Below are 63,695 nucleotides of genomic sequence, written 5' to 3' on the forward strand. Positions count from 1 at the left end.
TCACTGGTACCAGAACCACCTGGAACCACCTGGAGAGGTTCTGTTGGTCGTCTTTCCACCCGACTTCAGCTGCGTTCACACAGCAGGTCAATGTGACCAAGTTTGACTTTTTTTTACTGCAATCTGAACAAAAAAGAATCAGATTTCTGCCAGTTCCTGGCAGGAGTTGAATCAGATGAATATCCGATAGTTTCCAAAGCATCTGCAGTCGGACGCTCATGTCAGTGTTGTGGTCAAGACCACCTAACCCGAGACCGAGGCAAGACCAAGACTTTTAGGGTCCGAGACCAAGTCAAGACCAAGACCAGCACCCCATGATACGATAAAATGTAAAATATGATCAAAATTACTTCTCAAATTGATCTGAAAGATCCGTATTCCCATAAAACACCTAGATATTAAATACTTAATAAATTTAACCAATATTAAAAGCAGAATCCATCTCTGTGCTACGATCCGCGGTGGTCTCGTGCCATCCCTGAAAACATAACGCCCTGGGCGTTTGGCCATATTGCTCATGTTAGAAACCACCACTGTCTGCACCATTAAACATAGCAATTGAGGTAGATGTACCTGACGCTCAACTATGAACGCTGACCAAGGAGCAACAAGTAAGAAGTAACCAAGCACAAGGTGCTCACCGTGACTGTTCTCACCCTCTCTTCTGCTACATGAAGCCAGGCAGTCTGCCACCATGGCAGACATTACAGCTGCCACTTTGAACGAAAACAATCAAAGAGCAATGTGCATGCTCTGTGTGCTCTTTCGTTCTCGAGTTTTATTTATTTGTTAATTAAAAAATATCAATGTACATAATAAAATAATGATAGCTACTGCAGAGTACGCAGAGCATTACAAGAACAAAGAACGTGTGTTCTGTCAGGTCAGATCGTCATACGCTTAGCACAAACTCACAGCTATATCTGTCAGACACGTAATTACCATATCATTTTATTCAATTAGCAACATAGAATCATGACGTAGATCATCATACACTTTATTAACAGTTGTATGGCATCCTGACTTAGCGGTTAAGTGGGTTATTGAGTTTTACACGGGTGTGTGTTGCAGTTGACTGCAGCTGCAGCCAGACCCTGCTTTAAATACACTTTGAAACCACGACAATGCATGTATATCTATATAGTTATCTTGGAAAACAATTTAATGACTTATTTTCGTCATAACTTGTTGCATATGGTGAACTGACAACTCCTCTGACTGTCGGACTTCTTAATGCACATGTGCAGGCATGATACTCACTGCATGTTTGCTTGCTGTCATAGTCCGACTCTCAGGACTCCGGTCCTATCTAATAAGTAAAGAGACGAGCATATGAATCGTACAGTTCCTGAATGTTGCATCAATATATTGCAGACTTTTGGACACAGCGTTGTCCCATATATGCGACAAGTCAGTCAACATCTCCGCACAATAATTCAGTGCAGTGAGTGACTTTTTTTCATCACAATGCTATGTGTCTCTATACAGCTAGCTTTGCTAACATCATGTCAACGGACCTTACCCTCTTTGAGCTTCTTTTCTAAGTGACGAAAAAAGTTAGACGTTGTCCCCACCGTCTGTGAAAGCGAAGTGCTGCTGAGTTAGCTGTGGCCATGGATTTCTGATGATTTATGCAGCTTTATTCTATTACTGATGATTAGACAGACATTTTCTGCCGCTCAGTGAAAACCACTGCGGCGCGTGCGAGTGAAAGGTGGGAAGAGAGAGGGGGAGAAACAGAAACACGTAATTTCAAGTCACGTTATTGGTTGGATTTTAATCGGTGCGTTTTGCATCCACTGAAAACAAAGATGTTATCAAATAAACTGGACAGTATGCTGTACGTTTAGTGATATTTCACAGTTGCGGTCTCGACTGGTCTTGAAATAAAATGCCGAGTCCTCAGCGCCGAGACAAGACCGAGACCAAATGCGGTCGAGTCCGAGACGAGACTGAGACCATCAATAAATGGTCTCGAGACCAAGACCGATCTCGAGTACTACAACACTGGTTCATGTTGCATTTTATCCCACTTTTCTGTGTTGATGTGAGAAATCTGGACATAAACTACGGCTCAAAATGAAGATTATAAAATGGTGAAAGACGTCAGTAGAGCATTTCCTTTAACCATAAAATTTCACAAATTAGAACTACAGAAATAAATTAGCTCAATGGAAACAGGCCGATTTCTGAAACACATTTTTTTTTAATCAAATATCTTGGCACCAGCATATTATTTTGAAAAACACGTTTTTCATGTCATGTGAGTCACATGATGAACAGCTGGATGTTTCTACTGGTGGAAACGACGAAGAAGACGACAGGAAGTGGTAGGAGGTTTTTACTGTCTCACCATGTCAACAAACTTATTCATGTTTGATTTTCTTATTAAATTGTTTCTTATTTAATGGAAACAGAGAAACTGACATCTGAGTTTATCAGAATTTCATTAAAGTTTTGCTCAGATTTGTAGAGGAAACGCAGAAAAGAAGAAAAAGATGACAACCCAAACCTCAACAGCTAAAATACGACAGATTATGAATTATTCATGTAAGTGTTGTTCAGATTTGCTCTTTATGTTGAGACATAATTAAACCATGGAATGAGCTTTTGGAGCAGGGCAGCAGGTTTTATCTGTTTGTCCCTCCAGCTTCGTGTTTCTGCTCTTTGATCTCTTTTGAATTTGGGGTGAAAAATCCTAACGGCTCCTTCACTTCGTCACCATCAGCCCAAACAAACAAACAGCCGCGGAAAACAAGTTTCCTTTGTTAATTGGAGATGCTGGAGTTTCTGCTGCTTCATAAACAGTTTTATTTCCTCAAACTTCAGCAAATTCTCTGTTTATTTAGGGACAAGCTGCATGAGAAGCTGTGAAGGAAAACCTGCGCTGACATCCTGTTTTATCAGGTTAGAAGGATTTGCTCATTCACAGAAAATGTAAAGTATTTTTCCTCCTCATGACTCCAGTTATCATGACGGAGGAAATGAGTCGCAGACAAAAAAATATGCAGCGAAGCGCGACTGGAATCTGGCAAAGTCATGAATGAAAGATGGAGACAATGAAACAAAGGGAAGGATTTGAATGAGAGACGAACAGAACCGTTTGTGCCAGACGGAGAAACGAAGACGACGCTGAAGGATGAGGAAGAATGAGTGAAGGAAGCAGCGACACAAAGATGGAGAAGCACAATGTGGAGAGAGATCTTATGAAAGGAATCAGGCTGAAAGACACGACTGGGAGGAAATCACAAAAGAAACCAGTAAACCGATGGAGGGAAAACCGACGGAGTGAAGAGGAGACGGATCTGATTGTTGGTTTGTGAAAGAAAACAGATTAAATCTGAACGACACAAACGCCAACATCTGTGTGGAGAAAATGAATTATTAGAAAATGATCAAAACTGTTTCTGAGGATCTGCAGTTGAAATGATTCCTGTTGAACATGGAGGTCAGGAGGGCAGGAAGCTGATTGGACCGTAAAGATTTGACCTGTTATTTTCCACCCTAAATATGTTAATGAGGTTTATGAGCATGGAAATGAATCATGTTTTATTATTATCCACAGTGAGCCACAGGGGGAACGGGATGTTTGAGTGAAACGCTTTAAAACCAGAAATTATAAAGGTTTTCATGAGGAGATTCATGATTATCTCCTTCTGTAGAGACGTTTATGAACAAATTAAATATCTACATTATAATGTTTTTAACTTTACATTCACCCTCCAGTGACTCCAGCATCCCTGACTGGGCAAACAGTGTTTGTGTTTGGTAAAAATAATCAATCAATCAATGATGGCTGACCAGAAAAAGGCTCTGCTGTCTTTGCTAGAGGGATCATCTCCACCAGCAGGTGTCAGTTTTAGTTTGTTTGTGGTGATTAAATCATTTCTGTGTTTCTGTGAATCGTCTCTTTCCTGGTCGTCTTCTTCCTCAGACTCTGCAGGACGTCCTCCATGTTTGGCGCTCCAGCTGAACTCAGCACCATGCTGCCGCCGCCACCTCCCACGGCGACTCCTGGTCGTCTGTGACTCACCGTATCGACGCGGCAGCAGCTCTAAAAACCAATGATTCAGTGTATCTGGATTTGACCTTTGCTCTCTCCTCGTCCTCCACAGCTTCACTTCTCTCTTCTTTACTTTCCATCCTCATCTTCTCGTCCTCCGTCTCTTTGGTCCTCTCTCTCCTCCCACTCGTTCGTTCTGTCGCTTCGTCTCGCCCCCTTCGCTCTTTCTCACTCCTCCTCATCTCCATCTCACCCGGCATGGAGCTCCACCACTCTTTGACTTCACACTTTTTGTTTTCCACAAAGCAGAACTTTGCCAGAGAAACGAAGCATAAAAACACAAAGTTATCTTCTCATTTTGAGCAGCAGCAGGTGTTGCGGTTTTCCTCCGGCCGTCGGTTCTGGTCTGAAGAGGCTTCATGTTTCAGAGCATGAAGAACAGATCAAACATCAAAACGTCGCTCAAAGCAACACGCTGACATTTACTGTCTTTGTTCTGTTCAGGATGTTAAGATGTTGTGATCATTTTATTTACTGAGAAGTTCAGGAACAGTTTCCTTATCGCAGAAATTTAAATTTTAGACGTTTAAAATGTTGTTACCAGCAGATCCACGTTAATAATCTCGTTTTTGATTCATGATTCTCTGAAAGCCTCTGATGACAATCAGACCAAACTTTTCTGTGCTCTGAGTTTCTCTGCGTTTTGATTAGAGATGATTCTTCTAACATCCATCCATTTTCTTTCACCCTTGTCCCTCAGTGGGGTCGGGAGGGTTGCTGGTGCCCATCTCCAGCTAACGTTCCGGGCGAGAGGCGGGGTCACCCTGGACAGGTCGCCAGTCTGTCGCAGGGCAACACAGAGACACACAGGACACACAACCATGCACACACACACTCACACCTAGGGGCAATTTGGAAAGGCCAATTAACCTGACAGTCATGTTTTTGGACTGTGGGAGGAAACCGGAGTACCTGGAGAAAACCCACCATGCACAGGGAGAACATGGAGACTCCATGCAGAAAGACCGGGGCCGGGAATCGAACCCAGAACCTTCGTGCTGCAAGGCAACAGCTCTACCAACTGCGCCACTGTGCAGCCTTTCTTCTAACATATGAGACATTTTTTTACTTCATTCTTCTCATGATGTCGTCCATCATGCTGGATAATTTACAGATCTTCACCAAACTGTTGCTGATCATTTTTAACCTCTGTTAACGGCAGCAGATCCAGGAGGAAGCGGATCCCGTCGGGATCCTTCCTCCTCACACATCCACGCGTTTTCTTCAGTTTCTCTCCTGCAGAGGAAATAACTCGGCTGTCCATCCTGGTTCCTCCTGCGGTGTGACCACAGACAGAAATGTGTTTTCTGCTGTAAAGCTAAAGGTTTCTGTTCACCTCACTCTGTGCAGCAACCCACCAGCTCAGAGGGAGACAGACTGTCTGCAATCAACTAAATGATCTAAACAACAAAACTTCTCTGTAAATGAATCAGTTTGGATTCATTTATTATGCTGCAAAGTACCTTAAAAAAGTGGACATAGTTTGAGATTACATGAACTATGACCTCAGTGTCACGACTGGACCCTGAAGGCCTGCAGCAGGTCAGCCGGTGACCAACCTCAGCGTTTTTCTCTGAGGGGTTTTTGAGTCAAACCTCTCAGGATGCAGAGAGTCGCTGTTTGAAACGTTTTCCACAACAACCGAGCCTCATCAGTCACAAAGTGACGTTTTTACCCGACTTTACTGGGTTTCAGGTCCTGCAGAAAATACTCAGCTAAAGTCCCAACAATAAGGAGGAAACACAAGAATCCAACTTTCAGGAAAACATTGTTAATTAGTCCGATTTAGATTTTATTTTAATTTCATTGTTGCTTCAGTGGGCTGCGCAGTTGGTAGAGCTGTTGCCTTGCAGCAAGAAGGTTCTGGGTTCGATTCCCGGCCTGGGGTCTTTCTGCATGGAGTCTCCATGTTCTCCCTGTGCATGGTGGGTTTTCTCCAGGTTCTCCGGTTTCCTCCCACAGTCCAAAAACATGACTGTCAGGTTAATTGGCCTCTCTAAATTGCCCCTAGGTGTGAGTGTGTGTGTGTGCATGGTTGTGTGTCCTGTGTGTCTCTGTGTTGCCCTGCGACAGACTGGCGACCTGTCCAGGGTGACCCCGCCTCTCGACCGAAACGTTGGCTGGAGAGGCACCAGCACCCCTCCCGACCCCACTGAGGGAAAAAGGGTGCAAGAAAATGGATGGATGGATGTTGCTTCAGTCAACATGGTCTCACTTTGATGTTGCATGATCTGTTAATAGTTTAGTAGTGAACATCTGTCATTATATTTAATGTTAAGGATTATTTATCTAGTTTAAAACACAGCAGAGATGTAGATTTAATAATTAGGAAGTTATGCATCTAGTTATCAATTTGATCTGTTGATACACTAAACTACATTTGAAACTTTTATTCCTCTGAGGTTTTGGAAACGTTCTGCTCTAATAACATGATCCTTCATATGAACATCTGGTTACGAACCAACCATCAGAATCGCTGCTTTCACAGCATCAAGCAGCACAAAACCACAGAATCCTGCAGACCAGCCAGAAAAATAACTGATGGAGTCATTGGTGTTTGTCCTCTGAAGGTTTGGGCTACAACAGTCTAAAACTGGGATCATTAATATATTTTTTATTCAGTATTGATCTGGGTTTTAACTCTCACAGCTCATCAATCATGAATCGACTGCATTTAGAAGGAATTTCCTCCTTTATATTCTAAGGCTGCAGTCAGAGATGTAAATTCTGGGTTTTATACATTAATAATGACTACAGATTGTGGAACATAAGTGCATAAATCTTTATTTATGCGAACCATGACTCATGATTTGGATAGTGTGCCTGTGTGTGACATTTAGTAGCAAAGGGCAGGTATCCTGGCCTGCAGAGGCCCAGCAGAGCCGCCATGCCCCCCACACTGAGGCAGGTTGTTAGTGAAGGCCCACGGCTGAAGAAGCACCGGACACGTGATGCGACTCGCAATGCGACTCGCTGTGTCATCCTGTTAGCTGGAAAAGAAAAAACTTTACAGACCTGAGCAGCACAGAGTCTTATTTTATGGTTAAAATATAAAGTTTGGACTTTTTGCCACAGATTTCGGGTAATAATCTATATTCTACATGACAGATAATCAGTAGAAACATGATGTGGAGTCGGTGTTTGCCGTTAAAGTTTCTGTTTTCCATCCCAGAGGCTGGTCTTCAGCTGACAGGTGGGGCTCATCCTGGACAGATCCTCGTGTTTTCATCATTACATCTGTCACCGTGACAACGGCATTTTCAGAAAAATCATTTCTTTCTCTGCTTGCTGTTCAGTGAACTGTTCATAAAGTCTCTGATTATTCTGCTGCTTTCTAATGTTGTGTATTTGGTTCCTTCGGGTCTCACCTCGTTTCTTCCTTTAAGTCGTGAGTCCATCAGCATTCCCTGCATGCCTTTGTCTCAGACATGATCAGATTTCCATATGAAGTCTGGTTTTATTTATTTTTTTCTTCAATCTAACTTTATATTTACTGCTTTGGAGTTTTTCCCTCACAGGAGCCCGTACTTCGCAGATAAACCTGTTTTCCTCTGAAGCGTCTCGGGCGCCAGGGTCTCCATCATTCAGCCTCGTCTGTGAGTGACAGGAGCAGCAACAGCTTGTGTCAGATTGGACAATAAATCAAATGAGATCAGCTCAGAGTCTGTTTTAAACAACATGATGTTACGACACCACGGGATTTCATTTCAGATCCTCATCAGCCGTAAAACAGAGCAGGAGCTGTGAAAGCAGCTCATGTTTTCTGTGTAAATCTGCTTATAAGTGAAATAAAGTCAGTTTATCACTGAAAAATGTCCATAAAATTCATGAGCACATTTTATAGCAGATATAAAGGTCAGATATAAAAATGTATGAAAGAATGAATAGAAATAAAGATGGAGCAAAAACATCTAAAATCACATTTTTAAATGTTTCAGATCCAAAATATGGATTATATTGATTCCAGGTCATAATCAGCATCAGATTAAATACTTTCATTTCAGTTTCCCTCTTCAAATTTAAACTTTAAATTAAAAAAAAAGTTTTGATTTGCTGTCAATTTGTACTTTTTTTTTTTTGACTAGGACATAAACGCACAATTTTATTTTAAATGTTATTATTTTGTTCAGTCCTATAAACTTTGTCTGTCCTGAGTTGTAACAGAAATAACAGCTTTGTGATATGTCTCACTTAAAGAAGAAATAACTTTGTTTCCGTCCAGTTGGAGCCTGACGGTCACCTGCATGGCTTCATATACGAGTTATAGTTCACTTGTTAAAAAAGCACAATGTGAAATCAAACCAAAAAAGAATAAAGTCTGGACCAAACAAGTGGACAAAACATTTCCTGGTGTGAACATCAGACTGATCCTTCAGAAAAATGATGTTTTAAAAGCCGTAAAGTCACAGATTAGCTGCTGTTAATGTTTGGTGTTTGATGTTCTGGCAAAAATCCAAGGAGTGAAAAGAAAATTAGCAAATCAAACAGATACGGCCGTGTTGTTGTTGTTCGCTGCTTCCCTGGAGATTAATGTTTGAAACGGTGTCATGGTTCCAGGCGACTCACTTTCTCCACATGAAAGCACATTTAGAGCCGTATAATCGGAGCGCAGCGTTCCTGTTACTGGGACGAGGAATCAAAGCACCTGTCTCTGTTTGAACTATTCAATTAATTCTTTCATATATTTGTGATTCAAGGTTTTTAGCCAAGTAGCGACCTTGATCCTCTTCATTCTTGCTAACGATGTGGAGAACACAGGAACCAGAAAGTGACCTGCAGAAAGTCAGCTGTTCACTGCGCTGCTTCACTGAAAGGCTTTTATTTTTGGCACAGCCTGGTTCAGTTCAGGTGAAGGTTGCATCGTTTCTATTTGCAGAGAGCCAAGCAAAGCTTACCTTCATCTCTAAGAAACACATTTAGAAAGTTCATGGCCTGCATGTAGGGAAAGATTTTTATATTAATAACTACCTCTCTGCATAAAGCTGCAGCTCTGATTCACACGGTTTGAGCTGAAAGTGTTTTTCGTGTTTTAAGTGCATCCATTGACGTCTGTGATCATCGTGTCCCATCAGACTGTCTGCGTGGACAGCAGGACGACGCTGCAGCTCAGCTAACAGACGTACATCATCATTTCTATACAAAATAAAACTCTGTAGACATTCTGAAAAACATATTTTATTGTCATGAAATGTTGATACAGATCCAGTCAGACGATTTCCACGACTCATTACGGAGATGAATGTTTTTAATCATGAGACTATTAACGGGTTCTTCCTCCAGGATGGAGCCGTCATGCAGCGTCTGGATCAGTGGAAACCAGCAGCTAAAGATCCTGACTGAGACGGTTCTGACTCCTGCAGCATCACTGAGCTGAGCAAACGGGAAGTTCAGGGAATGTTGGTGCATGTTGGGAATCCTTCAGAACCGTCCACAGATTCCAAGATCACGATTTCAAACTGTTAATATAGGCAGAAGTTTTAAAATGTGGATCCTCTTTAGCAAACTGTTAGGAAAACCCAATATGTTAAATGCTAAAGGAAACCGGTCCAGATGATCAGAACCAATTTGAAACATCAAAAAAGCCAAATCTGTACTGGAAATTATTGGGTGTTCCCATTTAAAGTGGAGACAGTTTTAGGTGTCGACTAACAGAGAAGATCTTGTTCCAATCCAGACATTTTCACACTGGGCTGAACTTAGCAGTTTTATGAACAAGACATAAACACTTTGAGATCATTTTCCATTTTGTATTTTGGACCACAGCACCGAGACGCATGTCAGACAATGAGCAGAATAGTACAGCACAAATGATGAAGGACCGACTCTGAACCCGGTTAGCATCTGAGAAAACCTGCAGTAAGATTATTATAAATCCATGAAAGACAAACTACATCCTGGTAAAGATTCAGTAAAACAATGAAGACGCGTCTGACCCAGATAAACCCAATTAAACTTCCACGTGTTTCATTTTATGGGTCATGGAAGCAGCTGATGACACAGGGGAGGAAACGTGTTCATGTTCGGATCCGTTTCTCTGCAGAGGTGATGACATTTTTCATATAAAACACAAATAGCTTAACAGCATGTAAACGCAGCACAGATACAGATGCAAAGAGCTGCATGGGAACCAAAAGACAAAGAAATATCCACTAAACTGAGCGTGTGAAGGATCTATTGGCACAAACACACATCACACACTAGTCACATCTAGTTAATTAAGGCTGACCTCTGACCTCTGACCTTACCATGTCCTGTTGATTCTCTACAAGCATCACATTTATTACTCTACCTTTGCTGCAGTGCATGTTTTCATTCCTAAATCTACACATTTTAATAAAGTTAATTATCAGCTGACGTCTCGTTTAATTCTTTTTATCGATTCACATTTTTCAGGTGGACATTTGAAACCTTAAAACAAAATAAATCGATCGGTCATCTTAATAACAAAAACCAATCAAAGTTAACACAATATTTAAGCACATGGATAGAAAATAACTGAGAAAAACCTGTTTTCTTTTCTCCGTCCTGTACAAAGTTACACCAGTGAAGTCAGCTTTGAGTTTAAGGCTGAGACGGTTTGGGTCAACGACGGGAACAGAAGAACCAAAGATGAACGACTCAAAGTTTAACTTCACTGTTTCTACTGATTATAGTTGATTTATGACGTCCAGGTTTCCTGATGCGTCTCCACCACATCACAGCACAGAGTGTGTGTTCCTGTGTGTGTCTGCTGGACTCCAGTCTCCATATCTGCTGTGGCAGAACATGGACCTCAGCCACTGTGGCTCTGCGCCCAGAGCGAGGCCAGCTCAGAGGTTCTGATGCATGACTGCACCGGTCCGGGAGCATTTCCTGACCAAAGCCCAGCAGAACCGCTGCAGAGTCTGCAGCTCTGGTTCCTGCTCAACCAAATCGACTCGGACTGAAACGTCTCCAGCTGAACGTCTGAATCAGAGGAAAGTTTCTGCTCCCTCGTCTGATTCTGTCCCACTTACAGATTAAAACCCGGCAGCTTCATGGATTTTGTATATTTTTCATTTCCTGCACAGAGCAGCTTTAATTAATGATTAAAGAACGAGTTAAAGGCGTCAGTAGGAGAGATCCACTTCCTCAGCAGAAAGGTTTTCCCAGCCTGCTTTGCTCCGTCTGCTGCTGCAGAATGAGCCGTAATGAGGAGGAATTTAAGCAGCAGGGGGGAGAATCCAGCCTCTCATTGTTTTACACAAAAGAGCAACTCTATTCTATAAATGAAACATAAATGCAGTTTATGCTGCTCCACTTCAAACACAACCCAGCACAGACCTGAATTAGATTGTCATAAACACACAGCAGCTTCTCTTTCTTCACATCCAATATAGTGGATGCATATTTATTATTAAATTAAAGCACCAGATTCTTGGTTTTTAAACTCAATAGCCCAACCTGATCAACTTACAGGAGAATATTGTTATATCAGGTTTTACATCCTGCTGAATCGAACAAAAACTCCCATTTTTGGGAGGAAAGTTGTCCAACACTCAGGTTAGTGTCCTGATCCACTGAGTTTTTATGGTTCTGATCAGTTACTTTGGTTTTGGTTGGACCTGATTGTTGTTCAGTTTAGATGAAATTAACACATCAGCGATGTTTTGTGTTACATTTTGATAAAACTCATCCCAGTCTTTAAAAGATGAAACATTAGTTCTTTTGACCTCAGCCTGATATGTAAAACATGCAGCGCTTGTTTCATATGCATGTGATTTCATTATGGTTGCATCTTGTTTTTTCCATTTGAGAGCTCTTTGAGTATTTCACAGGTTATGAATCATTGTTCTGGCACTTTTAATTAAAAACACACCCACAAAAGAATCCAGCCACTGTTACAGAAAGAGACAACAATTCTGATGCTGCGGCCCAAACATCAAACATATTTTACCTTTATTCTTTCATGATTATCATCTAGCCTGTGACAGAGAAAGACTCTTATTTTAGCAAGTACAGGAAGTCCAGTTAAGCTCTTCCTGTTTGTCTTTTAGGCTTTTCATCCTGAACTGACTCATTTCAAACTGTGATGTAAAAAGTTCAAACCAGAGCGGGTCAACAGGGCGGCCATTATCAAACCCGCCGAGCAAGAACCAGAACCGGGGACTTCTGTAGCTGGTTGCCATGGCGACACATCACTCTGTTTGTTGCCTGTGTGGAAACTGTTGTGTGTTATCTGAATGATTCTCGAAGCGAAATCTGCTGTTCCAGCCTGTGAACTTCAGAGTCTGTCATGTTTTATGTTGGATATCAGGCAGCTTAACAAATCTCTTCCATCAGAGATCAATAAACTGGAGTTTGGGTCTGGACTCTGTTCTCTGGGCTCGTTAAGGACAGAACTCTGCCAGTCTGATACCAGCAGGAAACACACTGGGTGACCCAAGACAGAAATATCCAACAGTAGATTTGTAAACTGTACATGTGGAGATTAAACTGCGGTCATGAAGGTGAGATACAAAACGATTCTGTTTCATCATCTCTGAACTTTCTGTGGGAAAAACTTAGACTCTGAGTGAAAACAATCAGTTTTTAAGACGGAAACTGATTCAGTTAAAGCTCCGAGTTCAGAGGCTGCATCCTAAACGGTCGACTTTAACCGGTTCTTCATCGGCCAGAAGAGAGCGAGTGTAAAGCTGGATGGTCCAACCTGACCTCTGCGTACGCCTTGTTGCCTAGCAACTAAACACAAGCTGGTAATGATTACTGTTACCCTTTTAATGTATTACACTTATAAATAAATATTTTAGTGAATTTGTACCAACAACTTGCCTACGCAGATGACAGCAACCACTTCAAGCTTCTGATTTTTGTTCTGCAATATTTAGATTTTTAGATTTAAAGCAGTTTTCCTCCCATTTCATCTGCCATTGTTACAAGAACAAAACTCTCTGGCAGCAATGCATCTTGGGACAGGATGGACCATGAAGGACAAACTAAACGCTTCACATCCGGGGACAGAACGAAAAATCCAGACAATCTTCTTGTGAAAGCTGTGAGTTAATCGATCTTTAAATGTGGCATTTGACGGATGCAGCTCATGAATTTGGAGCCCAAATTTCGGCGACCCATTTCCAATCAAACGGTGTTTCTGCTGTAAAGCACAGCTCTGGAGCTACAAGGAGATTTTACACATTTTATTGATGATCATATTTCATAAGTTATTATTTAGTCGTCTCAGTTTTTCTCAGAGTAATTCACCAACAATACCGAGTTGTAATTCCTGACAATCCTTCTATTCTACGTTGAAGGAAACACAGAATAGTAATAAATATGCTTCAGTGCTCAGTGGCCACAACTATAAATAAATGAGTTTAAATCAGTTTCTTCTTCCCTTCCAGTGCAGATCTGAGTAAATGAAGCACAAAGTGCAGGTTTCAACATGAACCAAATCCTGAAGGACAGAGCAGGAAAAGGCACAATCCAACATCTAAACCATCACTTTCCTCTCCTCTACAGGCTGTGCTAACATCCCACAACAAATAAGTTCTGTTCAGAAAAGAGCCGCCTGCCACCAACATCATGGATCAGATACACAGAAGCTTCCTGCTAACTATTCTGGAACAAGCATTAAGCACGGTGACAAAAAGCAGCTAGACTCTCCAGAACGCTAATCTGTAGATTATTTACATTTTTACACATTAGTCGTTGTTTGTGCAGGTGTGTGTGCTGGTGGAGAAGCAACTAGCAGACGGCTGCAGCTCCTGTTTGGTTCTCCGAGGCTCCAACAGAAAATGAAAGGCAGCGAGACGTGAGCCGGTGGATCCATCCATCCAAACAGAGGAGTGTAAACCAGCATGCAGCTCGGTCAGCTACTGTCCGCTAAACCCAGTCCACCGTAGAGCCAGACATCCCTGATCAGCCTGAAGCTTCAGTCCAACACCAGCCTCCCCTCTGGCCTTAACCTTCATACAAAAGGAGGAGATAATCAGTCTGGCAGCAGGGAGGTTAGTCCCGCCCTCTGAATGTTTCACAGCGGCTCTCCTGATTGGCTGCGTTGCCTCTTCAGGCGTCGGTGTCTGGCTTCTCCACCAGCTTCAGAGCCTCGTGCATGCCGGCTGCTGACAGCTTCCGGTTGATGTTCCGGTAGCGGCAGCGCAGCAGGTTGCTGTAGGTGGTCCGCAGGTCGCGGTTGAAGAAGGCGTAGATGAAGGGGTTGATGAGTGAGTTGGCGTAGCCGAGCCACAGCAGCGTCCTCTCCAGCCACAGCGGCACGCAGCTGCACTCCACGCCGCAGACGAAGGGCCGCGCCGTGGACACCAGGAAGAACGGCAGCCAGCAGAAGGTGAAGGCGCCCACCACGATGCCCAGGGTGGCCGCCGCCTTCTGCTCCCGCTTGAAGATGGACTGGTTCTTCCTCTTCCTCCGCTGGTGGTGCTCGCCACTCTTCAGCAGGCGGGACACGCGGCTGCTGCACTCCTCCTCCACCTCCCGCTGCAGCTTCAGCGCCGCCGCCACGCAGTCCAGGCTCTCCTCCTCCGCTTCCTCCTCACATTGCTCCGTCTCCGTTGCCTCAACGCTCCCCGTCTCCCCAGACTCTGACGGCTGCCGGGGCTCGTGCACCCCGCGGCCCCCTCTGTGTGCCGCCCCTGTGCGGTGCTCCCCGTCCCTGGGGAAACCGGTGATTGTGTGCTTGGCGGCGCTGAGCTTGGCTGCTCTGTAGATCCTGTAGTACATGATCAGCATGACCGACATGGGGATGTAGAAGGCCACGGCCGTGGAGTAGACGGTGTAGCCAAAGTCCTGGCTGATGAGGCAGACTCTGCCGTCGTTGACGTTCTGCGCCCAGCCGAAGAGGGGGGGCAGGGTGATGGAGGCAGACAGGAGCCACACTGACAGGATCATCTTGGCCATGCAGCAGCCGTTCTGCCGGACGGGATAGGTCAGAGGTTTGGTGATGCCCAGGTACCTGCAGACGAAACGAACACAAGAGTTTTACAGCTTAGACTTAAAAATGAGCTGATTGGAGAAATGACTTGCCTCTCATGAGCAACGCTCACCCCACCCCCAACAAGGTGCCCTTGAACAAAGAGCTTAACCACAATCTGTGTGAGCCATATGCAGCCACAGATGGGAGCTGTGAGATTTTGTGAATGAAAAGCAGCCGGATGCTGCAGGAAGTCGCTTGACTGAAGGTCCAGGTTACAGCTGGACCTCAGAGAACAGAACAGCCACCATCTGGGGCAAATGTGACTCCTAAAGGCTACAAGAACATGAATCGAAAGGGCTAATGAAAGTCTGTGTTCAGTGATCTAAATGCAGGGTTAGAGCAGAATCTGTCTCAGAGCCCAGAGAGCTGAGATCAAACCTTAAATCCTAAAACTCAGATGGAGATAGATCTGATTTTATCACGGGAAATGAAGGATTAACGGGTAACAAATCATCCGACAGTCTCAGTTTGATGAAGTCTGCAGATCAAAGATGTGAAAGTTTCTCCTGCAACTCTTTGTTTCCTGTGAAAATGAGACTTTATGGTTTGCGGTTTAGTTTCAGAAGTTTTTTTTTTTTTACCTGTCGATGCTGATTACGCACAGAGTCATGATGGACGCGGTGCAGCACATCACATCCATGGCGATGAAAACGTTGCAAAAAAACTGTCCGAATATCCACTGGCCGCCGATGAGGTCCGTGATGCTGACGAACGGCATCACGGCCAGCGCCACGGACAGGTCGGCCAGCGCCAGAGACACGATCAGGTAGTTGGAGGGCTGGCGTAGCTTCTTCACGAAGCACACCGAGATGACCACCAGCAGGTTCCCGCAGATGGTGGACAGGGTGAGCATGGTGAGCACCCCGCCGATCAGAACCTTCTCCACGCGGCCGTAGCTCAGGATCTGCTCCCCGCAGCGCGTCCCGTTCGTCTCCATGACCTGCGGCTGACTGGAGGAGGACGGAGAAGTGGCCGCTGCCGCTGCCGCCGCCGCTGCCGCAGCCTCTGCGGCGTCCTGCGCAATTTTCAGCAGCCGAGGCGCCAGAGCTTCAGAGATCATCATGTTGGTGGAAATCCCGGACTCCCCGCCGCCGACTGTGTCCTCGATCATGAACGCGGACCTCATGTTGTCAGCGGAGAAAGTTCCGTTAGTGGCTCCCACAACAACCATCCTGGTGTCCGGCGGTTGTTTTTATCCATGAACGAACTGGAGAGCCGTCCAGCGGTGACATGGACGCGCACAGCTGTGCCTGCGTTGGTGTGAAGAAAGTGTTGTTTTCTGTCGGAGCACAGCTACGTCTCGGCGAGCTTCGGGGACACCGTGCGCGTTATTACGCATGTGGCGCGTCGTAGGCACATTCCCAAACAGTCCGACCCTTAAATCCCGCTTTGTGTCCCTGACGGTCTGATGTCCAGAAGCTGCAACCGTGCAGAAACCCCGAACCCGCCAAGGGCGCGGATCTCTCGCAAAAGTTGCCACTTGACGTCAAAAGGCAGCTCGGAGAGCGTGAAAGCAGCCGATCATACCTACACACACACACCTACACACACACCTACACACACACACACCTACACACACCTACACACACACACCTACACACACCTACACACAGTGTAATTAGGGTGAAATTCTGCCGGTCATCTGAGCGCTCTGGACTGAATGCGGACCATCTGTGCCAGAATGGCCGTGCGTAATTGCGCAGCAAAGAGGAAATGTTCTGCGGATTGTGTTTGTGAATCCATGTGAATCTGCTGACCGGATGAAGCACAGATGAGCTTTATATAAACATTTATTACATATATTAAAGTTTGTAACAAACACAAAATTTGACTGTAGAGCTGGTTTAATGATCGAGGTGATCATGGATCAGAATGATTTATTTTCCCTCCACTCCTCTCAGTCATCTCATTATTTCCAGTTCAGACTCCAGCATCAGCCCCAGTTCGCCTTCACTTCGGTCACGTTTTGTCGCTTGAGGTGAAATAAAGTCCATCTCCCTCTGGAACATTTCAGACCGGGCCGGTCATCACTGACCGGCCTGGTCAGTGATGACGACCAGGCCGGTCAGACTCATCACTGACCGGCCTGGTTGAAGATTAGAGTCTACCGCCCTCCAGTGGTCACAGCTCAGTACTGCATGCTCAATAAATCCTGAAGAAGATCCACCACTAAGGCATAACATTATGACCAGCATGGTCTCTGCTTGGCATTAGCTACCTTTATTTAGATTTGTTTAAATGTGATGATCCCCTCAGCACAGGAACAACTTGTCAACATATTTTACTTTATGAAGTTATAAAGATGGCAGAGTGCTGCAGGTTAACGCTGAATTAGCTCTGAATGTGTTAAAGTTTCCAACTTTGTCCTCTGATTAAAACATCGTTGAGTCCATGGATGGAGTTTGTTCTTGTTATACCTTAAATAAATAAATACCGTAATATTGTTATGATCCCTGGGGGTTTGAATTGTAAGTTATTTTCTGTGTTGATTTATTTATTATTTGCTGTTTTTATTATTTGTTCTCTCATATCTTGTAATTCAGGCTAGTTTTTCTCATGGTTTGTGTTTTTATTTAGCCTTTCTCTCCTCCTCAGTGGAGCAGAGAATCAGAACTGAGATCAGAACTGAATTTGGTCTTATTCCAAATCTCATTAATTTCATAATTACAGTCAATACGCTGCAGGCCTGCAGTCTGATCTCTTTTCAGAACGATGAAAAGAGAATCACCGCCTGCGATCCATTGAGTTTTATCATGGAACCGTTCTGTGGCCTGGTTCTGTGATTGGCCGCCCTGCTGATCCTACGCAGAAGGAAATGGGTCAAGCAGTGAATGGATGCTGAATGGAGAACATTCATCTCCTCAGTAACTCACCTCCAGGCGGTCCAGCAGCTCATTAGGCTGTGCAGACCCAGGTCATCCTTCGAGGTCTTCTGATGAGAAACAAAGACTGTCTGAACAGTAATTACAATGTTTCGGCTGGTTTTAAAGACTCCATTTGTCTAAAGTTCATTACTTATTCATTAGTGAAGATTGTAAATCATTAGGGTCATTACATGAGCTCCATTTGAGTCACTTATTAGCTGCTAAAGCTAATAATGCAGCCTGGAAAGTCCCTGAGATCTCCAGAGGTCATGACCTTTAGACCTCAGCATGCTTAGCACCTTCAGACTGTGACTGGATTGTAAACTCCAGAGTGAAGGAATCACACTGGACTTTTTCCCATAGATCTTCTATCTTCAGATGCTCATGGTCACACCAAACCAAAGACCAAAGACCTGGAATGATTCATCTGGACCAGGTCAGGATGCAGAACCAGCCCAGTAGATTTCACACTGTTGGAGGGAACCTGAGGATGCAGCAGGAGGACATGCAAACTCTGCATGGGATTAAAACCCACAACCTTCTGGCTGCAGTGGCAACAACAAAATCTGCAAATGAGAAAATGAATTACTATTAAAAAATCAGATACATTTCAACTGGTTGAAAACTCATCACTATGGGCCGTACAATGAACATTCGCTCAATATGTATATTTTAAATATGAATAACAACAAATCTGTATGTGTATCTAATGTGTGAGTAATATTAATGTGGAACATATGAATGTTTCATTTCCACTCTGGCAGTTTTCCGTCGTCCAGGGAGACGTCCAGCCTGAACGAGGGGATTAACACACAGCCGCCCCCTCATTTACATATAAATGAGAAATTTTCATCTGGACTAAGTCAAGTTTTCCTCTAAAGGTAACGGCATTTTGATTTAGAAGCTGAGTTAGAATAGAATAGAATAGAATTATAATTTATTATCCCATAGTGAAGGGGAGAATGCATTGCCACACAAAGGTAAACAAAATAAAATAAAATAATAACTTACAATGTAAGAAAAAAACTAATCCATGTAGTTATTAAAAATCCATATTCTAATAAAACAAAAGCGTAAGTATAGATGTGCACAAAGGCCAGCAGTATATTGTTTACAATGCATCTGCTGTATGTCCATCATTGTGGTTAACGGGGCACCAACAGGCTCCAGCCCAGGGGCCACATCCCTGTAAATCCGGCCATGGGGGGTTTGTTGATGAACTGATCTAATTGTTATTACTTAATAAAACTCAATAAAATCTCAGTCAGACATTCTGCTGCATTTTATAAAAAATCTACAGATCAATTGTAGTGACTGTTTCCTGTGGTGCTTTTATTGTGAAGGCCGAGAGGCTGGTTTCCGCTCTCTGCTTCCTCCACCTGTCCGTGTCCCGGTAAAGCCGCTCCGAGCCGCTCAGCCGCGCTTTGCGTCCGACCCAGGAAAACAAACGGTGCATGTTGGGTTGCCAGGTAGGGCAGGAATCCGCCTTTTGGACTGCGGCTGTGATGCCGCTCCGGTCGGGAGGATTCTGGAACCGGATCTGGTTTCTGATTGGAGCAGAAGGATCAGCTGGACCGGATTCCCAAAACGCAACAGATCGGAGGAATAAACGAGTCACGAACAGCGGAGAGGAGGATTTATTGATCCGGGTTTAACGGAGCAGGAGGCCGATAGCTGCTGATTATTGATTATCAGCCGGAAGGTGATCGGCTCCGATCTGGGATCAGAAACCCGGACGCTTCCTGTTCATTCCCACCTTGACGGGACTGTGGCTGGCCTGACATCATTGGCTGCAGGCTGGGGATGAATCATCATCATCCTCATCATCCTCAGCAGCAGCGGGGGGGCTCCGGGATGCTGTCACTGCCTCCGCTCCCTTAAAAAGCCACGCACCGACCGGCCCAGGCCCGCTCCCCCCCTTCAGCCGCGGCCGCGGATTCAGCATGGAGGAAATCCTGAGGAAGCTGCAGAAAGACGCGTCTGGGCACAAACACAAAGCCGTGCGGGATGCGTGCGTGTGCGCCTGCGGTGAGTGTGCGTGAGGATAATCTGCGTCCCGGTTCACCTGCCGGTGAGGCGGAAACAGGGCGGGAAACAGCGGGGGTCGGCAGCGGGACCCCCGGCGGGAGGAGAGGCCACGATCAGGTCTGGATTCAGTGTTTACACCAGAACTGGAACTGGAACTGGTTCCAGTGTTTGTTCAGCAGATGGTTTCCAAACAGACAGATCCTGATGACCTGCTGACGTGGTCAACTCCTCCACGCGCCGCTCATGCGTGGATGTTTACCTGCAGGAGCAGAGATGACTGATTACTCCAAATTACACACACAGGCCTCTGGGGGGCGCTGTGCAGAATGCTGTTCTGTTCAATACTTTAAAATTCAGTCAAAAGATTAAATCAGTTTTTATACATTTCTTATTTAAATCAATTTCAGATAAAATGTAGCCAAATTTAATTTCTAATGAATTTTCTGCAGATATTTTCTGTTTTAATGAACGTTCCTCCCATTTGTTCAGACATTACCTGGTAATTCTGCAGCTTAAATCTGAAATTCCCACTTGCAGAGTTGGAGGTTTGACACCAACTCTGACCTGAAAGTCCAACATGGCCGCCGTGTAACTACAGTGTGCTGCTAGCTACGGTACCAACCTGTTTATTTACACTTTTTATGAGCTCCATCAGTGAACATGATGCTTTACTGTTTGGATGAACTGGAATCAGAGTTGGTATCTCCCATTGGTTCCATCAAACTCGCAGGATTCTGACCGGAAGCTGCAGTTTTGTGAGTTTTTCTTCTCAGCCGTGTTTCTCTCCTAGATGAAGCTTCTGCTGCTGTTATCTCTGTACTCATAGCAGGTTCTGCTGGTCCTGGATCAGTGCTGCTGTGTTTTGTCTCAAACCCAGTGGGTCACAGCAGACATCCAGTTCTGGTTCTGTTGTTCCTTCCTGTTAAAGTGGAGTTTTTCTCTCCACTGTCGCTACATGCTGGTCCAGGAGAAGTGATGTAAAACTTTTTTAACCAATTAGAAAGTGACTGTGTTATTTAATAGGGTTACAGAGACTGGACCTGCATGATTTGACTGAGTTGATTATTTTTTTGTGGTGAATTAGAGTTAAAAAAAATAAACTGAACTGAACTGAAGTTGAACAGAAGCTGCTACTGCAGAGTTCATAAGTCAGAACTGGGACTGCTGGTGCTGGATGTAATGTTATAAACATTTAATAATGTTTATAACTGAAACTGGTTGCAACAGTGATGATGTTTCTAAACTCTACAACTGGATCATCCCATCGCTGAGGCTTTATTTCCATTTGAAATCAGGTTTTGATCAGCAGCTGAGTCACATGACCAGCAGCAGCTCTGAGCCCAGCAGCCTGACGGCTCGGTTTTATTTTTAGAGCAGAACTTGTGTGTGTGATGCTGAGACACATTTAGAACCAAAACAACTGGTTGAATTATATTATCTATCATCACAGTCATTATATTGTAAGAAATGCTGTGATAAACTGTTAGTCTATGTTGGATTCAGGGCCGATTTCTGGTAGAAACAGCTGGGAAGTCCAAACCCGGTTCTGCAGACCTTGTCATTTCCAATTTAAATAGGAGCAAAGAAAAGCTACAGCTAATCAGTCCTGTTCTGTATGTCAAAGTTTTAAACCAAGCACTAAGTGAAAGTATCAGCAACAGGAGGAAATTCACTGTTTATTACTTAAATTTCATTTTAGCAGAAAATAAGTCCAGATCAGAACTGAATCAAGTCCAAATTCTCATCTCTTGTTGTGTTCTGGTTGATTTTTCCAACTTTGGACCTCCATTTTTTCCCGGAAAACTTGGTCACTAAATGGACTCCATCTGGTTTTCATCCCTTTAAACCAGACATTTGGATTTTACGACACATGGTGCTTCACGCTGCCTGGACGTCCTGGAGGTCAGGACGTCCAGGCAGCGTGAAGCACCATGTGTCGGCGTCAGGAGGTGGAAAACCAACCGGATGTTTCTAAAATCCTCTGACTCACACTGTGTGGATGTAGGAATATTTGGTAAATCAGCTGCAGGGAAAACAAAATGTTCCAGGGAACGTGTGAGGTCAGAACGGTGAGTCGGTTAAAACGTCAAGAAGAAATATTGATGAAAAATACATTTGAGGATAACTAAACATTAAAATTACATCTTCTTTAATTTTATGGCTAGCTTTGTAAAATCATGACTAGAGATTTTTTTTTTCTTATTAAAATACCTGCAATAAATGCTGAACACCTGCTTCATTTAAAAGAGAAAACGGTTCTCAGCTCCGGCAGAAATGAAGCATGAAGGAGCGAAACGTCCGTGATGCTCAGAAACCGTCCAGTTAATCTCTGTGACTCGCTGCGTTACTGGAGGAGAACATGGTTTCCTCTGATGTCATGGAGACGCTGCTAGCGTTAACAGCGGCAGAATGACCTTTCAGGATGAAGGCGGGTGAGGAGTGAAGCTCACAGAGGAACAGTTCAGGTTGTGCTGATGGAGGGAGAATCATGTTCTCTCCTCAGCGCAGTGGAACATCACAGAAACGTAACGGAGCCTGCTGAGCATGTCCAAACTGAACACTGAGGCTAAACATGCAGCAGCAGGTAACAAAATACAAAGTCTTTGGGAGGAACATCTGCAAAATAATAAAACTCCTGCTCTTCATACAGAAGCTTAACTTTGTGCTCAGGAGTGAAAACATCTGGAAAGATGTCAGAGAAGCAGCAGCAACTGAATCCAGGGAGAGTTTAGAAAATCTCTGAAGCATCTAGAAAAGACCAAACACGGTGGGGGAGGGGTGATGGCTTGGGCTTGTTTCCATGCCGACCATGTTTGTTAAAATATTCCAGAGTCAGATGTGAGTCTCTCTGACAGCTGCAGTTCAGCCCAAACTGGGTCATCAGCAGGACGACGATCCCAAACCGACCTGCTGATCTGTGACAGAACGGCTGAAAAGGAAAAACATCAAGATGCTGCAATGGTCTAGTTAAAGTCCAGGCCTTAACCTGATTGAATAAGCTATAAGACACAAAATCAGACTTGTAATTTTATATCCAACTTTTATTTTGTTAAACAGCTCCTAAAGTCTACTATTACTAAAAAATACAACATTTAAAGGGACAGTTCACATGAAAATGAATCTGTTAATGTTGAAGCAAATTAGAAAATGTTTTATTATTTATGTAGGAAAAATTATATAATTATAACAAAGTTAATCAAAATTATTGCATCTTTCCTGATGTAGAGCAAAACAAACAACACTAAATGTTTGATTAATGCTGGATTTTTTTTTACTTTTGTTTGTTTTTCCAGAAACTTTGGAGGCTCAGAAGGGATCATTCAAGATTTCTCCTTCACAGCTTCGGTAAGTTAATTCATTCATTCATTCATTCATTCATTCATTCAGCTCATGTCTCAATTCTTCTGTCTCAGAATAAAGAAAAAGATCTGTCTGTTTAATGACGTTTATTATTAAATTAGATTTAAATATGCTGTCTGAAAGCCTTCATGGTTTATTTCCCCAGTTCTGTAAGAATCTCATTTTTCTGGCTTGTCATCAACCTGAATCTGCTGGGGGAAAGTTTCCCTGACATCTTCTCTGCGTTGCCGCCTGCAGCAGTCTGCGAATCCCACCACTTTAAACTGTCCTGGTCTGATTTGAATGAATGTAAATCATCCTGGAATCCCTCAGCTGATTAGGCAGATATAAAACTGAGCAGTGAAATAAAACGGTTTTCCTAAACTCTTCCTGACATCTGAGGAACTTTTACAAACAGGAGTCACTTCAAATGTCTGTCTGTGATCTGAAAATGAAAACTGAGAAACCAGAAGAGAATTTCAACTAAAACTGGCTTCATACCCGACTCAAGCTGCCTTATAACTGCCGGATATCTGTGTGTCGATATTTGCATTGTCTGGATATTCAAAGACTACTGTCAGTGCAGGAGAACCATCTGGTTACCAGACACATTTTTTAAAAATGTCACCAAAGTGGGCGGAGCCAAGGGACACTGAGGGGCGTGGTCAGTGTGGAGATGAGAGGATGGTGGTAAACGGGGTTTTGGTCTAGATAAGAATGAAAGTTGCCAACTTTTAGCAACTTTTTCAGCCTCTGGTGACATTTTGTAAAAAAAAAAAAAAAAAAGCAGAATAAAGAAAACAGCACCAAATCTCAATTCTGTCTGGGAATGTTTGTGTGGCAGAAGAAGCTGGAGGCTGAAGATCTGTGGTGGCGCCCCCTACAGAAAGTAGATAAAAAGAAGCTGAAGTTCTAATGCTGAATTATTCATTGTTAGCTTCTGTTTTATTAGAGCTGATTAGATTAAACATTGATGATATCCTCAGTAATCTGAGCAGCTCTTTATCTACAGAATGAAAAAACCTTCTGACTTTAATGCGTGAAGCAAAGCGTGACTGAAATGATTGATGTATCTGTGATATTTGCTGTCAGTTCTGGGTTTTATATGAAAATTTCTGCCAGTTTTATCTCTGATTTTGTCTCTTTCTGGGTCGGATGGCCTCATTATTCTCCCCGTGGCTCAGTTTTCTTTCTTCAGGCTCGTAAAGAGACGGCGGGTTGATTTAACTGTCCTGCGCTCTGAGTCTCCCTGCGGCCCGTTTGAAGCCAGAGGATCTGAGCTGGTTCAGCAGCGACTGAAAGCTGCAGATCCATCAGCAGCAGAGATTCAATCAGCCATGAAAAGAGAAGGAGATTCAGTTGGAGCGAATGGAAGAAACACAGCAAGACAAGGAGTCTCTGAAGACGGGAGACAGTTTCTGATCAGACACATTAGTTACATAACGGACCCAGAGCTGACATTTTCAGTTTATCAAAGTCAAGTTTTTTGTGTTGATCACATTAAAACGAGCCTGGTGGAAACCAGCCTCTTGTTCTGTGGTCTGCTTAACATTTGGGTGAGACGTAAGTTATGCGGCAGCTTGATGAAGCTTAGCTGTACATTTATCTTGCTCCAACTTAAATTTCTTAAAATTTGGCACAAACTGATGCTGCTGCTAAGCTACAAGCATCATTTACATCTCCTTATTCTGTTTGCTGATTGGTCCAGTTAAATTTCAACTGGAGAAATGCGACTCAATGGGAGAAATCCCAGATGGAGACCTGAAGGGAGATGAGAATCAAGTGGAATTGGCCTGACTACATTAAATCAGCATCAGAACTTCAGTAGATAATGATGAAAACGATGTGTGCAGTTATTTTTAGAGCCTAATTATGACATTTAAAATCAGTGGAAGATTTTATTTAGAAATAATTAGCGTTTTTTCTGGCTTGATTACAATTATTCGTTTAGGTAATGTTTACTCAAATGCGTGTTTTTTAATTGTGTTTTGTTTGTAGGTTAAATAAATAGTAGAACTGATTTCTATCTTCCATGGTAATTTAAACATGAATCTGATTATTGGAGAATCTGGAGGTTTGTTTTTCTGTGTGAATATGAATTTATGGCTACAGATTTGAGCTTATTGATTTCGTCTCTTACCTCATCCATCCATGACGTTCAGCGTGACTCAGTGAAAATCAAAGGTCAGATAAATAATTTCCTTCTCATCTGATGTTGATCAGAGAGGAAGGAGTTTGAAGGCTGAACCAGAATTTTATCATCCAGGTTGTTTTTACTGTATGACAGATGGAAACAGTTAATTTATTGTATAGGTCTCTTTCCTGATAGATATTTATTTATTGGTGCCTCTGTGTGTTTGTTAATATTCAGCTCAGTAACGTTTCCTGTTGCTCTGAGCAGAGAGCGCTGCCTGCTGCCGCTGCAGATGGCCCTGGAGTCCAAGAACACCAAGCTGGGCCAGACGGCGCTCGCCGGCATGCAGGTACTGAACATGATCATGATCCTCACTAATTAGCCTCTCTGGCGCTGCCCAACCTGTGAACTCTGACCTCGTCTCCATCAGAAGTTCCTGTGTGACGACCGGTTTGTGGGCGGAGTCAGCTCGGAGGTGGAGGCTCTGGAGAAGCAGCTGCTCAGCCAGATGTTGGAGGCCATCAGGGTCACCCCCTCCCTGCATGAGGACCTGCAGGTGGAGGTCATGAAGGTAGCAGGCGGCTCTGCTCTGCTGGCGGTCAGATGAATGACCTCTGACCCCTTTTGTCTCAGCTCCTGTGCAGAACATCAGAAGGATTTCTTTCTGTTTGCAGGTCCTGCTCTGCATCACCTACTCTCCAAACTTTGACATTAATGGAGACTCCATCCTGAGGATCGCTCAGGTAAAACAATCGTTTCAAGATTTGATGCTGTAGATGCAACAGAAACATCATTTAACTCTAAAGATGAGGCAAGTTGTTGCTTTGCTCCAGATCAGGACCAATAGTTATCACACTAATATCTCTGCCAAGTGTTTGGTTCTTCTGCCTGAACTGGACCGATTCAAACTTTATTGGAAAGTATCGTCAGAAACCTTCAGGATCTGTTTCTGTTCATCTCTGAGCTTCATGGTGGAAAACGAGTCTGACGTGTTTCATTCCTCCTCAGTTGGGAAATAAAGTTGATTTCTGTGTTTACAATCTCAGTTGTAATAATAGAAGAATAAATATTTGGGTTTACAGAACCTCTGATTCTTTCCTGGATGGTAAACAAATGAATTCATTCTGTCAGACAATCTGACATTAATGTGTTAACATGTCTGCTGCCTCTGACCTTTGTGTTCATTCTTTCCTGTTGTTAAATTGGATATTACCTCATATCCCAAACTCCAGCTGATGCTGTCGTCCAGGACATTTTACCGCAGAATATCATCTGTGCTGCTTTGATATTAAACTGTTAGCATGTCAGGATAGCCATCACACAGCAGCAGTCTTCAGTCAGAGGCCTCTTCGGATTCGTTGCAGGTCTGACTGCTGTAGGAGTTCCTCCTCACAGAGTCACCGTCCACAACTGGCTCTGTATGATATGAGTTATGACAGCCTTTCATTTCCCTTTGGATAAATAGTTTGTTTGATTTAATTTACTCAGCATCCCACTGATGTTCTCATGCTCCCGTTTTCTGGGGTAAATTAATATATTTTATTTAGTTTCTTGGAGCTGAAACAACAGGGACAGAAAAATGGCTCATAACAAATATGAAAACATTTTTCAGTGTTTTTAACAAAACAAGTTTATGAAAGTAAAAGGAAAAACGAATCCTTACAGATGGGAGACAGTGGTTAAAGAAAACTAGACCATCTGTTTCAACATCCTGACGTTGAGTTCAGCTTGTTTAGTTTTTACCAGCAGGAGCGTTTCCCTGGAAACGGAAAACAGGAGATCAGAGATGAAATCCTTCTGATATCAGATGCAGTATGTGGATGTTTGTCTGTCTGTGTCCTCAGCTGCAACAGACAGAGGAACACTCAAATTAACCTCAGAGGTTTTTCTCCATGTTCGATCAAAAATCACATCAGATGAAACTCAAACAGCACAAATTTCTGACCAGATGATTAAACTGTTCTGCTGTTTGACCTTCACCTCTGTCGTTTTGTTGCTCAGACGCTGCAGAACGCTTCACTTAACGCTAATAAATCAATAAATGTTCCTTTGTGCGAAGGTTTGCAGATTTGGGAGGATTTCTTTGTCATTTTAGTTCAGTCTCAGCAGCTGCGGCTGCAGGACACAGGAGATGTTTGCTGCCATTAGCAGCTCGTAAAACCTGCTGGTGTTGATGTGTTAATGCTTTCAGAGCCACCGGACCTGGCCAGCTGCTGTTGGAGAGGGACAGAGAGTATCTGGTTCTGTTTGCTTGGTCATAACTCAGAGCACCGCTCTGAATGCTGTCAGCAGATCTCCATTAACCGCCACAGGCTAACGGGCTAACTGCTAACGGGCTAACAGGCTAACTGCTAACGGGCTAACTGCTAACGGGCTAACAGGCTAACTGCTAACAGGCTAACAGGTTCAGGCAGAGCTCAGGGATTTATTCAGCACAGACGTTTTTACACCTGCAGTTTATCATTACTAGCATCTGCATTTACTGTGTGAATGTATTTTTTTTAATTTAATGATGTAGAAAGAAAAATCAGTCTTTTGGTCTGTGAATAAAAGTCATTATCATCTGGAGGATTCCTTTTGTAGTCAGAGAAAAGTTTTATTGTTTCCAGATTTATTTCCTGTCCCAGTTCCCTCATTATAAATGTGACTTCCTACCACATCAGTTCCCAAGTTGGTTGTTTAGACAGTGACAGAACTGCATGGGTCTCCTCCAGCTGCCTCCACTGTCCAAAACGTGACTGTGGGTTATTGGTTAATGAAAGGAGCCCACAGGTTGTGTGTGTGGTGGTTGATTATGAGCTAATGATGCTGCATTTGAGCGCCAGCTGCCCTGGCAGCTCCAGACAAAAGATGACTGCCTGCAAAAACACAGACGCTCAAACGCCTCTCTGTTCATGTTGCTCAGCTGATGGAACGGCTCGTCCATGACGACCTTCTGTCCTTGTCCAGTTATAGATTGGAAATATGATAACATGAAGTCCAAACTGTGGAAATTTAGTGTGAAATATTGAGCTGAAACATGTGAACCTGAGAAAATCTGTTCTTGGAGAATCTGAGTCTTAAATCCATGTTGCACCTCAGCAGACTGCAGCATCAGTAGAGCTGTGAGGTCGGATGTTGGAGATGTATTGATTTTTGATTGATTAGGTGTAAAATGACCCAGCAGCTGCAGAGGCTTTAAATCGGAGTCTAATTAGCTGATTTCAGTCTTTGTCCAGCTGACAGACGAGGCTCCAGCTTCCTGATGTCAAACCTGTTCAGAGCAGATCGAAACACTCAGCATTTTATTATGTTAAACACAGAAAATATACATTTAATTAGTTCATTAAAGTCAGTAACTGAACTAAACTGAATTAAAGAGGTGATGAAATGGTGGAACCATGTTCTCATGATGAGCTCAGCACCAATAAGGTGTCTCGTCTCTGTAACCGTGGTGATGGGTTGCTGCTGCCTGGTCAGACAGATGATCCATATCTTTATCAATCGTTTGCAAACATTCGGAGCTGCATGTGGTTCCTCGGCCCCCAGGAGCCTTCAGAGAGGAACAGGAAGGACCTCCAGGCTTCATTCTCATGAACTTTCTAAAAATACTGCAGGTGGAGAAAATTAATGAGGCTGCAAAGGTTTTTGTCGTAGATGCGGATACTGTAACTGGTTCACTGTAGATCTACTGGTTTCTGGATTAGGGCTAAAACCCCAAGGAATGAATCAGTTATTGAAATAATCAACTAATTTAGTAATATATTAATGGTTAACTGGAGCATACAGACTACAGACTTAAAAAGACCAGTTACTGAAAGAATATCACACTCAGGGAGGTAATTAAGCCCAAACTGTACAGAAATATATATTGCATTCATGTTAAAAATGTTTTAACCTATTTTAGGCACATTTTCCCTCCTATTTAACTAATTCAATTATTCATTTTAATGTACTTCTAATATTGCATAAAAAGACAGAATTTGCCAGTTAATCATCAGAATAATTGATTATTAAAGTAATTGTTGGCTGAAGCTGTAATGTGTTTTTAGATTTCATTGCCCAGCAGGTATTTGGTTACAAAGCTGCAGATAGCTTTTCTGTTTGGACTCAGTTTACCTCCAGCTCATTTTTCTGAGCTCTTTGCTCCATCCAGGCTTCTTCCTCTCGCTGTCGTAAAATCTGCTGACGCTGCAGACGTCCGGCAGGACATCTTGTCTCTGTTTGTCTCTGTGCTCAGCATCCCCAGAGTGTGACCTTTAATCTGACCATAAGATGTTCTGCAGACTTACAACACGTCCCAGAGGTTTACGCCACGCCTGGTCACCGTGGCAACCAGTGACGCCATGGAAGCTTCCCATAAATCTCCCCGACGGTTCAACGTGGCTTGGTGGTGCTCTCTGGTGCTCTGCGTCACTGATGTCCTGTGGTGTGTGTGTGTGTGTGTGTGTGTGTGTGTGTGTACAGGTGTGTATTGAGACCTACATGTCCAGCTGTCACCAGCGCAGCATCAACACGGCAGTGAGGGCCACCTTGAGCCAGATACTGGGAGACCTGACGTTGCAGCTGCGCCACAGACAGGAGGTCAGAGAGAACACACACACACACACACACACACACACACACACACACACACACACACACACACACACACACACACACACACACACACACACTCACATGCACACACTCACACACACACACTCACATGCACACACTCACACACATTAGCTTTAAACAGGCCCGTCAGCAACAAAGCGAGCAGCGAGGACCTTCAGGTTTATTTGCTGTTTTGTCTTCAGTAACATTGATTCCTCTTATTGCTCTGAGGTTCTACATGCAGCAGCATAATAAACTGTTTATTGCTCATCTGGTCAGTTATTTATTTATTTAAAACCAAAATGTGAAATCTGTGTGAAAATCAATGTTAATCTTTAATCCAACATCTCTACTCTCAGTAACTGTTGAGTTAAAGACAGCGGTTGTCTCAGTTGTTGGAAGGACGACCTCAGATTTGGTTCATGGTTCACTCAGTGACTATAAGGCTCATCAAGGGAATAATATTTCTGTAGAATAACAGACAGCAGATGGTCTGGAAGTGACTTTATACTGTGACTCTTTCCACATCGATGAGGATCAGTTGACTCATTGTTTGGTCAGAGTTTCTGCTAAATGTCATTTTTAAAGACGCACTGATACGGAAACTCGTTCTGATATTGATATCCCATATTAATAATGCAGTGATGATTAAGAATCAGAAATACTTTATTGATCGCGTGGTCAAAACTCTCCCCTCCTGGAACTTATGACAAGTAGATGGAAATAAACATCGGTTATTAATATCGGTCCATACTGACATCTTATAATTCTGATACATCATTCATCCCTTATTATTTTTATTTATTTTAATTTTAATGAAGCAAAAAATCTCCTGATATGTCAACAAGCTTATTCTGGTTAATAATGACAACACAGACGATGGAGAAACGTGGAGATTAGCAATAAAAAGTACTGCATCATCAGCATAAAGTGGAACTGTTCGCTTCGTTTAAATTGGATTTGCTGCAAGGATTTTGCCAGCAGGTCCAGTAACTGAAAAAGTCCTATCAACAGTTGCTTCTCTGAGATAATGGCTGGTTTCTTTCCTTCCTGGCCTGTTTAACACCCACCTGCGTGCTGAGATGAGAAAACTTTAATCAGCTTTTCTCACTGGTGATGAACGGTTTGTCAGTTTGATCAGAAGCATCTGGTTGATATTTTTCCTCTTGAATCCAGTGTCGTTTTCTGCTTACTGGTTCATTACTGGTTCATGCTTTGTTCATCTTGAATCTTAAACACATGAAATTAGATTTTTTCCCCCTTCCATTTTCTTTTGCTCCTTAAAATCTCCTTATTTCACAAACTCAGTGACCCTCCCTGGTGTTGTGTGTTGCTCTGCAGGGGGCTGAAGGAGACGAGGTGACCGCGCTGCCTCTGCAGAGAAAAGGTCCACATCATCCTACACATCTGCTTAGTGAAGAATGAACAGTGTCTAGTTTCTACATGAACAGTTTGTAATGTCCAGAGTCATTGTTGACCAGCTGTATGGGTCTCTATGAGGGACAAAATGGACGGATGGACTGAGAAAAGCACAGAGCAGCCATCCATCCAGAAAACATGTTTTATTAACATAAACATATGGAAACACCTGTTGGGTAAAATTAATATTTTTTCACTTGAAAATTCAATAAAAATGAGGAACTGGGTGTTTAAGTGCACACGATATCAGTTAAAGCTTAATAATGTGATGTGAATGGATAAATAAGCTGCACAAACTAATTTAGAGATGATTTAAAGCCTCTTTATTAAGCTTCCCTCTGTTTCTGCTCTATCACCTCACTGGTGTTCTTCCTTCTAAGTAGCTTATTGTTAGCTTTAATGTTGACTGCATTGTTTTATCCCCGTCTGTTAGTCTGGATAAAAGCATCTGCCAAATGCATAAACATAAACAATAAATAGTGACACATAAATAACCTGAATGCATGGATGGAGCCGAACTTCCCCCTCAGGAATGTTCATTTCCTGGAGATTAGAGGCAAACGAGGAGGATTAATTAGTTTATCACTTAGTGTAGAAGTTGGATGAATGAACTTTGTGTGTGCGTGTTTGCAGATGTTTCCCCCACCAGCCAGGCTCTGTGTGAGGACGTGGTGATGGTTCTGACCGTGTTCTGTGAGAAACTGGAGTCGGTGGACAGGTAACGCTGCAGGTCTTCTGTCGGTGACATCACTTCCTCTCTGTGACTCATTGACCTTTCCTCATTCTCTCCTCCTTTCAGTGACAATCAGCTGCTGCAGCTGCTCTACCTGGAGTGCATCCTGTCCATGCTCAGCAGCTGTCCTCCCACAATGCACCTGTCCAGAGGTTTCACCGACCTGGTGTGGTACGACTCTCTGTTTCCTCCATTCTTGTTGCAACCAAAGCGAATCCACCACGTAGAAACCTGAAGATACATCATGTTGGAAGTTAAAGAGAGACGAATATCAGGAAAAATGTTTTTATTGACTTATGTCTTGATATTAATTGATGGTATTTGTTCTTGCAGGAAGCAGCTTTGTCCGTCTCTGGTGGCGATTATGGGAAATCCAGTCAATGATAAAACCATCACTTCTCACCACGGCTACACGCTAGAGAGAGACCGGCTTTCAGAGAGACTCGCTCAAGGTAACGCATCCGTCAGTCCGTCTGTCCGTTTATCCTCTTACTCGTCTCTAAATCCCAGATCGTTTCCTCTTCCTCTCCCAGGAATCGGTCAGGAAGTGGACTCTTCCAGTGGAGGCGTGTCGGATCAAGGCCGGGGGTCCGGCTGCTCCTCCAGCGCCCCCGCCAGGATCGCGCCGGTGGTGCGGACGGTGTGCTACATCGCAGCAGAGCTGGTGCGCCTGGTGAGCTGCGTGGAGTCGATGAAGCCGGTGCTGCAGTCGCTGTACCACCGGATCCTGCTCTACCCGCCGCCCCAGCACCGGACCGAGGCCATCCGCATCATGAAGGAGGTGATCCCCATCCGTCCATCCGTCCTCTGCTCACTAAATGAAGGAATGTTAACATCTTCCTGTCCTGGTCAGATTCTTGGCAGCCCGCAGCGGCTCTATGACCTGGCCGGGCCGTGTGTAGCAGAACCTGAAACCAGGAAACGCTCCTTCTCAAAGAGGAAGTCCCACCTGGATCTGCTCAAACTGTCAGTAAATAAACCTGATCCACAGCTTCATTCAGAGAAAACTAGATGAAAGTCAGCAATTTGAGCCTGGACTCAGTTTGGCTGTGATGTTCTGTGTTCAGAGTGATGGACGGGATGACGGAGGCCTGTGTGAAGGGCGGCATCGAGGCGTGCTTCGCCTCCGTTTCCTGCGCCTGCGCTCTTCTGGCTGCGTTGGATGACCTGTCGCAGGGTCGCGGCCTGCAGCCTGAACAGGTCGACTCATGACACCAAGTCAGAACATGAAGAGAAACTCACAACCGCTTTCTGGAAACTATTAGTTTTTTTAGAAAATACTAATAATTGCAATTAATTAACTTTAATTCAATATATTCTAATTACTTGTATGCTGCTTATGAAGGGATGGATGTGTAGTAATAATGAATAAAACTAAAATAAATGGTAAAAACTAAATACAGACTACATTTAAGACCATAGATAACAGTAAACGGAGGTTCTTGAAGTTTCCGCCTTGCAGGAAGAAGGTCCTGGGTTCAAATCCCATCATGGCGACTGTCTGCATCGAGTTTTGACGTTTCTCCCTGTGATGGTTCTGTCTGGATGGATCAACAGCAGTAAGAGTCGCTGTGTTTCCTCCTGCAGGCTCGGTTTCTCCTCAGGCGCCTGGACGACATGAAGGACGGGTCAGAGTCCACCCGGGAGTCCATGGAGATCAACGAGGCCGACTTCAGGTGGCAGAGACACATCCTGTCCTCAGAGCAGCCCCAGTGGGACTCCGCTGCCTCCAACATGGCCACCACCGAGCGCAGCCCGGACATCAGCATCAGCATCACCACGGAAACGGGACAAACCACCCTGGACTTGGAGATGGGGGACTTGGGTCTGGGTCAGGGACACACGCCTGAGGAGTGCGGCGAGGACGCACGCGTCCAGCTGAGCTGTCCCTTCGGAGGCCAGGAGAGAAGCCAGCGGGAGCCGGTAGGAGGCGCGGCTCCGAGAGGAGAGAGGTCGGAGGGAGGAGGAGGCCGCGGCGTGGAGGCCGAGGGTCAGGAGGTCAAGGACAGAGGAGGCGTTCCTCCTGACGTGGTGCAGAGGAGTCACGCTCTCGTCTTCCCTGACATCACCAACTTCCTGTCAGTGGACTCCAGGACGCGGCCGCACCACGGGCCGGGGTCCAGGTACAGCGAGAGCAACTTCAGGTACGACTCCGTCAACTTTAGGGATCATTTCGAGGATTTTTCAAGCTAAGCAGCTCTTTAGCGCCATCTAGTGGCAAAAATGACAGATGTATTTAACGCAAATGTTTTTGTATTCTTGACGAGACAAAACAAATTTTCATCAGCAAAATAAAGGAACTTGTTTTAAGTCAATAATTTCTTCTTACTGATGAAAAAGTGCTTTTCTACTGACAGATTATTACACTTTTGGGAAAAGTGAGTCGTTATAAGTAAAGTAATCTGAACTACTATTGTTAAAACAAGCTCCTATGTCTTGGTGAAAAGTTATGTGTAAGTTAGTTTTGTCTGATTTCAAATGTGTTGAGATATTTGCACTAAAACTAGACAAAAAAACGTAAGATTTTGTGTTTCTGAACAGCTTTGTCGCTGACCAATCAGAACCAAGCTGGCTGGTGATTGGTCTTTATTGCGTCTGTTTTTCTAAGCGTATTAAAATCAAGTTCCTCACCGTTTCATTCACCCTGGTTGTCCTGCAGCATGGAGGAGCAGGACTTGTCTCGGACAGAGTTTGACTCGTGCGATCAGTACTCCATGGCTGCAGAGAAAGACTCGGGACGCTCCGACGTGTCCGACATCGGGTCCGACAACGTGTCTCTGGTGGACGAGGAGCAGCAGACGCCTCGGGACTGCCCGGGCCACCGCTCCCTGCGCACCGCCGCCATGTCCCTCAAACTGCTGCGCAGCCAGGAGGCGGACCAGCAGAGCGCCAGGCTGTTCGTCCAATCGCTGGCGGCGCTGCTGCCCCGCCTCCTGGGGCTGGCCTCCGCCCAGGAGGTGGACCTGTCGCTGCAGAACTTCTCCTCCACGTTTTGCTCCGGGCTGCAGGCTGGTAAGCCGAGGGAAGAGGGACCAGCAGAGACTCAGTGTGATGATGATGTAGCTGTAGAACAGAACAGACTTTGTTTGGGTTGTTCAGTAACAAACAGCTGTTTGCTGACCAGCTGACCGAGCAGCTCTTTGTGTCTCCACTGTTTTATTCAAGCAATCAAATATTTTGGAGGATGAAGTTTAGAGAACACAGATGATAAAACAGCAGAAGTTTTCTGTTAAGTGAATTTTACCATTTCATGTTCGGCCAGAATGTTGTGATGGTCCTGAAGTTCTTCCACTTTTGGATTAAAATTTCTCTCATGTCCAGTTTGTAGATGACAAACTGGACATCTTTGTCCACTTCCCCTCAGTGTGTCTCTGCTGGAGGACTTACAGTTTCTGTTAAATCAGTCCAAGCTGCAGGACAAACTCAGACTAAAATTCACTCCTTTATTATTTGGTCTGAATTTTTCCTACCAAACTGGACCTTAAGGCTCTTTTTTACCTCTTAGTTTTCACATGAAACTCAGTAAATGCATCAAAATAATAGAACATCAGAAGGTTCCCATTCTCAAATGTTTTTTAAACCATTTATTCTGTATTGATAGTTTGGTTTAGATTCCTGTCTGTGTCTCAGCTGATAAAAACGGTGGTGTTGTGATTGCTAGTCAGACTCAGTGAAGTTTAATAATGAATTTTAAAGTTTAAATGTTTGGTTGGGACTCTCTAAAGCTGGTGTTTTTCTTTCCTTCCTCTGTTCAGGAGGGATTCACTCTCCAGGCTTTGAATCAGGCGACCCTCTGAAGTGTCTGATGAACGCAGACGGCCTCTACCTGGTGTCGTACTACGCTCTGCTGCTCAACCTCAAGCTCTGCTGCTGCGACTACTACAGACGGAGAGAGCTTCCGCCCGCCCTCAGTCTGGTGAGCACAGCCACAGCCACAGCTGCTCTCCTGATGAGCGCGCAGCTGATGAGCGTCTCCCTCCGTGTCCTGCAGAAGGAGTTTGTTCGGCTGATCCAGAGCAGCGGAGTCCTGGTGGTTCTGTGCCAGGCCTGGATCGAGGAGCTTCACCACCAGGTGTTGGAGCGCAACCTGCTGGCTGACGCCGGGTACTGGGGCTCACCAGAAGACCGCACGCTGCCGCTCATCACCATGCTGACAGGTCTCTGATGTCCTTCATGCTTCTTAAGACAGAAATCCAACTCACCATGGAAGGAAACCTCATGTTGGAGAATCCAGAGGATCATAAACCCAGTATGCTGTGTAGCTGCATTTTGTTCATCAGTGACAATCTTTGCTATATTTACAGATAATTTTATCCAAAGAAATCATGCATCTGCACATCTTGCTGGTCTACATTATTTGATCCAACTCTGATGGTTTTCCATTTCGCTGTAACTCTGTATTTAATGGGTCGAACGTTAAACTGAAGCGCTGAGAGTTTAGGAGTTAAGGGATGGGAAAAATAAAACATTTATGTAGTGGATTGTTTCCAAAAGACGATTATCTGAATGAATATTTGGTGCCAGTTGTTTTGTATTTTTGTGTTGTCAGACATCGACGGCCTGGGCAGCAGTGCTATTGGAGGTCAGATGATCCAGAGGCCGTCCAGCCAATCAGCACTCAGCTCTGAGAGGGCTGGAGGCGACACAGCGACTGCAGGTCTGTAACTCAACTCACGGCGGACATCTTGGTTACAGTCATGCATTCATCCATTTCACTGTGGGGACTCAGAGGTCCCCCAGGGCTGATCCTCAGATCCCCTGTTGTTGGTTTTGATTTGCTTCTCATAAAGTTTTCTTGTCTTTTGAACAAACAGCAGCAGATTTCCTGCAGGATTTTCTGCTGTGGAGTCAAATTACCTTCAACTAGTAGCTGCAGGTTGAACTGGATGAGAAACAAAACTATAAATAATTAGCTCTGAGATCAATTTCTTTATAAATAAATCTTGTTTAATTCATATGTGTTGATATGTAATAGTGAAGTAATGTCTTAATGTGTCTGGGGTTTATGTCTGTGACTTATCGGCAAAAAACATTCAATAAAATGCATTTTATATTTACTTACTTGAAATTATGTGTCAAAATTTACAATTTGGACACTGAAAATATAAAAACTTCCATAAAATGCCAACAATGCATTTTAAGAATATATTTTTTCTTCTCCTGCAGCAACAAATGATCCTAAACTGAACAATTTGACATGATTAGAAAGCAGAGCTGGTTGTTCCTGTCTGGACAGAGGGAATAAATATCTGGTTTAATGGATACTTTATGAAATTATGAGGAACAGTTTTTAGATATTAGCAACTGTTTTGAAGAGAGGGATGATGGGAAATAAAAATATGAAGACAGATGTGGAAGGAATGACCTCATCTGCAGCCCTTCATCTGAAAAGGTCTGCATAAGACTGACATGATGATGTCATAAACATGACATAACACCTGCACTAAAAGGTGCATTAAAACTGTCAGCTTGGCATTATTCAGCAAATAATGACACTTATAATGATCGAAACTCCTTCAATTAAAGTGTTTCCACAGAAACCTTAACCTCGTTAACCATGAGTCACGCCTCATGACATCATCGTTCTTCAGGACCAGAACCCAGCTTGTGATGCTAGCTGCAGGTTTCTCTCTCTCCTCTCTTTGTAATCAGGTGCCATTTTCTCCCGCTTCATCCTCACCGGCGTGTGGAAGAACCTGATTGATGTGCTGTCCACGCCTCTGACGGGCCGCATGGCGGGCAGCTCCAAGGGCCTGGCCTTCATCCTGGGGGCCGAGGGGGTGAAGGAGCAGAGCCAGAGGGAGAGAGACACCATCTGTCTGAGTCTGGACGGCCTGCGGAAAGCCGCCGCGCTCAGCTGCGCGCTTGGTGGGTGAAACCTTTGACCTGAGTCTGCTCTGTCTGCAGAAACGGGGATAGATTAATAAATCAAGTTTAAGGACAACCAGGGTTTCAGCAGAGTGGTCAGGGCGTTCCTGGACAGCTCTGTCAGGAAAACGTAGCCGGGCTGAGATTTATGTCTGGATATCACAAGGTCACCGAGGAGCACAGCGTTGGTCCTGAAGGCTCTGATGAGTGTGAAGGAGGGCTTGATGTGCTGCTGGGTGTCGGGGCCCGCAGCTGCGTTTCAGACTGTTTGTCTTTATTTGGTTCCTCAAGCTGGACTTTGTTGCTCCAGCGCTGTCAGACACTTCAGAAGGCAGAACGAAGGATTCTTTAAAAGTCGAGCAATGATTTCAGCTGATTTAGAGTCAGAAACAACAGCAGTAATATCTAAACATCAAGTTTTTATACCAGTTTAGCTGTGGAGGATCCCAGGGTCCAGGAGTCGGAGTAAACCCGGAACTGGTTCATCACAAGGAACAGGGGAAGATTATTGTTGTCTGAATATAATTTATTTATTTTTAACAGGAAAATATAAAAAAAAAATTGAGCCTGTCTCAGTTTAATTGCTGTTTTACAACAGCTTCCTGTTCTGCAGAACATTAAAACACAGAAATACCAACAGATACAACTTTGTGGTAATGACACTATGAAGAGGATGGGTCTGAAAACGGAGCCCTGGGGAACACCGTCAGGACTGAGTGAGTTTGTTGTTGCATTAGAAACCTGCTCCGTTCTGCCGGTGGAGGCTGATCTGAACAGGAAGTGATGTCGCTGTTCCTGCAGTTTGGAGAATCATCCTCATCTAAAGTTTAAAGGTTTCACTAAAAGCCCAAAATTATTGTGTTCAGGTTGGAAATAAAATTTATTTTATAAGATTCAGAGAGAGGTTTTGCTGTGGTCATGAAATATCGAAGAGATTTTACTAATTTTTTCTTCATAAATTGTTTTAAAACCTCAAATTATTCAGCAGGAGGTTGGAAACTAAATGATGTTTTCTTTTCCTTCTGAAACCAATTTTCCAACATATTGAATGGATTTATGTTAACAGCAGGGAGAGGCAGCTGTTAAATGGGTTTAATATTCACACAGATTGTTGTTTTCCTTCCCAGGAGAAAACCTCTGAAGTTAGCTTAGTGTTGCTGGACCAGTTAAAATTGTTTCTCAGGTTAATTTTTTTTATATATTTGGTTTCTTCCTGGAATATTTCACATTACATTCACCAAGAATGGTGAGTAATAACCAGAACCTGTCAGTTATCATTGAGGAATCACACATGATGTCAAACGTCAGCCGGGTCTCAGTTTCAGTTCTGATCCCTGGTTCTGCACCTGTGGAACAAATGATTTTAGAAAACAAACTTCCTCTTTTGATCTGACCATGAACTGAAGCTGATCGTGTTTGTTGGCCGTTTTCCTCTTTCAGGCGTTGCTGCCAACTGTGCATCAGCTTTAGCCCAGATGGCTGCAGCCTCCTGTGTGCAGGAGGAGAAGGAGGAGAAGGAGGTGGCAGAGATGGGAGACGCCATCACACAAGGTACCGAGTATGACAGCGCCACCTGGAGGCCAAACGTGCACGGATCGTTTTATTAAAGCAGCTTCGCACAAAAATCCACGGCTTGAAAACAGAAAGAGGAAAATAAAACGCCTTTAATATAAACTCATATTGCATAAATATCAGAGTGAGACGCTGTTCTTAATCTGTGGTAAGAAATGGATCTTTACTGACATCTAGTGGCCAGTTTGGAAAACAGCTGGAAATTTCAGCTGATGATTTGTAAAAATATTCAACATCATTTTCCAACTGACTTGACAAATATTTTAATGAATAAATCATGCAGGGCTGCAGCTCAGTTCTAGTTTTCAGTTTAACTCTCATGTAGAGGGAATCATGTTCATTTAATTAGTTAATTTACTAGAAAATCAGTTAAACATGGCAAAGTGTGGAACATTAATTAGTCCTTTTTATAAAGAATATGATCAGTCTGTGAAGGCCTAAATGGAAAACAGCTGAGTTATGTTTAACCACCAGTTATAGCTGAGATGCTCCCCAACTGGTAGAGAAACATTTTAAATATGCATAAACACTATTATGGGATGTTTCATAAATTTGCAGAAAGAATCACTGATAGATTTTTCCACAGACTAAAATGCAGTTTTGAGGGGAGAAAAGAGAAAAACATGTTTCACAGCAGAAAAATGATTTGATTCAACCTTTTAGCAAATGTTTACAGTTTTTTCACAATCATGAGTTTTAAAAATAAACTTAATGGGTGAGAATTATTTTCCTTCACTTATTCATTTGAAGTTTAGCAGCCATTTGGTCTGTTAGTGTTCATGTTCAGGAATGTGTGACTAAAAATGGCTGCAATCTGCAGTAGATTGAAGTATTTTTCTGTCATTACATTAAAAAACCCCACATAATATAAAAATTTAATTAAATAAAAAGTAACTGTACAGACTTTAACAAGCTTTAAAGGTGGAATGTTTTTGGGGATCTGATTCCTAGAACAGATTCATGTTGAATCCGTTTTAAAACCTTCCTTCCTGCCTGGACGTGAGCTGAGCTCAGCTCTTCTCCTGCATCCCTTTGCTCATCTCTGCCGTCTTGTTGCTGTTGGCAGTGAAGCAGCGCGTCGAGCAGCGGCTGGAGCAGATGGGCCGTCCTCAGGGAGTCCGCCTCCACACGGCTCATGTGCTGTGCATGGACGCCATCCTGAACGTGGGCTTAGAGATGGGCAGCCACAACCACGACTGCTGGCCACACGTCTTCAGGTACCGACACATGAGCCTCACCCTGCTGCAGCCGTAAAGTCATAGAAACTCACTGCGGTCCGGCTCTGTCTCAGGGTGACGGAGTACATCAGCTCTCTGGAGCACAGCCACTTCAGCGACGGCTCCCTGCAGCCGTCCTCCCTGACCACCATCACCCAGCAGAGCCAGCAGGCGGCGGGCGCTGCCGGCGTGGACCTGGGTCTGGAGCTGAGCTGCGAGCCGAGCCCCGAGGCGGCCGAGCTGAGCCTGAGCCAGCCGGTCATCCAGCCGCTGTCCATCCAGGAGCTGCTGAAGGAGAGCAGCAGAGGGGGGCGGGGCCTGGACCTGAGGGGCGGCAGCCTGATGACGGGGACCGGCGCCGCCAAGGCCGTCTGCACGCTGTCCACGCAGGCGGACAGGTGGGACCTCGCTCTGCAGAGGCTGGGATGTTTGAACCATGTGATGCTTTACTGGGTTCAGTTTAAACACATTAGTGTGTTTTATAGGTGCATACATGTATTTATGAGGGTCAAAGTGTCGCATCAGGCGTCCACCAGGAGGTGCTGTGCTGAAATACACCCAGCAGGCGGCAGTAGAGTGAATCCTGCTTGGTTCTGTGTCAAAGTTTTTATGTGTATAAGTTATCATAATGCAGATAAAGTCATAAAATGAGGTCAGTTTGTGTAACAGGGAGTTTTCTGAGAAATGGAGTCAAGATTTCAGCTGACGTCCTCCAGTCACGAGCATGCAACACACACACACACACACACACACACACACACACACACACACACACACACACACACACACACGCACGCAGTGAAGCTGCCTCTGTGAGTGTGTGTTCTGCTCAGACCAAGGATCATCTCTTATGTAAGCACTTATCCGAGCTGCTTTTGCAGGGAATAAAGAATTTTCTCTGATCCTCTGCAGCAGCAGATGGACTGAACACATTTCTGATGTGAAAGTTTCACCAAACAATAGTAAATAGACCAAAAGGCTGGTCTGTTTCTCTGCATCTTCATCTGTGACTCCTCAGTTTAGCAGCTCTTTATGCAGTGGTCACTAATTATCTGGTTATGTTGAATTTGCTCCACTTTCAAACGAAACATTTAAAAATATATTTTATTTGACTAAAAAAGCTGCAGTTCATCAAAGGAAAAATGTGTATTTCTTTGTTTCCAGGTCTAAAGTTCATTGATTCATTTGCTGATTGAAATATTAAAATGTTTAATACAAGTTAGATGTTCATATATAAACATCTTTCTGCCATTAAATAGAAAACAAATGAAGCCATTTTTCATAAATAAGTAATTTATGTTAAAGTTTTCATTTAGTTTCTATAAATGGTTGCTTTAAAGCTCCAACATCAACACAGTTTATTGACTTCAGTTCTAAAATACTTTATTAATCTCAAAATAATAAAATTATTATACAAGTTTTTTCAACTAGTTGTTAGACGCAGAAGGATCTCCTGTAGAGGTCAGTGTGGCAGTGGTTTTTATGCAGCCTCTGACTGAAGCCACTGTCTTGTTGTATGAGAGTCTGATGAAGAGGATGATGAGGGTTATCTAATCATTTTCACACCAAAACCTCCAGAGGTTTCAGGACAGAATCAACTTTTTTTATCTGCTTTTTGAGCCTCTTTGACTTTCATGAGTTTCATTTTAAAGAACTTGATTAGTTCTTCTATGAAGAGCTGTGAGATATCAGCCAGAGTCCTGTGGTAGAGGTGCAGCTGTAGGCATTCAAGTTATGCTTACTGGTGTATGTATATATTTGACCCATTGCACAAAAGAAAAATAACAGTAAACTCAAACCTGCACAAACATTCAACCCTGAGATTAGAAAACATTCAGTGAAGAGAACCTTCAGATCGTCCTATCGTCCTTGTGATGATAATGTGTGTGTGTGTGTGTGTGTGTGTGTGTGTGTGCGTGTGTGTGCGTGTGTGTGTGTGTGTGTGTTTCAGGCTCTTTGAGGAAGCGGCTACGAAGCTGAACCTGGTGGGTCTGGTCGGCTTCCTGCAGCAGCTCAGGAAAGCGTCTCAGTCTCAGCTCTTCAACTCGGCTGCAGAGACCGGAGATTATTCTCTGGTGATGCCGGGTAGGAAACACGATGTTCACACACGTTTCTGTCACTGCAGGGAAAATACTCACAGCCTGAGGAGTCAGCAGGAAAACATGGAGAGTAAACGTATGTGTTGACAGAGAGCCTGGGAAGAAAGTCACCAGCAATGACCTTAGAGACGAAGCTGTTACTGTCAGGGAAGGTCGAAGGTCATTTCAGATTATTTCTAAGAGGAAAATATTACATAAAATAGTCTTAATGTTCCTGCAGATTCAACCAAGTCAGAGAAATGACTTAAACCTCTGAGCCAAATCACAACAATCAGAAAAAAACTGAACAGAAAGTTTGAAAACATGGAAACATGAATTAGGTTTGATGAACGCATGAATTTCCTTTGGACAGATGAAACCAAAGATGAGATTAACTGTCATTTCCAAAAGTAATGTCAATATCCCAGATAATGATCGATGTAAAGAATAAATAATCGTCTTCAAACACAGACTGTCTTGTTGCCGTGGAAACCTTGATGATTTTCTCCGGTTGTGTTCAGGAGTCGCCAAGTCGACGTCGGAGCGCCGCAGCGCTCTGCATCTCTTCCGTCTCGGAGAGGCCATGCTGAGGATCGTCAGGAACAAGAACCGGCCCCTGCTGCACATGATGAGGGCCTGGAGCGTGGTGGCGCCCCACCTGGTGGAGGTGGGGAACTGCAGCAGGGAGGAGGGTCTTCTGAAATGTTTCTGCTCCGATTGTCCAGTTTCTCCTCAATCAGTCGGTTAATTTCACTGCAAAAACTTAAAATCTTACCAAGTATTTTTGGTCAAGATTCTACTGCAAACATCTAAGAACACTTGGAATAAGACAAACTTTTCAGCAAGATATGTGAGCTTGTTTTAGGCCAATACTTCCTTAAGTTTTCTGAAAAACTTATTTCACTTATAACAAGACATTATTTCACATAGGAGTGAAATAAACTGTAAATGAAACTAGAATGTTTTCATCAATATTAAGGAATTGTTGACTTAAAATAATCTCTTATATCTTGTTGAAAAGTTACTTACAAATTAGTTTTGTCTTATTTCAAGTCTACTAAGATATTAGCACTACAGAAATAGTTTCTAAGATTTTGTGTTTCTGTGGTTGATTGGTTCATGATTCATTTCATTCTGGGGGATAAAAAGTGTTTCGTTTCCAGGCTGCTTGTCACAAAGAGCGCCATGTTTCCCAGAAGGCCGTTTCCTTCATCCACGACGTTCTGACCGAGGTTCTGACCTCCTGGGCCGAGCTTCCTCACTTCCACTTCAACGAGGCGCTGTTCAGGCCGTTTGAGCACATCATGCAGCTGGAGCTCTGCGACGAGGACGTCCAGGACCAGGTGAGGTCCGGTCCGGTCCGGTCCGGTCCGGTCCGGTCGGCGGCAGCACAGGGAAGCTTCCAGCCACATGCTCCAACCCGCCTGTCTCCCCCAGGTGGTGACGTCCATCGGGGAGCTGGTGGAGATGTGTTCCCCTCAGATCCTGTCCGGGTGGAGGCCGCTGTTCAGCGCCCTGAGGACCGTCCACAGCAGCAGGGCGGAGACCAAAGACTACCTGCTGGGAGAATACTCCATGGGTAAACTGGCAGACTGGTGACCGACGCTGGTTGTCACGGAGACCTTAACAGTTCAGATTATCTCCTCCTGTTCCCGCCTCTCGCTCCATGCAGGGAAGACCCAGGCTCCCGTGTTCGACGTGTTCGAAGCTTTCATCAACACAGACAACATCCAGGTGTTCGCCAACGCCGCCACAGACTACATCATGTGTCTGCTGAAGTTCGTCAAAGGCCTGGGTGGGTCTGGCTTTTTAATCTGCTCACATTTCCAGACCTGCAGGATTTATTCCTCCTGGAATCAGAATCCGGCGTTTGCCTGTTTCATGTCTTTATTCAGAGCAGCTGGGATTAACATTTCTCAGAACTTTCATTTCATTTTGTCCTTTAGATGTGACTGTTGTATTTGTGCAGCACTTTTTGCTCCTAATTCCAGTTTTCTGTGTTTGTGAGCAGGAGAGGTGGATTATAAGGAGATTGGTGACTCTGTTCATGTGTCTGGGTTGAGCTCCACTGTCCTCTGCGTTCCGGCTCTCGACTACCTGCACAAATGTTCCCAGGTAGGACCTCACCTGTCGCAGCAGCAGCTCGCCTGCTGCAGCAGCTCATCGCCTCTCACCAGGTTCTGTTGGGTTCCAGCTGCTGGCTAAGATCTACAAGATGCCGTCCAAGCCGGTGTTCCTGGGCGCCCGGCTGGCCAACCTGCCCATGCGGTCTCAGGAGCGCTCCGTCAGCAGCGAGGACGGCGTCGACTGCGTCCTGCAAGAGTTCGACGACGACACAGGTGAAGAAGACTTCCTGTTCCTCCCGGTTCGTTTCCTGTTTGGGGTCCAGCTGAGGTTTCCTCTGCGCTGCAGGTCTGATCCAGGTGTGGATCTTACTGCTGGAGCAGCTGACCGCCGCCGTGTCCAACTGCCCCCGGGAGCACCAGCCGCTCACCCTGGAGCTGCTGTTCACGCTGCTCAGAGAGGTCACAGCCGTTCCAGGTGACTCAGGAACACAGCAGCCTGGTCTGCAGGAAACACCTGGAATATTATTAAATATTCATAAGCATGCAGTAAAAACAGGCGTTTGTTGTTTTTTTTCACAAAACCTGGAAATATCAGCTGCTCTGTGCCAACGATGCACAGATTGATGACTCAGATATTGCAGCGTTTGTGTTCAGTAGGAAGCAGATATTAAGGAGAAAGGAATTGTAAATATGAGAAATGGTGCCAGAAGAATCCAGTGAGGTAGCGTTAGCTGACTGAATAAGTAAAAATGAAAATCCATATGTTTTAAATGCTTTACTGTTCAGGGTTTCCCCTTCCTGTGTGAACAAACCACCAGCTGCTCAGGTTCCCTAACTGCTCCACATCACCTGCAGGTCCAGGCTTCGCCATCTTCGCCGTCATCCAGCTGCTGCTTCCTGTCATGTCGCTGTGGCTGCAGCGTAGCCATGGCGACCACTCATACTGGGACGTGGCGGCGTCGAATTTCAAGCACGCCATCGGCCTGTCGTGTGAGCTGGTGGTGGAACACGTCAACAGCTTCATCCACTCAGGTGAGCTGCTGTTGCCTGGTGCCTCGTTCCATCCTGCTGCTCTCCTCCCTGATTGGACCGTTGGGTTTACAGTCCGGCTGGTTGTTTCTCTCTGCAGACATCGGCTACGAGTCTCTGATCAACCTGATGCTGAAGGATCTGTTCAAGCTGCTGGTGGCCTGCGTGTCTGAGCCTGCAGAGACCATCTCCAGAGTTGGCTGCTCCTGCATCAGGTCGGCACTCAGACCATCGATTCCTACTGGCTTCAGGAGTCACAAGAAAATATTTCATTATATGTATACATTTTTCCAGAAATATTAAACTAATTATTTTTTTTATATCTTCAGAGACATGATATGAAGTTGTTTTTATTAATATAATTCAACTTTAAAGAAAAATGTCCTCCAGAACAAAGATGGTTGTATAACATATAAAACCAGTGAGAATCATGGGAACCATGAAGATATGATGTTCTGTCCTGAATCTTAACTGCTTTGATTTGTGCGTGCGTGCGTGCGTGCGTGCGTGTGTGTGTGTGTGTGTGCAGGTACGTGTTGGTGACTGTGGGTCCGGTGTTCACAGAGGAGATGTGGAGGTTGGCCTGCTGCGCTCTGCAGGATGCTTTTTCTGCAACGTTAGAGCCTGTGAAGGTACACACACACACACACACACACACACACGCACACACACACACACACACACACCCCCACACACACACACACACACACACACACACACCATTAGCTGGTACACATGAGAAGGCTGCATGAACTCAGAACTGCATAAGAACAGATTTAAATGACCCAAGATATCAGAAATGATCAAAATGTTTTAGCTGGTAATGCTCACATTAGGCTTTCTAACAGAAGTTTAACTCTCTCTCTCTCTCTCTCTCTCTCTCTCTCTCTCTCTCTCTCTCAGTCTCTCGTCCTGCTGCTTTCTGTGCCGAAACATTGTTTATTTTTTTGTTTCATTTTAAAGGATTAAAGTCAGAACCCAAAACATTCAGCCTTAAGTAAAAATAAAGCTTCGACAGGCTGAACAAAAGACGGAGACTTAATGATTCTTTAAATCATGTTATTGTGAATATGATGGTAATGATGGTACCGTAAGTATCAGTCTATCTGTCCAGAATACAGACAGACTGTCCCGTCCTGCTGCTTTTTGAAAGGTGTTAGAATCCAGAGACGAATCACAGGGAGAACCTGCAGACCCTACAGGCTGCTTACTGCATGCATTACTAAATGTTTTAGGTTTATTTCATGCCTACAACATCAATATTAATGAATTATTTATGTTTCTTTTATTTAATTGACCTCCATGTGTTTCAACCTGGTGTTTTTTCATTTTCTCTCACATCTTACTGCTGCCAGTAAGAATGAAACTTTGTTTTTATCTCAGCTTTGAACCGAACTGAAAGGTGCTTTGATTTCCATTGACCCCAAGCTGGAAAGGCTTCATCTGACCTGAACCAAACATCAGACGGTACCGAGCCTGGTGCCTGTTTCATCTGATTAAACCCAGCAGGCTCGGCTTTATGAGGACTTTGTGTTAATTTGTTGATGACGGCACCTGCTGTGTGCGTCTGGGTTTACTGAGAACATCCTCAGTGAGTCGAACCCCTGCTGCTGATCCACTTCATTCCTGGCTCCGGTTGACACAGAGGGGCCTCCAACGGGAATCTGACTGGAATATTCCTGCCTGACTGCAGCTAAGCAGCTTTACCGATTAAAACTCCAGTGTGTGTGTGTGTGTGTGTGTGTGTGTGTGTGTGTGTGTGTGTGTGTGTGTGTGTGTGTGTGCGCTTCAGAAAGAGAGATGATGGCATCTATTGATCCTGCTGTCACTGACGTTTTTCCTGAGTCTCAACAGATCAAATAATTTTAGATTCACAATAATCAACAGGAAAATGAAAAAGAAGCAAAATGTTATTTTGATTCAAAATTCAAAATTGTTCTCCACTTTGAAAGTCCATCTCATAAAATCCCAACAAAAGTTTGTGACTGTAAAGTGTGTAAGTACAGTAACTGGGTTAGAAGGTTTATTTTAAGTATTTTTCTGGTTAATGTGTCTTTATTTTCCACTCTGCATCGCTGCTGCTCCTTATGTTGACATATTGTCGTGTTTTAGGTCTCAGTGTTTTGTCATGTTATTGTCATTGGCTCTGAAACCAACCCGCTTCAGCATCATTTATTTTTACCGTGTCTTTTTATTAGTGAAAAATTACAAAACAAACACCTGAAGTTAGAAGTTGATCTGTAATGTGTTCATTGGTCTGTTGGTCTGTTACTGACTCGTCCTCTGCTTCACTCGCAGCTTAAATCTGAAACAAGTGGCTCATCCTTCAGACATCTGATCATGTGACCTTTGACAAGCTTTATGGAAAAGCTGCTTTTGTTTGTGGCACATTCAGGTCACGCCTGATCCAGAGTAAACAACATTTATCTACAACCCACAGAGAGTATTACTGGAGCTGCCTGGGTTTGGTGGCTGATCAGGAAAGGATGGAGATATTCTGGACCTCAGGGTTTGTTCTGCTGGAACCGTTAATGATGGACAAACATCCTCCAACCATTTAATTTAGAACATTTTACTTTGTGGTCAGTCATGTTGAAGTAGCTAAAATTAAAGGTGAAGCTCTTAGGTTAATAGTCAGTCTAAGTGTGCATTCACACCAGCCCAGTTTAATCCGGTTTAATCCGACTCCAATGCATTTGTCTGAAGTCTGGTTCATTCTGTGAAGTTTAATCTGACTCTGAATGGACCAGAACAGTGAACTCTGGTCTGAATACAAACAGTTTGGTTCACATGTGAACGCCAAGCAGGAAGCTGACTGCAGCGCAGGGCATTCTGGGTAAATACAACCAAAACAAATGTCTGTATCTAGTGCCAACAGGAAGTTTGGCTTCAGGTCTTTTCAAAAAGAAGAGATAAATCATCCAAGCACTAAAAACTGACGGCACTCTGTTGTGTTTATAATTCTACATTTAAGAAGTTTTACTCTGTCTTGTTCAGGCTGTTTGTGTTTCCTTTCCTCGCTTCCTGTCACACATGGATGGACTCTGGTTTGATGAGAGGAGCTGAAGTTCATCTTGGCAGCAGAACTTATAGAAAACTCAACACAGCAGCAGATTTCTGACAGGGATTGCTGTGTTTGTGTCCTTTGCTGTAGAACCTTCTGGCGTGTTTTCATAGCGGCTCTGACAGTTTCTCTGGAGACGCCTGTGAGGTGAAGGTGGCGGCTCCGTCTCACTCGCCGTCAGCTGAGACCGAGTACTGGAGGATCAAAGCTATGGCTCAGCAGGTCGGTTACAGCTTCTCTTCTAAAACTAAAACAGCTGAAGCATTAACGTTTTACAAGCTGTTCCCGTTAAATGGATTGAATAGATGAGTGTAGCATGTAAGACTGTAGAGCAGAGAATGATCTGAGTCGTGTCCTCTCTGTCCCAGGTCTTCATGTTGGACACTCAGTGCTCCCCGAAGACGCCCAACAACAAGGACGGCTTTGAGCATGCTCAGTCCTGTGTGCTCATCATCGAGCTGCCGGCTGACCAGCAGTCCAACGGGCATGCTCAGAAGAGGTGGACGCCGTCACTCTCACTGATGCATGTTTTCATTCTCTAACCACAAATCAAATCTCTGCTGGTTCTCGCTGACATTCTGTCCAGCTGGCTCCCTGCTTCTGGTTCTCTGTTGTTAAATCCAAATCAGTGTCTCCTCCAGGGTCTGTGTTTCTCTCCATGTCCGTCTCATGAACTCTCTCTTTTCTCTTTCTGCTGCTCTGCTGCAGGAAAATTGGGTAAGGCAGTTTTCTGACATCACTGACTTTGTGTTGGGTTTATTAGACAGATGCTCACATGCAGCAGCGATCATCTGGAGCGTGTTCATAATCACACTGCATCATTCGCCATCAGTGTGCACAACATGCAGGAAATGAACAGATTGTAAGAGATTAAAGGTTCCTGACTGTCACAGAATGACTAAACGAGTCTCTTCTCTGACCTGATGATTGGAATTAATCTACCTTTAACTCTGATCCGGGTTCACACCAGGTTTTAAATCAATCTATAATGTACTGTTTTCAACTAAAACAATTCTCATGCTGTCATCTACTGTTTTTACAACTTATATAAAAAATTACCTGCTGCTTCTCTGAAATCTTCTACATGTTTAATATAATTAGGATAAAGTGTTGTGGATCTCTGTTCATCATTTGTTTCCAAATCTTAATTCATTATGTTTCTAGTAATGAATAACAGAGTGATTCAGTGGGATGTGATTCTCTTTATTTTACATCTAAATCCTGTTTTAGCTGATCAGAAATAGAAATTAAAATTAATATTTCTATTTCTGTAGAAAGTTGAGACAAAGATTTTAGTTTCTTTGTTAGAACCGACTAAACGTGATTTTTCTTTCCGCCCTGCAGGATCCCGTTCCAGACCATCGTGGTGAGCCTGCTGTCCCATCAGGTCCTGCTCCAGAACCTCTACGACATCCTGCTGGAGGAGTTCGTCAAGCAGCCTGACGGCAACGAGAGGGTGACCCCTGTGACCTCTGACCCCAGCAAGCCCACCGCCGGCTTCCTGCGCTACATCTCCATGACAAATTTAGCCATCATCCTGGACCTGCTGCTGGACTCTTACAGGTTGCTGCTGAGTTTGACGTAAACTGGTTGTACTGGTGCAGACCGGTTCTGACCGGTGTCGTCTCTGCAGGACGGCTCGGGACTTTGACACCCGGCCGGGTCTGAAGTACCTGCTGATGAAGGTGTCGGGTGTTTGTGGAGCAGCCAACCTGTACCGTCAGTCGGCGATGAGCTTCAACCTGTACTTCCAGGCGCTGCTGTGCGCCACGCTGAGCCAGGCTGAGAGCATGACGGCCCAGCAGGTGGGAGCCAATCAGCAGAATGACCTCAGAGTCGCAGTAATCCCTGCTGAATGACCACATTTTGAAATTGACAGCAGGTCACATCATATTTTTATTCTGATGTTTAGCAGCAAAACCTGATCTGAGTTTAAATTCAAGATTTAAACCTTTTTGATTCTCCCAGATCAGCTTTGATCCAAAACTGTTTCTGAATGCATCAAAATATGAAACCAAAGTTATGTTCAGCCTGATTCAAGCATCTTTAGATTTGAATTAATGACTAATTACCTTTTCTTTCTATAAAAGACGGTGATGAAATGAACAAGAGTATAATATTCAGTATGTGTTGGAGGAGTTCAGAGAACTGATTCTTCCCAACATAATCAACATAGAGCTATTTATAGATATTAATATGACAGATTTTTGTTCCTGCCTTATTGTCTGGTAATGAAAGACATTCAGATCAGGTCTTTGATATGTTTGGATTATATGAATTGATGTCATTTATTAAGTGTAATAATCTGAATAGTTTAGTGTCTGCAAGTCACACATTGATGACCATCAGTTTCCACCTGAAACATTTACTAATAAGTATTTTGTAATAAGAAAAAACCATAATTTTCTCCTAATGAAACGTTTCTGTTCAGGTGAAGAGGATCCTGTACGAGGAAGAGGAAGGCAGCTCTGACTCCTCCCACCCTGGCTCCGCCTCCTCAGAGGATGAAGATATCTTTGAAGAAACAGCGCAGGTGATCAAAACGGAGTCTGATTGGTGGAGCTGTTTGTGTTTCATTTGATTATGAAGCTTAAAGTGTTGCTGAATTTGTCCATCTCATATTTTATATTCTCAGAAGAAAAATCTTTTCCGAACAAATTAATATAATCCTAACTGACCTAAAACAGAAAGAAAATCATTTTTCTTTGTTCATTCAGTCGTTTAGACCTCAGGTTTCAGTCGCTTGCTGTGAGTCGGGTCACTGACTCGGTTTCCTCCGGCAGGTGAGCCCGCCTCGCGGCCGTGAGAAGCGCCATCAGTGGCAGGCTCCTGCCCCGTCGCTCAGCGTCCAGCCTCTAGGGGGCGCCGACTGGGCCTGGCTGGTCAAGCGTCTCTACAAAGTGTGCATGGATCTGTGCAACAGCTACGTCCAGATGCACCAGGACCAGGAGAGCATGCTGGAGGAGACGCCGCTGCTGAGAGGAGGCGGGGGGTCGGGAGGAGATCACGTTTTCTTCCTGCCTCTCTTCCATTCAGAGACTTTCACTCCGACGTCGGCCGGCGGCTTTTCCGCCAGGGGGACGCCGTCAGAGGATGGAGGCATCAGGGGTCAGGGAGTAGATCTGAGTGCAGCTTCACCTGCAGAAACACCAACACCCAGCCCCAGGTTCAGGTCTGACATCTGTCCTGTTACTGCCTTAATGATGAAGATATTGAAACTTACAGCTGCAGGATGTCACTTATATGAAAAATCTATTTTCTACATTTTTGTTAAAACTGTCACTATGTTGCATTGCATGAGACAAAATCTATAAACATTTCTGCAGAGGAGTTTGACTTTTTTCACAGATTATCTTTCTCATAACAAACTGTCACGACAAAGTGACATTTTTTATAAAATCTACATTCTAACTAAATGTCTTTGATTCATCTTCTCGGTTATTTCTATTTCTTCCAGCTTCGCAGGCAGTCTGCCGCACCACTTCCAGGCCGGAGCAGAAAAGAGAGACTCCGGCATCACAGGGAGCTCGGTAGGAGGAGTTCCCAGCAGCGCCGCGCCCGGACGGAAGAAGGAATGGTGGGAAAGCGCCGGTAACAAACTGTACACCATCGCTACGGACAAAACCATCAACAAGCTGATGATGGAGTACAAACGCAGGAAGCAGCCGGTGCAGCAGCAGCAGCAGCAGCCAGTGCAGCAGAGCCACATCAACCTGTTCATGAAGGAGCAGGGCCGGGCGGCGCCGGGCGGAGCGGTGGGAGGAGACAGGAGGAGCCCCGTGGAGCTGCAGAGGCCCCAGCAGCTGGTGGACCAGCAGGGGCCCCCGCTCAGGCACTCGGTCAGCGCGGGGCCCGAAGTGCTGAGGCAGGAGAAGAGGCCTCGGTCAGGATCCACCATCAGCTCACACAGCATCTCCCTGAGGGACTCCGAGGCCCAGATACAGGTGAGGGAGGAGAGACCGATGTTACAGCTAAGAAACAAACTGATTCACTCTCATTATTTTTCTTTAAAACTGAAACTGAAGGGTTTCTTTCACCTGTCGGATCTCCAACAGAGTTTATGTGTCACTGACGGCTCGTAGTTTTTACCAACAGTGAAATCCTCCAACATCTAAAATCTGACGCCACTCCAATTTTGTTTACAATTTCTGAAGAAGGAAGTTATGCTCGGTGTTGGGTTGTGCTGTGGTGGTGCAGGGGTTCAGCACAACCCATGTATGGAGGCCTTAGTCCTCCATACATGGGAGCAGGTCCGATTCCCGGCCTGGTGACCTTTGCTGCATGTCTTCCCCCTTCTCTCATTACCCACGTTCTTGTCAATTAACTATCAAATAAAGGCCACTAGAGCCAAAAAAAAGTTATTTTCAGTGTCTTTTTAAAAGTTTCCATGTCGTTTCCTTCAGTGGTTCTTGGTGCAGCGCCCCCACAGGCCAGGAGGGGAACAGGTTGGTTTGACTCAGAGCAGAGAGGAAGAGAACCACAGCAGCCGGAGATGAAACGTGTTGCAACAAGTTGATGCCCCAGTTCTGACCTTTGACCCGTCTCTCTCTGCAGGCGTGGACCAACATGGTTCTGACTCTCCTGAACCAGGTGCTCCTCCTGTCGGACTCCAGCTTCCTGGCGCTCCAGCCGGCGCTCTACCCGTGCCTCAGCCAGCTCTCCTGCCACGTCACCGACGCGCGGGTCCGGCAGGCGCTGCGCGAGTGGCTCGGCCGGGTCGGCAGACTGTATGACATCACCATGTGACATCACAGGGGTCGACGGGGTGTGGCTGAGTGAAGGACACACTCAGGGAAAGAAACGACCCTTTCACAGAGAGAAGACTCGGTCAGCTGGACGGAGGAACTGCTGATTAAATGAAGAAAGTTTGTAATTGTTTGTACGATGGAGAGCATTTAAATATAAACGTGCCATTTTTGCTCTGGTTCCTTGTTAAAGTCTGATTTTCTGAATGGCTTTTATTTACTTGATAATATTCAGAGCTCTTCTGTTTCCTGTTTCTAGTCATCTTGATGTTGTGTTGCTGCTCCGCCTCCATATTTATTGTCACTTTGTGATGCTTCCTTGTGCATCGCAGCATTCCTCTGAGACTTTTCCCACCTTTTACTACGTATTTTGTAGATTTCTCAAAGTTTCTGCAGTCAACAGAAATGTGCATTTTGTTGCCCTTGTGCATGTGCATTCATGTTGCTGCTGCTGGAGCAGAGAAAACGGCTTATTTGCTTTAAAACAAAAATTATAAAATAAAAAAAAATCCACAGGGTGCCTTTGGGGGAGGATTTAATAACCTGTTGCTTATCATCATTTCTGTTTTTAGTCGGTTAGCAGGACGTTTGAAGGATCTGTGAGTCCAGCTTCAGTCTCTGGACCACAAACTTTTCATTTCAGAATCAAACAGGCGACTTACTGCGGATTTAATCCGACTGTTTGGTCGTCTCTTTTCTAGCTTCAGCTCTTTGTGTCTGTCTCTGTATCGCTGAATGTCACTCCTGTTAAACTTTTAACACTGAGGTATTTATTTAAACCAAATACAACATGCAGAATATGGATTTATGGCCTCTTCTTTAAATCTGTGATGTTTTTATGCTTCTTCTCTCACTGTGAAGATCATTTAGTTTGAAATTTGACATGTGAGAAACGTGGAGCTGGTTATGGTGTTACTGCTGTCACTGTTTGTTCCTGATCCGTCTGCGGCTGAAACAGAAAGCTGCAGGTTAAAATCTCCTGAAACGTGTTCAACATCTTCTGTTCCTGATTGAATGTCTTCATTTAAAATACAACCAGATTCTGCTGACTCTTGTCTTCTTTATAAAGGAGTAAAATGTGGGGCCAAAGCATGGATGATAACTGAAAATAATGCTCTGTAGCGTGAATCTAAAGTTGAAAGTCTAAATAGTTTGTGTCCAGGATGTGTGGGATCTGCAGAGATATTAAGACGGCTCTATCCCAGTAAAGATCAGACCGTTTTCATCGATAGGAAGGTCTTAGTGTGTTGTCATGGTGACATCTGTTGATGTTGGATCATAAGAGTTAGAAAGTTGTGAACTCAGTGGTTCACACCACATGACAGCAACGGCCTCTGGCTGGCTGGCTGGCAGCTCTCCAGGTCCTGTGATGTTCTTATCATTGGGTCCAACTGATGTTTTATCAAAATGATCACACCAGTAAAGGAGCTCAAACAAACGAGAATCAGTCGACATGCCAATAAATGGTGTGTGAATCTTTAGGTTTGGTAAATTTGCCCTCAACGTCGAGGCGGCCGGTTTGGATCCAGGGTGAGCAGATCTCAGCAGAGCTGTTGTTCCAGAGACGGTTGAGACAATCGGCTCATCCTTTCACCGTCTGCTCTCCACACAACACGCTCTGACCTCCTTTTTTGATTTGGATACAAGTGTTTCTACAAGCCGCACAGAATAGTTTCACTAGATGAGTCTACAGAGAAAACCACTCTAAGCTGGAGCTGCTCTGACCTCCATTAACACCAAAGTCCACTTTAGGATGGATTATGACCGAGGCGTGTGGCACTGATGTGAGCGGCTCTCACTTGGACCATATTGAGGACAGGAAGGCCAGTTGGTTTCTGATTCTCCTAAGGAGATTTACTCACTCATTCATTTCTACTAAGTACTTTCTCATTCTTCATTACTGCTTCATTCACTCCATTCGTTCCAGTTTTCTCTGACTGATGAAACGACTCAAACCCAACCGGTTGGTGTCGAATCAGTTTTTACTGGACAATCCAGAATCGGTCTCTAATTTGAATTCCTTTTATTTCAGAAACTAAAACTGGTTTTGAATGTAGAAAACAACGTGTGGCTGTCTTACAATAATGACATCTCCAGAGGATTTTCATCTTACCCAGTAAAAGTCCAGTTAGCATTTAGACGCCTTGTTGAGTCTGACAGACACCGAGACTCTTTGACTCCTTCTGATGTTTTACAACTAAAATCAAATCAGGTGTTTGGAGAAATAACTGCAGGATGAAGAACATTTCAGACACCTTACAGGTAACATGGTGTCTGGTCATATAAAACCTAATGGTTAGCTGATATTAATAAATTAGAGACTTATAAAAGTTATACTTAAAGTGGAGGAGTTTAAGTATCTGGGGATCTTGTTCACGAATGAGGGAAGAAGGGAGATCGACAGGCGGATTGGGGCAGCGTCTGCCGTGAAGCGGGCGCTGTACCGGTCCGTCGTGGTGAAGAGAGAGCTGAGCCAAAAAGAAGCTCTCGATTTACCGGTCGATCTACGTTCCCACCCTCATCTATGGACATGAGCTTTGGGTCATGACCGAAAGAACGAGATCACGGATATAAGCGGCCGAAATGGGTTTCCTCCTCCGCAGGGTGGCTGGGCTCTCCCTTAGAGAGAGAAGCTCGGTCATCCTGGAGGGACTCAGAGTAGAGCCGCTGCTCCTCCACGTCGAGAGGAGCCAGTTGAGACTCGGGCATCTGGTCAGGATGCCTCCTGGACGCCTCCCTGGTGAGGAGTTCAGGTCCCACCGGGAGGAGGGGAGACCCAGGACACGCTGGAGGGACAATGTCTCTCTATGGCCTGGGAACGCCTTGGGATTCCTGGAGGAACTGGAAGAGGCTGGAGAGGGAAGTCTGGGCCTCCCTTCTGAAGCTGCTGCCCCCGAGACCCGACCCCGGATAAGATGGATGGATGGATGGACTTATAAATGTTTTGTTTTGCATCTGAATGAAAGTGATCACAAAGTGTTTGATTGCATAAAATGTGGAGAGTTGGTGATGCAAAAATAATTTTGTGTCACCAGAAGCTATGAAACCATCTGACTGACCTGTAAGGATGAAAAAGCCACCAGTCTGTCTCTGTGAAGCAGTGATTACAGGCTGAACAATGAGGGTGTTTTTTGTCTCTCCGTCTCATTCTGTCCCCTCCCAGTGACCCTGACCTGTCCTAGTTCCAGCTGTTTCAGGGCCAGCAGCAAGTGGACAGATGTTGTCAGCCATCAGTGTGATCAGCAGTGAACAGAAAGGATTTAGTTGGTGTTAAGTCCATGACTAAAAAAAAGCTGTTGACTAATGTGTCTGTCATGCAAACATTCAACACAAACTGATTTTCCTCCTCCTGCTTCATCCTGATTTTTATTTGTTTGTGCTCTTCCGATATTCCCAGTTTTTGTTCCTTCTGTCTGGATTTCACACATTTAACCCAAAGTTTTGGCTGGAAGTTTCAGACCTTGTGATTAAAGATCTTCTGTCCAAACATCATCTGTCAATTTTATTTGCTAAATTATTAGCATTTTGCTTTTCTATTTTGCTTGAAAACCCTCATCTTAACTCCTCCTGTAATAAACAGAGAAATCATCAATAGTTTGGTGACTTCAGTGACAGATTAGTAGGAAGCTAAAAAAACCTCGTCTGACCTCGTCTGTTGTCACTGAGTGGAGATCAGATGTTAGTGTGTTCAGACTGATTCATGACTGGCTGTGTGGTTGACAGATGACGGTTCTGATTACAGAAGGAAAGCTGTGTGTCTGGTACTCGAGGAGTGGAGCAGTGAAAGCAGCTTTGACGCGGCTGACCTGGTGTTTGACTCGGCCAGAGAAAGTATTTATGTGACCCAGACATGTGGCACAGTTTCTGAAGTGGACGGTTCTGGTACTGAGGGGTCAGAAACATGCTGCACCAACCAAACTGGTATTTTGAGTCTTTCTAATCTGCACCATGTTTGTCATCTTTTAATCTCATCCAATAAAGAAAGAAAGTGAAGGAATAAAGTGTTATGAGGTGCAGAAGGTAGTTAGAGATTTTTTTTGTCTTCTTCTGTATGTTGAAATATAGGAATAATAATTACAATGTGACACCAAATTTTTAATTCCAGTATTTCAACAAGACTCTTTAAACTCCCCTCAGTGTCTTATGTGAATGATGTCCTGAATAACTCTTCAGGAACTCACATCCGTCCCTCCTTTTGGGATCAGCTCACATCATTTCTTCCTCCAGCGACGTCCCATCTCCTCCTGGATGATTCCAAACGCTGCTCCTCAACGGAGTCCTTCTCGGCTCTGGGGTCTCCTTTCCTTTGTATCTGAAGAGACCAGGAGTCTCCAGAAGTCGCTCACCTCATCTCCAACGCAGTCCAACCACCGTTTTAGGGAGGTTCAGCTCTGCTGAAAGGATCTAATTCATGATCACTGGAACTCAGGACAGAGAACATGGATGGAGCTGAAAGCTAAAGATTATCACCATTAACACACAGCATCTCAAGGCACTTTACAGAAAAAAGTTATCAAACAGTCCATCAAGTTCAGTTCATTACTAAAAGTGGTTTAACAAGTTTTCTATGTGAGGCATTGGTCTCAAACCTTTAGACGTCTCTGTGTCATCACACTGGAGTCCAATATTGGCTCATCAGCAGAGCTCTGCAGGACTGACTGCATGCTAGTGAGAGAGTTTTGTGATTTAGGTCAAGTGTGTAGGACAAGAGACACATCTGGCCCTGACCTAAGGAAGCCCAGCAGATTGACTGAGTCAGTGATTTGCAGCATTCACTCCTGGACATAGTGAGAGTAGACTGACCTGCGTTGTGTCCTTGCCTTTGCAGCAGTTCCTCATTTCAAGCATGCATGTAGCGACAGCGGAGAGGAAAGATTCCCCTTTAACAGGAAGAAACCTCCAGCAGAATCAGAACCATCAAGTTTCAGCTCAAGAAATTTGAACAAACTGTTGTTGCTTTTAACAAAGATCCTAAAACATCCAGATTAAAAGGGTTTTGACTCTGATCTGCCTCAGTCTCTCCTGGGAGCTTTTCTTTTACTGGACTGGATTCATTCTGAACTTTCTGCTATTCAAAACATCAGATTTTTGATTAAAGTGGATCATTTGCGTTGATCGATCAGGATGAAACTTATTTTCTGTTTGCAGTGAATTGATTCATGAGTCCAGCTGTGGTGTCGTTCTGATAATCTGCCCATCAGAACCAGTGACGTCTCTGTTCCTCTGCTGGATTCTCTCTCTCTGTCTGCTGCCCTCATTTCTCTCCTCCCACTCGTCACTTTTTATTTCAGCCTGATCACTTCGCCGCTGCTCTCAGTGAATCCCTCACAGCTGTGAGCAGACACCTTCTCCGCTGCGTCTCTTTGCTCCACCTTTACTGTCCGTCTGCTTGCGGCCGCTGTGGCCTCTGGTTTCAGCAGGACTTTGGATCCTCCTCCAGCCCACCATGCGGTCTCTGCTGGAGAGCAGCTGGATGAGGTTTGGACCTGCAGGTCGGGACTCTCTGGACTGGTCCACTGTCCCGTCACCGCTGCCGTCCACCGACAGACAGGCTGCGGTGAGTCCATGCAGTCTGTCGATGCTCTGCTGCTTTACACAGGAAAATCCTAATGAACCACAACTAAGCATGTAGGCTTTTATTTTCAGATGAGCTTTTCAGGTTGAATTAGGAAAGAAAAAATCTCCAGTTTAAATCCAAAGACTGAAACCTTTTACTTTTGCTGCTTTCCTGTAGCAGTTTGTGTTACTTCTTATGGATGTTGCTCATCTGAAGGATCATTTTTTATCTGTTTGGTTCTGGTTTCAGAAAATCGAGGCAGCAGAATGAGCAGACAAATACTTACATTTACACTTAAAACATTTCTTATTTTAAATTGAACAGGCTGGTTATTGGACTACATTACACCGGGACATAAATATCTGTGGTGGCTAAAGTTTATCCTAAACAATATATATTTAAATAAAACTTAAATAAAGTAAATCTCTTTCTTAGTTTCTAAAAATAATTTTATAATTGAAACATTTTTCAAAGCATAATTTAGACAAATATTCATACCATGTTTTACAGTTTTACTCAACATCAAGACAAAGATTTCCGTTTTTTTTTCTCCCAACCAGAACAACCATCAACATTTAAATCAATTAGGAAATGATAAAGAAGAACAGCTGTTCTTCCTGTAATCCTCACAGTTTACATGAGCAGATTAACGTCTTTAAAGAGGACAAAGTAAATCTTTGACTTACAGCGCCCTCTAGTGGCCAGATGTTGTCTCTCTGTTTATCAGACAGATGAATGCATGTATGGATGGACATGTGTGTATCTTTGTGTGTGTATGATGTGATTATTTTCTGGTCCTAACTGTGTCTGGCTCTTAGGGTCAAGGTTCAGGTGAGGCCATCATCAGCACCAGATCCATCACCTACATCGCCATAGGAACGGCTTCCTTCCTCGTCCTTTTCGTGAGCATTCTCGGCTTTCTGATCTGTCGGCGCCGGCGGGGCTTCCACCTGGATGGGAAGCTGGATTTGGCCAACGTGATCGCCCTGGAAGACCTGCAGGACCCGGAGAGGAACTGCGAGCTGCTGTCCTCCCTGCGCCGCAGCAGGGGCCAGTTTCCCAGCAGCAGCTCTGAACAGGACGTGTCAGACGGGGTGTTCCTCATGGTCTACCTGCCCTCACCATACGAGCAGACACTCACCAGGATCGCCAGGGCGGCCAGCACGAGCAGCTCCAAGGACGTGGAGCTGCTGCCATCCAGTCCTGGACCAGAGACAGGAGAGACTGAGAAAGAAGGGATGGGAATGAATGATGAAGAAGTCCTGAAGGGAGAAAAAATGACTGAATAAATGGGAAACAAGAAAGAGGACAATAAAGGACAAAATTCAACAATAAAAGACATTCATTATCCAAATTATTTCTTCTCTCTGCCTCTCGGTGAGCCAGAAAGGTCACATGGTGGAAGAAGAGGATTCAGAACACGCCATCGATCCATTTGCTGTTGAATGGGACGCTGCCATGGTTTCCCTTTAGATGACTATTTAAAATCACACAAACGCAGAACTCTGAACTAGAACTTCCTCCCTGTGAAGCCGCCCTGAACCCAGGAGAAATTTACAGGTTAATTCACTGAAACATCCCTCTTTCAAAAACACCAGCAGAAAAATCCCTGCTTATTTTGCATTAAGGTTTGTAAAAATGTAAATCTGCACAAAAGAGATTCTATTTTTTACGTTTCTTGTATATCTGTTTCATTAGCTGTAGCATGGTTGTGTTTTTACCTTTAAACTTTCCTGCTCTTGCATTTGAACATAACCAGCTGGATTGAATGTTACAGATGAAGGTGATTATTTGTACCCTGTCTTTGAAGACTAATAAAAAAGTAAGCTTAAAGCATGTGGTAGTGTTTCACTTTATTCAGCTTAAGTTTCATGAAATTGAAATGAAACAAGGACACAAAAACAAAAATGACATCTAATGATTAAAATAAGGACGTGCAACTGAAGAGAACAGGAAGTGGATCTGCCTGGAGCAGGAACACTCAGGGCTGAACAAAGGAAAACAAGAAGCTTCAATACTGAGAAAATGTGACATTTGAGTCTTGTTTTGATGATGCGATGATGTAGGCATCATCAAAACATGATGCCTACATCATGTTTTGTAGGCGATGATGTAAAAAAGGTCGACAGCATTAGGCTCAGAAAGGAGAACAGCAGCATTTATGCAGCCAAGAAGAGACAAAGACATGGAGGAGATTTAAATCCCTGACTTTGGGAATTGCTGACCTGGCAGAGCTTTAAAAATCTGCTGTCAGTAGTTTTACTTCCATCAACATTTTTATGCACCTTTTGGAGAAATGCACAGGTAAAAGTTGATGGAGACAGGAACATTTTAACTGATATCTTCAGTTTACATTTCCTTGAGGTGTTTTTTGTTTTTAACAAAAAAGTGTCAATTCGCTAAAGGGGATGGAGATGCAGATAACACCTTTGAACAAACAGGCTTGTTCAGAAACATGCTTTGGAAAGTAGACATAATTTAACAGCCATATTCCTTCACCGATATATTTTATCCTCATTTCATACCGTGCCTCTCGCATAATTTATGAAGGTAATGTGGCTTAATTACTATCAAAGTATTTCTATTTTTTATTTTCTGACACCTTAGAAAATAAAATCCTACCTTTATTATATTGCCTTGTTGGCCTTTGGTTTGCTGTTGTCACGTTTTGTCCTATGAATTTACTTTCATTCTGTATTTTTAAATGTATGATAGTAATAATTCATGTTACCATCAAGACTGAAGCTTTCAAGCTATTTTAAGAGTAAACAAATATTTACACGTCACACGTTTCAATATTAAATAAATAGGTTAATTAATTAAATAAAAAATAATAGATATACAATTGGTGATCATTGACATAACTTTGGATCAATAACAACATTAATCACTTTGCAGGGTGACTAGGTGGTCAGTTCAAATAAACATGGACTGTGTTGGTTTTGGGTAAATTGTACATACATCAGCAACTTTCTCTTTTTCAGGAGATTATTTAATGGTTATTGTGACTTTCAACTGTTTGGTTGGATTAGGCTTAAAATTTGTAAATCCTCCATTTTCTATAATACAGCAGTGTGACCTCTTTCCAGGTTCTTGTAAACTCACATGTAGGATTTCTCTCTTGGAATGTTAAACAGATTTTTGTGCCCTTCTGAGGTCTGTTGTATAATATACAGCATGATATAACTATGAAAAATGCATAAAATAAAATCTGGACCCACAGGTTCTAGTTTGTTTTACATGGAATAACGAGCTTAATGTTTTTCTCTTTTAATTTGTTCTTAAAACATGCATTCAGTTAATCTGCAGCATGAAGAAGTTTAGGTTTAACTTCTGTTATGCACTTCATACTCAGCATGTTTGGATATATATGTGTAAGCTCTTGTGATTGTGTATATTTATTATATATGTACATAAACTTGTTTGTTTAAAGACCTTTTGAGCTGTATAATTTCATAAGTAAAGCAGGAATCATGAAAATGATTAATGTTAAGAATGATATAATTCTTAATATATTATCATAATGTTAAGAATGATAGGAAGGAGAATAAGAATGATTAAATAATTTTTATTCACTCACATTTTCACAAGCTTTTTTTACTGTAATAAATGAACTCATCTTTTAAAAGCAGTTTTATCATTTACTTTCTATTTATGTGTGTTATAAAAAATTTGTTTGATGATTTGGAACATTTAAGTTAGACAAAAAAGCCAGAGAAGAAGCAATCTGTTTTGTATTTCATTTTTATAGCACTGCACATATATTCATGATGCTCTATACATAAGAACAGAAAAAGTGCAAGCATCAGAAGTCAACATCCTACAATAAAACACAAGTGGGAACACAGATAATTTCAACAATACAGGACAAGTGAAGTCAAGATAGGACTGTTGTTTATGTAAAATGTAGTTTACAGATATATAATTCTGATCACTATTACAAAATAAATAACCATATAGTGATAGAGATTTTTTGGTATTATCATTTTGTTGTTACTTTCAGGTTAAAGTGTTCTCTTGTTTAAACTGTATGTGTGAACTGACCTGGAAGTCACAGCTGCCTGTTATCTTCATGTGAAACAGTTTGACCGAGATTTGAACCGGGCTCAGATCAGGGGCCAGATGTTAAATTGGTTTACGACCTTTGCTTTGTTTAGGTAAAATGTTTTACGACCTTTGCTGTTTTTCCTCTGCTGTCTATCTTGCCTATCCTCCCTCTTTGAAGTTTGAGAATAAAAGACAAGCTGTATCCAAAGAGAAGCAGAACGCTCTGTGAACAGCTCTGAGAAGCAGTTGACAGAGTCTTCTCCTTTTGCTTGCAGAAGTTTAGTCATAAATTCATATACGTTGTCTGTGGTTCTTTTATGTAGGTTCTAGGAAAATACCTATCATA

General features: G+C 43.8%; 2 protein-coding genes across 5 annotated transcripts; one reads left to right on the forward strand and one right to left on the reverse strand.

Moving 5' to 3' along the window:
• Nucleotides 1–9,796: 9,796 nt before the first annotated feature.
• On the reverse strand, nt 9,797–17,476 carry LOC103477178 (5-hydroxytryptamine receptor 7). 2 transcript variants are annotated; one of them, XM_008430117.2, is made up of 3 exons: nt 16,601–17,476; nt 15,593–16,564; nt 9,797–14,990 (listed from the first exon to the last, which is right to left on the reverse strand). In XM_008430117.2, exons 2-3 carry the CDS (start codon nt 16,180–16,182, stop codon nt 14,087–14,089), a joined length of 1,494 nt encoding a protein of 497 aa, XP_008428339.1. In that variant the 5' UTR covers nt 16,183–16,564; nt 16,601–17,476; the 3' UTR covers nt 9,797–14,086. The 2 variants fall into 2 exon arrangements, with proteins under 2 accessions (XP_008428339.1, XP_017164642.1); XM_017309153.1 differs by having other exon boundaries at nt 15,593–17,476.
• Nucleotides 17,477–18,947: 1,471 nt separating this feature from the next.
• On the forward strand, nt 18,948–54,794 carry arfgef3 (ARFGEF family member 3). 3 transcript variants are annotated; one of them, XM_008430113.1, is made up of 42 exons: nt 18,949–19,903; nt 23,197–23,248; nt 25,614–25,725; nt 25,807–25,947; nt 26,051–26,119; nt 29,823–29,939; nt 31,296–31,341; nt 32,007–32,091; nt 32,173–32,277; nt 32,440–32,558; nt 32,640–32,887; nt 32,960–33,072; nt 33,174–33,306; nt 33,694–34,250; nt 34,766–35,118; nt 35,862–36,022; nt 36,098–36,263; nt 36,656–36,763; nt 37,759–37,974; nt 39,415–39,525; nt 40,613–40,763; nt 40,838–41,161; nt 42,715–42,848; nt 43,363–43,508; nt 44,005–44,184; nt 44,279–44,420; nt 44,514–44,636; nt 44,853–44,956; nt 45,036–45,180; nt 45,254–45,382; nt 45,763–45,939; nt 46,037–46,151; nt 46,466–46,568; nt 49,091–49,222; nt 49,369–49,499; nt 49,709–49,717; nt 50,345–50,563; nt 50,634–50,805; nt 51,432–51,533; nt 51,784–52,172; nt 52,458–52,944; nt 53,555–54,794. In XM_008430113.1, exons 1-42 carry the CDS (start codon nt 19,819–19,821, stop codon nt 53,744–53,746), a joined length of 6,903 nt encoding a protein of 2,300 aa, XP_008428335.1. In that variant the 5' UTR covers nt 18,949–19,818; the 3' UTR covers nt 53,747–54,794. The 3 variants fall into 3 exon arrangements, with proteins under 3 accessions (XP_008428336.1, XP_008428335.1, XP_008428337.1); XM_008430115.2 differs by having other exon boundaries at nt 25,644–25,725; XM_008430114.1 differs by lacking the exon at nt 49,709–49,717 and having other exon boundaries at nt 18,948–19,903.
• The last annotated feature ends 8,901 nt before the right edge of the window (nt 54,795–63,695 follow it).

Source organism: Poecilia reticulata, linkage group LG15 (genome assembly GCF_000633615.1).
Source record: "Poecilia reticulata strain Guanapo linkage group LG15, Guppy_female_1.0+MT, whole genome shotgun sequence".
NCBI classification, from domain to species: domain Eukaryota; kingdom Metazoa; phylum Chordata; class Actinopteri; order Cyprinodontiformes; family Poeciliidae; genus Poecilia; species Poecilia reticulata.

Excerpts from the sequence above, each read along its gene's own strand:
- LOC103477178 (XM_008430117.2), bottom strand. The coding sequence starts at position 16,182 with ATGGTTGTTGTGGGAGCCACTAACGGAACTTTCTCCGCTGACAACATG. Across the intron at positions 14,991-15,592 it reads TGCGTAATCAGCATCGACAG|GTACCTGGGCATCACCAAAC; the intron begins GTAAAAAAAAAA and ends TTTCGTCTGCAG.
- arfgef3 (XM_008430113.1), top strand. The coding sequence starts at position 19,819 with ATGGAGGAAATCCTGAGGAAGCTGCAGAAAGACGCGTCTGGGCACAAA. Across the intron at positions 25,948-26,050 it reads TGCAGGTGGAGGTCATGAAG|GTCCTGCTCTGCATCACCTA; the intron begins GTAGCAGGCGGC and ends TTCTGTTTGCAG. Across the intron at positions 31,342-32,006 it reads GCTGCCTCTGCAGAGAAAAG|ATGTTTCCCCCACCAGCCAG; the intron begins GTCCACATCATC and ends GCGTGTTTGCAG.